The sequence below is a fragment of the Archocentrus centrarchus genome, chromosome 1 (assembly GCF_007364275.1).
Source record: "Archocentrus centrarchus isolate MPI-CPG fArcCen1 chromosome 1, fArcCen1, whole genome shotgun sequence".
Lineage (NCBI taxonomy): Eukaryota > Metazoa > Chordata > Actinopteri > Cichliformes > Cichlidae > Archocentrus > Archocentrus centrarchus.
Window position 1 is genome coordinate 29,338,647 of NC_044346.1, and position 72,089 is coordinate 29,410,735.

At 39.0% G+C, this 72,089-nt stretch overlaps 2 protein-coding genes and 1 long non-coding RNA gene across 5 annotated transcripts; 2 read left to right on the forward strand and 1 right to left on the reverse strand.

The window, feature by feature from the left end:
- Positions 1–2,406: 2,406 nt before the first annotated feature.
- cusr (Copper-only SOD repeat protein) lies at positions 2,407–19,490 on the forward strand. Of its 2 annotated transcripts, XM_030739409.1 has the most exons (10): positions 2,407–2,606; positions 4,252–6,316; positions 6,798–6,897; positions 7,921–7,995; positions 8,216–8,311; positions 9,279–9,411; positions 9,570–9,684; positions 9,897–10,021; positions 18,726–18,806; positions 19,112–19,490. In XM_030739409.1, the coding sequence occupies exons 1-10, from the start codon at positions 2,567–2,569 to the stop codon at positions 19,201–19,203; spliced, it is 2,922 nt and encodes a 973-aa protein (XP_030595269.1). In that variant the 5' UTR covers positions 2,407–2,566; the 3' UTR covers positions 19,204–19,490. The 2 variants fall into 2 exon arrangements, with proteins under 2 accessions (XP_030595269.1, XP_030595278.1); XM_030739418.1 differs by lacking the exons at positions 9,897–10,021; positions 18,726–18,806; positions 19,112–19,490 and having other exon boundaries at positions 9,580–9,684.
- Positions 19,491–20,658: 1,168 nt separating this feature from the next.
- xpnpep1 (X-prolyl aminopeptidase (aminopeptidase P) 1, soluble) lies at positions 20,659–30,688 on the forward strand. 2 transcript variants are annotated; one of them, XM_030739169.1, is made up of 20 exons: positions 20,659–20,794; positions 22,144–22,268; positions 22,547–22,610; positions 23,031–23,135; positions 23,524–23,616; positions 24,352–24,495; positions 24,828–24,923; positions 25,218–25,299; positions 25,700–25,910; positions 26,833–26,922; positions 27,048–27,098; positions 27,349–27,407; positions 28,476–28,553; positions 28,652–28,723; positions 28,897–28,957; positions 29,097–29,166; positions 29,374–29,547; positions 29,954–30,030; positions 30,202–30,300; positions 30,545–30,688. In XM_030739169.1, the coding sequence occupies exons 2-20, from the start codon at positions 22,152–22,154 to the stop codon at positions 30,662–30,664; spliced, it is 1,863 nt and encodes a 620-aa protein (XP_030595029.1). In that variant the 5' UTR covers positions 20,659–20,794; positions 22,144–22,151; the 3' UTR covers positions 30,665–30,688. The 2 variants fall into 2 exon arrangements, with proteins under 2 accessions (XP_030595029.1, XP_030595038.1); XM_030739178.1 differs by lacking the exon at positions 20,659–20,794 and adding an exon at positions 20,876–21,024.
- A 10,813-nt stretch (positions 30,689–41,501) lies between these two features.
- On the reverse strand, positions 41,502–43,964 carry LOC115789191 (uncharacterized). The gene is made up of 3 exons (XR_004020679.1): positions 43,906–43,964; positions 42,625–42,716; positions 41,502–41,659 (listed from the first exon to the last, which is right to left on the reverse strand). It is a non-coding gene; the product is annotated as an uncharacterized LOC115789191 (long non-coding RNA).
- Positions 43,965–72,089: the final 28,125 nt, after the last annotated feature.

Sequence of the window (72,089 nt, forward strand, 5' to 3'; positions counted from 1 at the left end):
GGTTAAAAACACGAAGCTTTGCCAACATCTAGAACAAAAGGCTTTTATCAATGTATTTTTCAAAAGAGAAAGAAAAACAAAGCTATTCTTTGCACATAAGACGGGAATCCTGTTGACTAAGCCGGCTCAATGTTAGCTTTGTAACCACATATAAAGGAGGTGTGACTTGCTTGGAGCCTTCTTCACATAGCAATGATCTCTGAGAGTATTTGTAAAGGCAGTTTGTCATTTGTGCAACACCCTGTACACCCTTGTCAGACGGCATGTTTTGTAGTGGCATTTGAGTGCTTCTTTGGAAATTTACATTTGGAAATGTAAGTTTCCATGTAATTACGCTGCAAAGTAACATTTCCTTGTCTGTACAAAAAATAAATAAATAAATAAATTCCCACCTTCTAAGATATATCAGATAACAGTTATAATTGGGTAATGTTCATGTAAAGCAGTTGTTGCTACTGGCAAAGACTTTTTTTTTTTTTTTTTAGTATTTTTGTCAACCAGTGAAATACTTGAAATAAATGAACACATTTGTTCCTAAAGCTTTATCTATCTATTTATAACATGTCTAACAATCTGAAATGTTTTGATGGGGAAATGATTGCCAAAACAGCCCATAACACTGTGGCTCTGCATCCAAACTCCTTTAAATACATTTTAATGACAACCTTTAATCCTGGCTGACATGACTTTTTGCAGTTAAGACAACTTATTCATGCAGAAGGACAGATAAATGGAATTAATTGAAAGATATAGAACTTTTTTTTTTAAAAGTGATGTGGAGGAGATCGCCTCATGCTATATATACTGCAACTAACAATACTATGAGTTGAATGTATCTGCTTCCTTTGCCTATATTTAGCTGCCTATTCTCTGCATGCATGTGGATCCATGTGCAAATGACAATCTTGTGTGTGTTAAGTATGAACAGAGACAAGGACACCGTCATGTCATTGTTCAGGCCTCTGCCATCAGTGATCTAAACAACCTGTGTGGTGTCTTTAACTTTTTTCCTCATGCCAGACTACGTCAAAGGGACTTGAATACATATATAAAGAGCTATATAGCCTGCCACAAATAGTTCACAATGATGAGCCATTAGGCTGCTATTCTTAAATGAAGCTTTCTGAGTTTTTTCCCCCAAAACTTTATTAAAATATCAGTTGATTAATTATTAATTATTCACATCACTATTAAAGGTGACTTCAGTAGGTAACATGATAGGGTGGAGCAAGACCTGCAAAACCAGTGGTTTCACCTGAAACTCCTTGTGGTAATGGCCCACAACTTTTTATCACACCTTGGCTCATGTGATGACGCACACATGTGGGTCAGTTACCATCTCCAAATGGGACAATCACCACTAGGATTTTAATACCTGAGACTCGTGACCTTTTGGTTTTAGAACTGAAGAAGCCTCATGGATAGTGATGGGAAGTTCGGCTCTTTTCAGAGAGCCGGCTTTTTTGGCTCGGCTCCCAAAGAAGAGCCGGCTCTTTTGGCTCCCAAACGGCTCCTCAGATTGTAGTTTAAAAAAAATGTGTAAAATTAATTGCTTTTCTTCACCATTCCTGCATGTAGCCTCTGTAAAGGGCAACTTCCTCTTACTCTTTCCAGTCTCTGAGCAAACTTTGCAGGAGACGTTCCCTCTGTGTTTGATCTGTGTGGACTCACTGTGTTGTGTGTCTCTGCCCCCCCAACCTGTTGCTCCATGTAGACACACATCTTAACCAATCATGTGTGGCTTCCACAAAAAAACAAAACAAAACAAAACAAAAAAACGAACAAAAAGAAAAAAGAAACGGCTCACTATCAGGAGCCGGATTGTGTGCGACCGACCCATCACTATTCGTGGATGAGAAGTGAAATGTCTTCAAAAACTTAAAGAAGTCCAGTTGCCTTTTTCAAGCTCTTAAGACTACCAAGACCTAGAGGGGTGACCTACACAGACACTATTAAAAAAGGAAAAAAGTTAGGGGGGGGTATTTGCTCCTTTTATTCAGTTTTACTGTGTGCTGCATGTATTTCTTGACGTGCTTTTATGCCTTTGGCTAGATCAATTGTAATATAACAGACTATTTTAAAACATTATGGTGCATATTGGTTATTTGTAATGTGAATAACAGAGTATAGTGGATCCAGTGAATAAGATGCTTTAAATTCAACCAGCAGTGGAAGTTCCCTGAAATATGAATTTAAAATACATCACTATGACCATTAAGTACTTTTATATGCCTATGTCTGTCCTCAAGAGAAGCATTGTCACTACTCCGGGCCACCTCCAGCCATCCCTCCCCTGCCTACATATATGAGGTACTGTTTCCTCGTAGACCAATCACAGGCTGAGTGCAGACTGCAGCTTATAAACAGAAGTACAAGGGAGACTGCACATTTTTGAGAACCAGTCACACATGACTCACTCTTAGAGTGGCAGGCACTTGGACACACAGCAGCAGTCTCCCATTAATTTGCTCTCATTGAACTTGTGCTGTGACTTACCTTTTTTTCCCCCCAAACCTGCACTTTCTACTTTTTCTGTTTCTTGTGTGTTTTGCACAAATCTGACAACATGTGCCTTCTCAGGACTATTCTGCTGTTTTTTTTACTTGGTGAGTAATTTTTAATCTTTGACTTTTGCAGTTAGGCCAAATGGACATCAAGAATAATTTATTTATTGTCATTTTGTTTAATGCATTTCCCCCTGTAGTCCACTTAGTTCCTTAATTGATATAGTTTAATTCTTCCTCTGTCAAGTCTGCGTTCCCATCTCCATGTTCAGTTGTGTCCTGTTTGACTGTAGTCTGTTAACAACTGTTTGAAATGATTAAGCTCTTGTGAGATCATTCATTCAGCAGTTATCTGAGCCTCTCAGGTTCAAAGCCCTAGTATGCTGCATGTCTTACTGGGAATGTCAAAGTAGCTTGAAATTATGAGATGTTACATTAGTAAGAACTCTCTAAGTGCCTGTCCACTATATTTAATATGCTGCATTTTAATTTATTATCCATATTTCCCGCACTGAAGTTACTGACTGCAACCTGTATCACTCGCTTTATTTCCAAAAGCTGTTACAAGATGCTTGTCACAGCAGGATGGTATAAAGATTACCCACAAAAAGCTCACAAAAAGGCCTTTGTTTTAGAGTCTGTTTTGATAAGGTATATCAACACTTAACATCTTGAAATTTCACACTCAAGATGTTAAGTGTTGATAAGGTATATCAACACTTAACATCTTGAAATTTCACACTCAAGAATGGAAGATTTTCTAACCTCTTGACTACAGAAGCTTTGTTTTCTCCAAAGTTCCACCTTCAGGATTTCTCTATTACACTCATACTATAAATTTAAGATCAAAGAGGGGGATTCTGTTACGTTGTGAATTGATATAGTGTCATTTTTTATTAGAATTTAAGTGAAATAGAGCTACTACCAGTCATTTGATACCAGGACACCACATTGTGAAAGCAGGATTTCTATTTTAACTCTCACGGTCTGAATAAGGCTGAAGAAATGAAAGCTGCTCGTAACACAATCAAGAACAGAAACTCAAAGGGAAGTAGTATTTCTACTTTATGCAAGCAAAGTGTTATAAACACTTGGTCAAGTAGAGTAAGTTAAAGGTTAAAAAAAAAAAAAAGTGTTTCTACACATGGAATAAGAGTCACTCTCCCAACAAAATTATCCACCCAATTTATTTTTTAAGTCAACAAATTTTCATATTATGTAACTCTGTTTTCTGACTTGCTTGGTGACTACTGTGGCACAGGCACTTAAATAAACCAGTCACGCTTGAGTAAATAATTGTGTTTTTTCATGCCATTGTCAGAAAATCCCTACATAAGCAGAATGCTTATGTCTGTCTAATGCACATACAGAAAAAAATGGGGTGTTTTTCTAGTGTGATGAAATGTGAGGGCGTGGAGGTCATTATGCATGTTTGTAATCAACAACAAGTGTGCTGTGGAAACTTGGTCTCTCAGTATTTTAAATATTAGACTTCTCGGGAAAACAGGAGATAAGTACAGTGTCAAACTTTTGAGATAAGCAATATTTGCACGAGGAAGAAGGGGTTGATGCATTTTAAAGGATTTTTATGACCAGAAAAACACCATTGGATACTGTAGCTTTTGATGATACAGTTGAATCCAAACTCAAGGTTTTTTATCAGCTTTTTGTTTTTTACAGGGTTGTGCATTGACAGGTGTAGTAAAGCTGATTACTGCCATTGGCTCCTTCTTGTCATCTTTTCTAGGTTCCATTTCCTGTGTTCAGTTTTTGGCACCTCTGAACATGGGAGGAGTCACTGGGCAGGTGCAGTTTGACGCAACTTCTCAGATGGCAACTGTCAACGTGTCTGGTGTTGGATCCTGTGGTTCATTAAACTTTTCCCTCAGCGAGTTCCCTGTCATGTATGGCCACTTTGCTCAGCCCTGTTCTGAAGAAAATATCGGCTCCAGTATCTTCACCTTTACAGCTGATCCTGCCTCAAATTCTAGCATCAATGTGTCCCACCTCTTTGAGCAAAGACCAAACCTCGATGACTTCTCGCTGTTGTTGCAAACATGTGACGGAATTAAAGTATGCACAGTTGTAAGTCAAGGTCATACCCTCTCAACTAGTCAGGCCAGGTTCTACGGGCCCATCGCAGGTAACATTTATATCCGTCTTAACACAGGACATGCCAGCCCTAGAGTTCTTGCAGATCTTGTGACAATTGGTCAGGTTAATGCATCACAAACCAATGTCACTCTCTATGGAGCTACAAGTGCTGCTGCAAACTGTGATAATCTACTTGGAAGCTTGAATTCTGCAGCTGTGACCAGTCTGGGTGTCATACAGGTTGGGACCCCTTTGCACCTCCATAAATCCCGTCTGGACCCTACTAGCTTCAACACCACAAATAACTTTCTTCTCCTTAAAATGGGGTCAAGTTTCAGGTGTGCTCAGATATATAATGTGCCAGAAAAGCAGGTTAGAGCTGATGTGAACATGAACGGGATCAAAGGATACTTTAGTTTTCATCAGGCTTCCCCTTTTGATGTCACAGAGTTGAGCGTGAACCTGACTAACTTACAGAATAAAGTTGCCTTTTACCACGTCCACAACTTTCCTGTCAGGTCAAGATCAAGCCGGTGTTCAAATAATAATGTGGGTGACCACTGGAATCCGTTCAATATAAACAGAAGTGATCCAACATACCCCAAAGTGCCAGGGTCAACACATGACATGTATGAGGTGGGTGACCTCAGTGGCAAGCACGTGACCCTAGCAGGTAGAAATATGGTGGACATGACATTCAAAGACTTCAGTCTTCCACTGTTTGGAACGAACAGCATTGTAGGCCGCTCAGTCGTCATTCACCAACCAAATGGTTTAAGGTACGCTTGTGCCAGCATCAGCTATCCCGGTGAGGTTATTGTTGGCAGAGCCATATTTCAAAGCCCTGTGGTTGGTGAGATCTGGTTCACACAGCTGGTGAACAACCCTCTCTCTGATGTGTCCATATTTATGAATTTGGCATATGGAAATCCTACAACACCAACCAGACACCACAACTGGCATGTTCACAGCTACCCCATTAGCTCAGAGAGGGATGATGATGATGGCCGCTGCAGCACAACAGGAGATCACTGGAACCCCTTTAACATCAGCAAAGACAGCAGTTATTCCCTCCACTGTAACCCATCTGGTCCCTTCTCCTGCGAGGTGGGAGACCTCTCTAGCAAACATGGTACCATTGATCTTGGCACCACGGTAGAGGTGGTGGCTGCAAAATACTTCTTCACTGATGTCACCTCCTGGTTGCCCAAGCCAGGCATTATTGGCCATTCTGTGGTCATCCATCAAGCAGAAAAAGGAGGGCCAAGAATAGCCTGTGCCAATGTTACGATGGTGCACGTTCCCAAAGCTAGCTTAGGTAGCTGGTTTGGTCCTGGAGTTTCTGATGGCCAGCTGTATTTCTCCCAGGCTGTCCCACAAGGTCCCACAACTATAAATGTTTCTTTAATGAACCTGAACTCCATAGCTGGTGGTTACCATGTTCACATTTTGCCCCTCATACCTGGCAGTGTAGAGCCTTGCTCAAATGCAAACATCCAGGGTCACTTCAACCCACTAGCCTGGAATGTATCAGAGTCCCCTGCACCTGGAGCTGGCACTGTGGACCAGTATGAGATGGGAGATATCAGCGGGAAGTTCGGGATGCTTAATGGTCAAAACAACTTTGAGGCTGTATACACGGACCCCGACATGTTAATGAGTGGACCTTACAGCATAGTGGGAAGGTCACTGGTGGTTCACAATGTCAGTGGATCAAGGTGAGAAAGTGTACTTTGCTATTTCTGTTCTTACTAGTGACACAGAACATAACACAGCACAGAATTAACATGAAAAAAAGAAGCCAATAAATTTTTTATACAGATATTCATGTACATATACACATTTCTTTTTCTAAAGAACAAATGATTAACACTATAAACACTCTGCTCTTTAATAATGTTTAGTATTTATTGTGACAGTTCTAATAAGTGACAGGTCTGAGTAGTCACTGATCCTTGTGCAGAATTACCAGATATGTAAGTTGAGAAGCAGATTTCTGGCACAGAAACAAAAAAATGTCTCTTAGTTCTTGAGGGGAACAGGATAAAATATCACAGACGCAGACAAAGATACGCATTCAAAGATAATTACTCAGCAAAATGTTGTGATGGAGAAGTTCCTCAGAGATGTCAGACTATGATATCTTTTTCCCATCTTGATTGTGTTTTTCTGGGGTTCCCTGCATATGTGTTTTGACAGAATTAGGTGTGCTGACATCTTGGCTGACAGAACCACAGATGGTCAGTGGATTACTGCCAAGGCTGTCTTTACTGGTACAGTGACGGGGACAGTCAGACTGGTAAGAATCACAACAGTTTGTCTTTAGTGCTTATGTCAAATTTTAACATGGTTAAAATTTTAAACAAAACAGTTCTGTTCTTTTTGTCTAAGGATTACAATTCATTTCTATTACAAACAGTAACCACTACAAGTCTCTCATTTATATGAAGTATTTAACAAGTAAATATATACAAAGTGGAAAACAAACAAAACAATATAATTAGTTTTTGCAGTAACAGTAAACAGTTCATTTTTGGATATTCAGCAATTAATTTCTATCTAATCAGACTGGTCAGGGACTATGTACTACACTCATTTAACACCAGATTTATATGTTGCTCACTAGTAATTTCACAAGTTAAGCTTGGTGTTCTTATTCACACTGTGTAAAATACTGTAGTAAGACCAGTTTGACAGAAATAGATGGAACTGATCATGATCAAATTCTTTTCTTTGGTAACCCGAGAGCACAAGAATCGTTTCTTGATCATTTCTAACTTATTAGGAGCCAAGCTGCCAGAAAAACATGACAGTGTATTTCTGCTGCACTGGACAGACACTGAATTCATTATTCCTATGATGGCTTGCAACAGGAAGCAGTGAGAAGGGGGGGACGAGATCATTAGCTTAGCATCCATCTGCTGGCTAACGGTACATGCAGTTTCACCGAACTAGGAAGCTCACTAAGGGAACAGCTGTCTCTGGCAGCTGCCCTTCAGAGGCACCATACTGAGCTCTGCGTTACACTGATGGAGAAGAGCTTGTAGTATCTCAAAACAGCTTCTGTGGTTAAGGAGAAGAAGGCAGTTTGGGTAATCAATGTCCTTCAACAAAATATAGTGTTTTTTCTCGGATAAACTGAGAATCAAAAGCTAAGTGTGGAAAATGCCTTTACAATTACAACAGTATGTATGTAATTTACAAAAGTCTCCACTCTGTCCATTTAAACTGCTTTTGTGTTTCAGCAGAGCAAGTATTTAGCTGTAAATGAACTGATTATGGAAGTACACATTCAGATCAGTCTTTGCTTTTTTCATCCCAGCACCAGCAGGTGTTTCTTGATGGGAGCAGCAGCGATGTTACTCTGGAAGTGAACCTTCACTCAGCAAGGGGAAGCGTATGTACAGCTTTATATAATTTACATATATGAACGACAAGTGAAATTCAGCAGTATGCAGCAGTATTTGGAGGAGATTGAAAATCTGTGTCGAAAATATGCATTCATTCATCACAAGCGTGTTTTGCTCTGCATTTTTGTGTGAATTCGACAAACCGAAACTCACACGAAGGTGTTAAAATAAATCATTCTCACACTTGTGTTTTATGCCAAACTGCAGACAACTGCGGCATCCTTGTTCATCACAAACAATCATATTGACACTGGATGCAACAGCGTGGGAGACACATTCAATCCCTTCAACATGACATCAACGGTGAGATCATGATATTATCCAGGTCGAAAAGGATATCAAAAACAAACTAAAAAAGAAACAAAACACTAAGAGCAAAGAAAATGAAAGTAAATAAAGTGGAAGAAAAGAGGTGTTCGTCTGGTGGTTTGTTCTTTATAGAATTGAAGGAAGTTCTGAAGGGTTGCTGTTTCCCAATGATGTTAGTTTCACTGGGGTCTGGAGACACATATTGCAAAAAGGTGCCATTATGAGTCCAATTCTTCCTCTATTTTTGTCAAAATTTCAGTTTTTTTTTTATTATCTTTCAAAGTTTCTTAACATCCTGAGTTTGGAAATTTGTTTTTTCATTGAATTTAACCTCACAGCGCTGCACTGTAGCTGAGAAATTTAAAGTGTAAATATAATTAGCACGCTTCCTCTTATTTACATCATCATTATTTTTGGATTTTCATGTTTTTTGATGTTGTGTTTGTAATATTTCTGTTTGTTGTGGGGTATTTAAATTCATACAATAATAGCAAGGTGCTAAAAACTTAATATATACACATAAGGCCACTGACTTTATATGACAACTCATTTCAGAAATGATCATGCCAAAGTTAAACCAGCTTAAATTATTATAATTACAACATGACAGACATGTTTAAAAAAAAAAAAAAGGTGGAGAAATATACTAATTACTGTTCTTTGACCATAACAACATCTAATAATCTCAACAATTTCTTCTCCAAAAGGTCACATGTGAGCATGTAAGATGTGGATTGTAATGTTACCCCTCTCAGATTTAAACACTTCCTGGAGTCCATTTTGTTTATTTATACTCTATAGTACAACACTAAACTCTAAAGCGTTGTAGAAAAGGAAGTTTTCTACAATGGGGTTCCTAACCAGGAACAAAACTATATATATATATAAAACCACCCATGATTATCGTGCCACAATTGTGATAAATGTGCAGAACACTTCTTTCTTTCTCTTCCCCTTTCAGAGCTCCAGCTGTTCTCTAGAAAACTCACTGAGTTGTGTGGTAGGGGAAATATCTGTGAGGCATGGCATGATTCACCTGACACAGAGAGAATTCTACACTGACAGCATTATCCACCTCTCTGGGGACAGCACAGGTGAAATGAGTCACAATATGTGATCAGTGGTAATAGCAGATTTAAAGTAAATGAGTTCATTACTTTAAGTATAATTGTTAAGTTTATTTTGTGTGTGTGCCTACGTGTGTGCGTGTGTGTGTGTGTGTGTGTGTGTGCGCGCGCACACCCGTTTTTAGTGGTCTACAGATCTTTAGTGCTGAAAAATGAAGGAAGCATCATTGCATGTGCCGACATCCTCCCTGAATCCCCGTCAGCTGAGCAGACCTTTCGCAGCGTGAATGCATTCAGCCGGTGAGTGTAATTACAACACACTGTATGATGAATACCCTCTCAGCTCATCCTAAATCTCTAAAGACACTTTAAATGCTTGCCTGCTTGGACATATGGGAAGACATTCTATAAAACTGTTCTGGTAAATACAACCCTGTATAACTTTTTGATCAAGTGTACAATTCAAGCGTCAGTATGGCTTTAAAGGCAATGTTATATTTCTTTATGTCCAGATATGACTTCCGTAGGAGGGTAGCTGAAGTGCTGCAAATGGACCTAGCAAGAGTTACCATATTGCCCATATCTCCCCAGACTGTAGCCAATGGAACATGTCAGCAAGTCAACTTCATGGTATCTGGTAAGGCAGAATGAATTTAATCCAACCTCTGTGTACCACAACCAAATTGTCAGCAAAAAATAAATAAATCAAAAATTTGAAGACATGAGGACATTAATATGAATATCTTTTTCTATGAATCTTGATGAAAATATAAAGAAATATACACCCTCAGCACCTCCTAGTAGAGGCTAGTGTGGTGTCAGTACACTTTTGATCCCTTATGATCTTGCAGCAATTTATCTTAGGCAGGCTACGCTTACTTTGTGGTGTAACCTTGAATGCATGTGTAAACTTAAAGCCAGAAGTAAACTTAAAGGTGGTTTATTAAGGAGTGACATGAAACAATAAACTCAGCTACACTGAAGCTGGACAGGTGCCAGAACTAAATCCAAAAACTAAGTGGCAGGAAGTAACCAAACAAGGTACATGCAAACTTGACACCAAAGAGGATTGGCACACAGAGGAAACTAAACAGGGACCAGGACACAAGGAAACAGACAAAGAGAAACACAGACACGGGACAGAGACACAGACTAGTCACAACACTGGGAATAAAACTCAATACAAAAACACAGGAGGTCAGAGACATGACAAAAGGACAAAACAGACACAAGAACACAGACGCAGGGGAGACAGGAACAAAGAGAACAAAACCAAAATTTAACAATAACGAATAACAAAACAGGAACTAAGATGAAAAACAAACTGGAACATAACTCAGTGAAAACAAAACCTAAACACCAAACCGTGGACACGCAGCCCGGGACCATGACAGTGTTAATGCATTTCACTTCTTTATAGGACTTCTGGTAATAAAACCTCCTGTGAGTTTGAGTGTAATCTTTCATGAGTCTTTGCGTTGTTAGCTTGGACTAAGTGTTACATATGTAGAGAGAGCAGGTTTCAAGTGGCACTTAACTGGAGTTATAGCCAAACAAGAAAGTAGTTGAATGAGTAACTTATACTGTAAGTATTTTAAAAGTAATGGGTACCTATGGGTACACAATACCAGTAAGTAGATGAAACACATGACATCCTGCTGTACTCCTTAAACAAATGTGGTGTTTATGTTTATGCTTATTAAGATCCCATTAGCATCAGCAGCATGCTGCATCGGCTATTCTTCCGGGGGTCAGTTTACATTAAAAAAAAAAAAAACAACAAAAAAACAAATTACATTTACATAAAAAACGTTACACCTTCATTCAGAGTGTACTCCACTTTGTCTTGTACTATGATACTCTTATACAAACATACATAAAACACATACATGTACAATAACATCTCGACTTTCATAAATATACAAACATGCAGATACATCTATTAAAATGATAAATTATTTTTATAGTTTATTTTCAGTTGCTTCTTAAAACTGTAAGCAGTACGTTGTTTAATGTTTTGTGGTAGTGATTCATGCATTGCTCTAAACATCACTGTACAATGGCTTGAACTAGTTTTACCTTTTGGCAGAGTGAAAGACAATCCAACCGCGTGCTTTGTTTGGTAATCATGGGTAACTTTGCTAAATGCTAGTTTCTTGTAAAACATTAATTTTTTTTTTTACTGTAATAATATTGCTTAAAATATTAGTCAGTGCATACAAACGTCTGTCCTTCACCCGTAACCAGGAAAGCTGATTATGCTTTTTTTTTTAGCAACATTTGTCCTGATACCACATTTACCACATCCTGCCTTATTTTGCACCAGTTGTAATTTTTTTTAATATTGCTTAATGATGTATTGGACCAAACAACAGAGCAGTAATCTAAATGAGACAATACAAGCGTTTGAATGATGTGTGTAACGCATTTCCTGATTGTTATGTGTTGGCAGGCAGTCGTGTCTTTGGCAAGCTAAGTCCAAACTCAGGAAAGTTGTCAAGAATGTCTTCTGCTTTATGAGATCATGTGGAATAAAGCCAAGTTGACACTTTTTTTTCTCACTTTATGATTGTGGTGTTCCAGACACAGAAGCATTGAACCCATAGAGTAAAGAGGGTTTTGAGTTAATGTTGTAGTGACGGTGCTCCTGTGTGGTGGAGGTTGGTTGTATTGTTAAGTTGTAGTTGGAAGAAAATAACCAGTCGCCACAGGAGGGCGCTTTGGGGTAGAGAACCGCCTGTGTGAAAAAAACAATAAATGATGGTTGCTGCGTGAAACTTCCAGTTGTCTGCTTGAAAAGTGTTTATGGGATCCAATATCATACACAACAGACTTTTGGCGACGAGGATGGGATTTTCAAGTTGGAAGACACAGAGTCCGCGGACGGAGCGACTCCATCGAGGCAACCCAGGACTGTAAAACGAAAAGCCGAGCTTTGGTGAGTGAAAGGACCGCCGAACCGGAGCTAAGAAAATGGCGTTTGGAAAGCCAGAAGACTTTCACTTCGAGGAAAGTGAGGAAAGTTTTGACAACTACCGTGCACGTCTCGAGCAGTATTTTGCAGCAAACAGCTTGGACACTAAAGAGGTGAAAACTAAGTCGGTGTTTCTCACAGTGGTAGGGAAACGAGCACATAGCTTGTTGATGGATTTATGTGCACCAAATAAACCGTCGGAAAAAACCTACGAGGAGTTGGTGAATTTGCTTCAGCGGCACTACGTACCGAAGACCAATTTCATTGCAGAAAGGTGCAAGTTTCACGGGAGAAACCAAAAAGACAACGAGACGATCAGTGAGTATGTGGCCAGCTTAAGAAAGTTAGCGGCTACATGTAAGTTTGGGACCTTCTTAGATGAAGCACTGCGTGATAGATTTGTCTGTGGGGTCAAGAGCAGTGAGCTGAGAGATCGGCTGCTCAGCACCGCGCACACCAAAGACTTGACACTCCCGCTTGCTGTAGAAATGGCGCTCTCTTTTGAGGTAACCAAGGACAGTGCACAGCAATTTGCACAGAAAGCTTTCAAGGCTCACATAGTGGACAAGAAAGCTAAGGCAAGGTACCGTGAAGCTACGGAGAAATGTGCAGCTGTCGGGAAGCCCTGTTATCGTTGCGGTGGAAAGAGTCACAGCCCGAACGACTGCAGGTTTAAGGCAAGCGAGTGTCATGAGTGTAAAAAGAAAGGACACATAGCCAAAGCCTGTCGCTCACGCAAGGAAGGAGGCTATTCCACGACGACCAAGGGAGCCATGCATCTGGATATGGAGAAAAGGCGTCCCAGCGTTTTCACGCACCAGTCCTGCCTTGGTGTCAGTGATCTTAAGCCGCCCCAGAGTGCAGATCGAGGCAGCGCTCACAAGTTTCAGGGAGATCGAGATGGCATGCAACTCCTGTCACACCACAACAGAGAAGACAGAGTGGCCAGCGATGTTTTGGTGCAGGATAAAATGGAGGCTGCACCGAACTCTGACAATGATCCAGTTGTGACATTAGACAGTCCCGATTTTGGTCTGTTTGAAATTAACACAGGTAATGGTGATGTTGTAAAACCTTATTACGTGTATGTCAGTATAAATGGTTCAAGAGTGAAAATGGAACTAGACACTGGTGCAGCAGTGTCAGTGATATCCGAAAAGCTGTACAAGCGCAGATTTAAGTCAGTTAAACTTAGTGCAGCAAATTGTGTACTTAAAACGTACAGCCAAGAATCATTGCAACTGATGGGTAAATTTATGGCAAAAGTAAAATGTCAAGAGACCACTAAAAAACTAGAACTGCTAGTTGTAAAAGGAAGCGGCCCCACTTTGATGGGTAGAGACTGGATTAGCCAGTTGCAGCTGGACTGGTCACAAGTGAATAGAGTGGCTCCAGAAACAGTGGAAGACGTATGCACCAAGTATGCATCAGTGTTCAAACCTGAGCTTGGCAAGTTGAATGGTATTAAAGCCAAGTTGTATGTAGCACCCGAAGCAGTACCAAAGTTCCATAAGCCCAGAAATGTGCCTTATGCACTGAGAGAAGCTGTGGAAAGGGAACTGACTAAATTGGAGGCGGAAGGGGTTATTTCACCTACTAATTACAGTGAGTGGGCCGCTCCAATAGTGTGTATACCTAAAAAGGATGACAGTGCAAGATTATGTGGAGACTACAAGGTCACCATAAATCCCTGGTTAAAAGTGGATCAGTATCCACTCCCAAGAACTCAAGATCTGTTTGCAAAATTAGCAGGAGGTCAGAAATTCACCAAACTAGACTTATCCCAGGCCTACCAGCAAGTCGAGTTGGAGGAAAGCTCTAGGCATTACCTGACAATAAACACTCACAAGGGGTTGTATCGATACAACAGGTTGCCCTATGGTGTTGCAAGTGCCCCTGCAATTTTCCAGAAAATAATGGATCAGGTGCTTCAGGGCATGGATGGAGTTATCTGCTATCTTGATGATATTTTGATAACTGGTAAAGATGCAGAAAGCCACCTGGCTAACTTAAAGGAAGTTCTTAAGAGGCTAGAAGGCTACAATCTCAGAGTAAAGCAAGAAAAATGTGAGTTCATGCAAGACAGTGTATCCTACTTAGGACATGTCATTGATGCCACAGGTATTCATCCCATGAAGGAAAAGACAACTGCCATTCAGAAGGCCCCAGTCCCAAGAAATGTAACTGAACTTAGGTCGTTCTTGGCTCTGTTAAACTATTATGGGAAGTTTATTCCAAACTTATCCACCCTGATCCAGCCGATGTCAGCATTGCTGCACAAAGATGCAGACTGGATTTGGTCAGAAAACTGTCAAGATGCATTTGAGAATGCAAAGAGGGCACTGCAATCTGACAAAGTTTTGGTGCATTTTGACTCAGAGTTGCCAATTATCTTAGCATGTGATGCATCTCCTTATGGAGTTGGTGCTGTAATCAGTCACCAAATGAAAGATGGAAGTGAAAGACCGATTGCATTTGCATCAAGAATGTTAACCAAGACTGAACAGAACTACTCTCAGATTGAAAAAGAAGCACTTGGGTTGGTGTTTGGTGTTATGAAGTTCCATGACTACCTTTTTGGAAGGAAATTCACTTTGGTGACAGACCACAAACCATTACTGAAAATTTTAGGACCAAAAACAGGTGTACCTACACTAGCTGCTGCTAGGTTGCAAAGGTGGGCTCTAATCCTGGCTGCATACAAGTACGAGATTCAGTACAAGAGATCTGAACAGCATAGTAATGCAGATGCCTTATCAAGGCTACCAATGAAACTGAATGTAGATGTGGTGTCAAACCCCATTTACAAAGTATCTTACCTTGAAGAGTTACCTCTCACTGAAAGGGAGATAGCGAAAGAAACAGACAGAGATTCTGTATTGAAAGTGGTGAAACAGTTGGTGTTGACTGGCTGGCCTAAACATGTACAGGATGATTTGCTGAAGCCTTATTTTCAGAGAAGATTTGAGCTTACAGTTGAGGATGATTGTCTGCTGTGGGGGCTACGTGTCGTAGTTCCTGAAAGATTCAGAAACCAGTTGCTCGCTGAACTGCATGAACACCACTGGGGAATAGTTAAGATGAAATCCCTTGCCAGAAGTTTGTTTTGGTGGCCAGCAGTAGATGAGTGCATTGAAAGGGAAGTCAGTGAGTGTGCCATTTGCCAAAAGCAACGTAGTGTGCCTTGTACTGCACCAGTACATTCATGGAAATGGGCTTCCAGTCCGTGGGAAAGGATACATCTTGATTTTGCAGAGGACCGCAAGCAGATGTTCCTGGTACTGATAGATGCCTATGCTAGATGGCCAGAGGTTATTCCTATGCATACTACTACATCTGCTAAAACCATTGAAACATTGAGAACGTTGTTTGCAGCTTACGGGTTACCAAAAGAAGTTGTAACAGATAACGGGCCTCAGTTTGTGTTGCAAGAGTTTGAGTCATTTCTAAAAAAAAATGGAGTGCAGCACATTAAATCGCCTGCATACCACCCTGCCAGTAATGGATTAGCTGAGCGATTAGTCCAAAATCTTAAGAAGTCACTGGCAAAGAATCGAGCTGTTGGTGGCATGACACTGGAGCACTGTGTTGCAAATTTTCTCTTAGGGTACAGAAACATGCCCCACACAACAACAGGAAAAACTCCAGCGGAGTTGTTTCTGAAAAGACAAGTTCGAACGCGACTGTCACTAATAAGACCTCAGTTTTCCCAGAGAATGCAAAACAAAACAGACCCACTTTTGCCCCGTGTCAGGGTCTTCGCTGTAGGTCAACCTGTCTTGGTAAAGAATTACAGGGGAGGGGAGAAGTGGTTGAATGGAGTTGTACAAGAAATTCTGGGTCCTGTAACTTACAGTGTTGAACTGAATGGGAAATGTGTAAAAAAGCATGTAAATCAGATGTTGGGGGTAAATGGAAACGCAGCTCAGCTGACCAAAACAGACTCTTGTGGTGGAACTTTTTGGGATTGTGATGATCTCGATACAAACAAAGATGTGGATCAACAAAGGGAAGAAAGCACTGTGGGAACACAGCCAACTGAGTTGCCATCACCTACAGTCGAAGGGAACACTCGCCCAGTGAGAAACCGGCGGCCTCCTGAAAGACTGAACTTGGAATTGAGATTGTAAATGTGAGAAAAGAAAGGAAGAGGAAAAATAAGTTTTTTTTTCTGTTTGTGTTAAAAAAACAAAAGAAAAGAAAAAAAAAAATCAATAACTGAAAATGTTCAATGGATGGAGAAGTATTGATTTTACAGGGGAAGAGCTGTGGTGTTCCAGACACAGAAGCATTGAACCCATAGAGTAAAGAGGGTTTTGAGTTAATGTTGTAGTGACGGTGCTCCTGTGTGGTGGAGGTTGGTTGTATTGTTAAGTTGTAGTTGGAAGAAAATAACCAGTCGCCACAGGAGGGCGCTTTGGGGTAGAGAACCGCCTGTGTGAAAAAAACAATAAATCATGGTTGCTGTGTGAAACTTCCAGTTGTCTGCTTGAAAAGTGTTTATGGGATCCAATATCATACACAACAATGATGATTATTTTGTTATGAACATTTATTATGATGGACAATTGGTTAGCAAGTAATTGTCCACATGTTAAACTATCAAACAGGCCACATCAGCTAATTACCATGTCTATTATTCTGAAAAGGTAATTAAGATATTTTGGGTCAAATAGCATTGTGTGTAATGACAATGTTAGTCGTGGATTTTGATGGTGAATGTTCACCAATTTCAATGTAATATTCCTAAACTCCAGATATGCATAAAGCATGGTCAGCACTGTCAACAATGCCAATGTTACAGACCTCTGGTGGGGTCTGTTTCACACAGAAAGAAATAGAGACGGGAGACATCAGTTGCGTTCGGTCTGCAGGCTCTTCCTCGTCTGAAGCCCGGAAGCCCCACAGCACCGAATACCACCCGCGCTATTTCCCCCTAGTGGCGAAACTACACAATTACATCTCAAATTCAACATAATGCTACCATTAGCATTGGCCTTTCCACAAATAACTTCTAAGCAAATTACAATTGTGACGCTTACACTTGTAGGTGTCACACCAAGTTGAGTCATTACACTACTAACATGCTACTATGATTCATTTTCACTTATGTATCATGAGGGAATGAGGTGTCACACCAGCAATTGTCCCGTCCTTGGCTTGAATATCAGGTTTTCTTCTCTATTTCAGTTAAACTTCATACTGCAAATCCACATTCTCAGCATATTATAAACAGCTTAGCTGATACATCAAACCTGAGCTTGTGTTTGGTTAGGAGACATAATACATTTTCTTCACCATTCAGTTAAAAAACACTAGCACAAATTACAGCCTCTGAGAATCACTGGAATTAACCTAGAAACTACTGTACCCCACAGGTAGCGATTATTAAAAACAATACTTATAATTTATTTCTCCTTTTCTCAGAACTTCTATCATGATCCTTGGTTCTGGTCCCAAGCCTTTGAGTCCTTTTAGACTTTTTTATTCTTGTTAATTATTTAATATTATATTATCTACTATAATTTAATATGTGTTATATTTTAGTTTATCATTTAATATATAGTTTTGGGTTGGTTTCACTGTTGTTTCAGCGCTCTATGTTGTAGAATATTGTTGAATCTTTGGTTCCTGTTTTAACTTTATAGTTATGCTAGTGATGAATTTTGTAATCATTTTGTTTGTTTGTTTGTTTCCTTTGTGTTTCCCTGCCTGTCCTTTCCGTTTATGTCCCCCAGTGTTCGCTTGTCTCTATTTTCATGATTAATGTGAGTCTTGTGTGAATTTTACGGTGCTAAGTCTATAAATGGTTCCGCCGCTTCACGCTGGGCAAGCTATTTGTCAGCACATCAATACAATGAACAATAATGGGTATTGAAAATCTTCAGAAAACCTGAAAAAATGGCCTAGTAACCTGATACTGGAGTTGATTGGGTGTTTCATTTTCTGTCCCTTCCTTTGTCCCAGGGGGTAACAGAGGAGAATCTGCAGACAGGTTTCACACACTATAGCACAGGACAGGCATTTATACTCTCAGCGGTCTCCCCAAAGGTGAAGAGTTTACTATTCCAATAATTTCCCAGAAGGACACCGTTAGATTATTTGCGTTTGAATAAAAACATGAAGCTCTTCATCCGCCGCATGTAAATTGGTTGCATAGCATTATTTATACTGATTGATGCCAAAATAGGCATGTTGTGATCCAAATGACTTAAAGGAAAACATAACTTTTAGAACAACAGAGATTCACATTTCATAACCCAATGGATCCCACAGTAACTATCAAGTGTAACAAAACAGAGATAACAACTTGTACTGTCATAGTACATGAGGAAGTAAGCATTACTACTTTGTCTGTATCTTAAAGGGAATGTGAGCACTGAACTGCTGAAGTCTGTCAAAACCAGTGAGAAAATGGGCATCTACAAAGAGTATGAGAGATGTACAAGTAAGTGCATTATATACAGTTGTCAAAGCTTTAACTGCGCTTTAAATGCCTTACAGTAATGTTACACTGTTAATGTATTTAGACAACATTTAGAAAGAGATGAAGAAATTATTTTGTGAAGCCATGTCAGCTATCAAAATTGCAAATTACAAAGACAGTATTTGCATACCCAATTCCATGTTTTCAGTGATCACTCTTATTACATAGTCAATGTTTCTGAGCAAACTTTCTAATCACTCTCCAGTCTTGCTGTCATTTGTTTGAAATCAACCTTACCTGTGAACGCCTTTCTAATTTCCCATTAGGAAGTGTCAGCCCGGCACTGATGCCAGGGACTTTTCTTCTTGGCTTGATGTTCGCCTTCGCCTCTCTGCTACCTTCAGCAGTTTATTTATAGCTCGGAGACTCTGCCACACCGTGCCCCATCACCGGGAATGCATGACCTTAAAAAGATTGTATGTGTCTATCAAATGGCACAGTGGCCAGCAACCAAATAATGATAATAATCTGCCACGTTTGACTTCAATCAAATAAGATCTTCCCTTTTTTTCAGTTAAGGCAACAAGTAATTATTTAGTGTAGCTTTCATAGATAATTTCATCAAACTAGCGTGGGTTGGTTTCAATGCTATGTATTTTCTGACCTCCAGACTTTGTTCTTCATGTATGCACTATCCAAATAACCATGTGAAATTTTGTGTATATCTTGAAAGTTGTGAATAAAATACAATAATGTTCATATGCCTTCAGTATTCAGAATAAATGTGTGTATATAGCAGATACAATTTTCAACAAGACAGTAATTCCGTTGTGCTTTGCAAGAGAAGAAGCTCTTTAAAACATTTCATATCATTCCAGCCTGTTCAAAAAGGAAAACAAAACAACCCCCCAAAATGACTGCAATGAGTCTTTATTAACTAGATTAAAGATTAACAGGACTGCAGTGCAATATTTTGCATCAGCAGGGAGCCCAAGTGAACTGCATATCATTTTATATATTAGTAATCTGCCCCACATTGTCCCACACAAACATGGTCTTTGCCCCACATTTATGTCCTACGGGGTCTTGTTACTCTACTCATCAGTGGCTATTCAGTGGTACATATCAGATAACTGGCAAGATGTAAGCAAGTAAAACTTTATTATATATCACATTTCATTCCAGGTGAAAAGATAAAATGCTGTACAAAGCGTGACATTTATATCTAATGTAAAATTAAATCAGTAGACGTAAGCAAGTAAATTAACAGCATAATTAAGAAACAACAAGACAGTAAGAGTGATCCTGACTTTTTCCAGTGCCCGCATCTCCAAACCATCCATCAATACTCTACCGTTTTGTAAACCGTCCCTTTCGTGCTGCTATACTGCTGTCACAAATCACTCCTGGCCCACGTTTCTACTCACTGCACTCTCGTACAATAGTAAAAATCCATAATTTTAATCCATAAAGGAAATAGAAATTCAATAAAACACTCATTAAAACTAAAAATCAACTTGTAAAAATGATTCAAACCACAAGTTAAAACCAAAGGAGATGAAATGAAATTAGTTAATTATGTATTAGATGTAGGCTAATTTAAATGTTGATACAGCATTTAGTTGGATTTTTTTGTTAGTGATGTTTTCATTTCAGCCTTAAACTTGTTTTGATCCAGTTTTTTTTTCTTTCCATTTTTCTCATTCTCAGAGTATTGTAATGAGTCTGCTGATAGACTCAGTCAAGCAGACTCAGTCTTAAACATCAATGAAACGATATTTCGTTTATGTGTTGCATTTGCTGTGTAGACGGCACATGAATTATTCACAGAGGAAGAGGCGAGTCTGGATCCCTCTGCGTCTACTGGAAGAAACTGCAGTCACGTGGTCTCAAACGTCAACAACGAAATGGCAGCCTCCTGTTTTGTAAATTAACACAAGGTCCAAGCTGGTAAAAAGAGCGCTTCGATTTTAAACCGAAGTGTCACATTTTCAAGGCGAAACCACCGGGTGTGTATTCAGCATTTCACTGGCTGCATGGCGGAGTACTTTCTCATTTTATATTTGGTAGCGGCGGACTGAAATGCTAACGTTTTGTTTTAAGGCGGTTCAGATCGAGTACTGGTGGCTGTGGACTGTTTTCAAAATGAGGAAAACGGCCAGTCAGCCCACGCCTGCGTCCGTGTATTGTCTCTTGTCAAAGCTGCAAGAAGAGCGCTTCCTTTGAACTATAAAGCTGGGTAATTAGCTAGCAATTTTACTAATCCCACTGGTGTGCTACCACACCCACTGCTGAGTTCAACGGCGACACCCTGAATGAATTAGTTTTTGTGTTATGGTTGGGCTGTTCAGAAAAGTGATGCCTCAGTAGAAAGAAACATCGGCCACAGACAATGTGTGTGTGTGTGTGTGTGTTTTTTTTTAACTTTTTTTTTTTTTTTTTTTTTTTACACAATATCAGATACAATAATTAGATTATATGGTGGCAAATTCACTGGCTAGGGGTTTATATACTGAATGCAGCGGATTCATTTTATGTCAACTTGTAAACAACAATCGCATGCGGAGCTTCTAGCCAATAGGAGACCTCATCGATGTAGAATACTGTAACATGATTGGTCGGTTTGTGGACGTACCCACTGCTATAGAATTGTCTCCTGGCTTCGCTTTTACGGGATTATTAGAGTGAGAAAGGTCACGCCAGTGATGACCAAACCCAGCCAATTTATTCTTTTAATATTTAACCCTGATTTCTGTGACAGTTGCATAATCAGTATATTGCAGCAAATTAAAGGTCCAGGTGTGGCCTGTGACTTTGAGCTCCACGTAAATAGTCTGGTAGGCTATAGTCAGTCTCTGTTCAGCTTCAGTCATCTGAGTTCAACATGCCTTCCGAAAAGTCAGGTAATCTGTAAAGAACCAGATCTGTGTTTTGAAATTCTAGTGTCATGGCATACCTGACTTCAGTTTTTAATAATGTGATATCAGTGTTTCTGGACTTTAGATAGAGTCCTCTGGACTTCAGAGAGAGTCCTGCTACACTTTCAACTATGATGAGAAACTCAGGCAAATCAGATTTAAGTTCTGTAGTTGTATATGTATCTTATAACACATTTCGAGATGATTTTTTTTTTAAAATTATGTATGTTTTCATTAAAAAACCTTGGTGTTCGGTTGCTGTTTGTCTGTCACAGCACATAAGAAAATAAATTCAAGCATACCAGTGTAAGGGTTATGTGCAGGTAGAACTTTAAAATATGATAACCCTTAATTTGCTTTTTAAAATTTAAATGTTTCCTCTTGACCGCTTTGAATCATGTCTCCTCTTTTGAAATATATATCATACCTTTTCTATTCAGACAACACCATGTCTCCAAAGATCACAGGAGAGCTGCTCAGGCAGCTTCGGCAGGCAATGAAGAATTGTAAATACTTCTCTGAGCCTATACAGGCTTATATAATCCCATCTGGAGATGCACATCAGGTAAGTCAACATGAACCCTTAACATAAACTAAGACACATGGAAAATCTCACTGATCTTCTTATTTGTGTCACCTCTCTAAATTCTCATTGTCTTCTCTGACCTTTGAAACTGATTGTAGCCCTTTGCCCATTACACTTCCCTAATCTGGCCTTTTCTGCTTAATCACAAGACATGCAACGATGGTGGCAATTAAAATGCTTGATGGGTGGATGGCCACTTCACACTGATTGTTAATGAAGCTTATCTCACCCTCTCTTTCTGTCCCTCTGACTTTCAGAGTGAATACATCGCACCGTGTGACTGCAGACGGGAATTCATCTGTGGATTCAACGGCTCTGCAGGTTTGCATTACTTGTGTGTGACTTCTGATGCACATGCAAGTATAATCAAATATTTTCATTGTCAAAAACTCAGGGACATTTGATACCTAAACTTGTTATGCTGGTCTGTTAAAGGTAAACCAGGAAAAACATTCCAGTGCACCTCGTCTCATTTGCATATTATTCACTACAGTGAACAAAAGTATTTTTCTTTCACATTAAAGGCTATGCAGCTTTAATAGGGGAAGGTAATTTTTATGTAATACAATATGTAAACTAATATAACCATGGAATGAGGCTGCTTGTTCACTGCTGTAACTTCAGATGTATAAACTTTATATGTTCCTTCTCAGAATATGAATATGTTTAGTGTGCAAACAAAACCAAGCAGCCAACGGGAAGTGTTGAGCCAATTTTTTTTTTGTATACTTTGACGTTCAGGTACAGCCATTGTCACAGAGCAACATGCTGCAATGTGGACTGATGGCCGATATTTTCTGCAGGCCACCCAGCAGATGGACAACAACTGGACCCTCATGAAGATGGGTAATGTCCACTTTGGTGGTTCAGTGATGAAAATAATGTTACCTAAACCATAAACATTGACAGGTGATTGTTTTTGTTTTTCATTTTAGAAATTATAGTTAACAACATATGTTTTTAAAGTTTCAGATTCTTTAATGAAGTCGCTGTACAGACACAACACAGACGCGTAGAGCTGTCAGTGAATAAAAAGCCTTGAATCACAGCTAGACAATAAGTCACAGTGTTCTGATCTAATTTAAGACTGGAAAAAATGTTCCAAACTTGAGTTTAGATACTATTTGTATACATATATTTTAGTACTCCATGTTCCACAGTGGTATGAGTCATGTTTAGCATACCTTTGTATGTCTTGAAGGTGTCATAAACTGATTTTAATAATAATATATAGGACTGAAGGAGACACCCTCACAGGAAGACTGGCTGATCAGTGTCCTTCCAGAGAATTCAAAAGTGGGAGTAGATCCTTGGATCATTGCTGCTGGTAGGCTACAGTACCATTTTCATGTTAGTTTGGTGAATTAGCATTGCAAGCTTTACTGGGAATACCACTCATCATACCGCAGTCACTAAGGTTAATGAAAATATTACAATTTCTACAAACTGTCAGACAAAGATGGATAAATAAGAACTATAGAACTAGTGTCATTTGTACATTTCTGTCTTGTCTGTTTAGAGCTGAGCTCACGTTTCACAAAAAGATCTCAAATAAATACACTTATGCTGTGTTGTAGTGTAGTGGTCTCCTGCAGCACCTCTACTTCATACCCACAAATCCCACATCACTTTTTTTTTTTTTTTTGCTAATAAAATAAAGTTCAGTTAGGACCAGTATAGTTAAAAGAATACAGTTTCCATTAATTTATTTTGGCAATATGGCTCTGTTCTGGAACCTCCCTGCTCTATCAAGCCCCCAGAAAAGAGGAGGCATCAGTGACAACAGATAAGACACTGTCAAACACAGAATGAAGGGACAAGTTAGGGTGGAGGAGGGTTGCCAAGCAGCTTGCAGATGCACAACTGTAAGCAGGCTAAAACCTGTATGAGATTAGTTGGATGTGTAGGATGGTAGCAGCTGAACCATCAGCAGATGTTGGTTGGCATTCAGATCAGCTGATGTGCTGGGATTACGGTAGAGTTTGACACTGTTGCCTCCTTAAACTAATGCTGTACTTTCTATTTAGTATTTGTGCATCTTAAGAAATGCATGTTGTTTCAGACCAATGGAAGAACATGTCCAAGGCTCTGTCCAGTGCTGGCCACTCATTGGTAGCGGTGCAGGATAACCTTATTGATGCCGTCTGGACCGACCGACCAGAAAGACCCAGCACACAACTCCGCAACCTTGGGTTAGAGTACACTGGTCAGTGCCGTACTGCATTAAGACCATTTTGCATACACAGTCTTTTTATAGTACCTAACAGGTTTGTGAAAAATATTAAAAAGTTTTGTGTAATATTTTTAGCGATCCCACCTGCACTTTGACAACTTTTTTTTATTCCTACACTCAATTATTTATTTTACTGTACAGAAAATACTGCAACCAATACTAGTGCCCATAATCTGGCTAATGTTTAATCCTAATAACTGTACCTTTCTAATATTTGTAGACAGTTTCCAGTTTTAGTAACTAGATGTGCATACATTTGATGAAAGAAACTCGTGTCATCCTGTGCTAATTCTGCCTGTGTGCAGGTGTTTCCTGGCAAGACAAGATCACAGCGCTGCGAGCCAAGATGTCAGAGAGGAAGATCACCTGGTTTGTTGCAACAGCACTGGATGAAATTGCATGTACGGTTAATTTTTCAGAAATGCAGATAGTATCCTGCTTCTCAGTACAGTTCATTTAGCCCGTCACTGTGTATAGGACCAGGCATGTGATTTACACTGGCTTAGTAAAGTTACAAGTACAGGCTCAAACATAACCACCCAGTTATTACGTGAGACAGTGTGATGTGTGCAACAATGTTATGTAATGTGAACAGTGTGATTCATTCTATGAATAAACACAACTTCATTGTGGGTTTTTTTTTCCCCTTTTGTTTCAGAATGTTTTTCCATCATTTTACTGTTTTGTTTTCTCAGGGCTTTTCAACCTTCGTGGTGCAGACATCGAGTACAACCCAGTTTTCTTTGCATATACCATTGTGGGAGTGAATACAATAAGGTGATGGCCAACAGTATGATGCAGCAATATACTGGCATCAAGCCCTTAATGGATGTAGTAATTGTGAAGTATGACTTTACAGTAAAAATTTAAATAGTGCTTAGTACAATTTTGGTGATGTCAAAATATGTCAAGTCTGCGTAACATAATCTATCCGTGTGTACTTTTGACAAATTTTTAAATCTAAACTAAGTTTATATGCATTTTCATCCTATTTGGTGCAAGGAACTATATTGCATTTACAATGTAATTTAGGGCATATAAAAAATAATTGTATGCCAGGTAGTACCTGGTTGGAAGCACATCCAGTAGATTAAAACCACCAAAACCAGAGGGACAGGGTTTGCTCCTGTGTTAACTCATTTAACGTTTTCACTCAAAAACACTTTCCTCTCTGCAGGTTTTTTGTCGACCTCAAGCGTCTTTCTGACCCTGCAGTGAGAGAGCATCTGCAGCTGGACTCCCCCAGCAAGCCCGAGCTGAGCATCCAGACGTTTCCATATGAGTCAATCTACACTGAGCTCCAGGCCATCTGCGCTGCACTTGGCCCCAAGGACAAAGTGTGGATTTGTGACAAGGCCAGTTGTGCTCTCACACAGGTCATCCCTAAGGTGAGAGAACATGACTACCTAGAAATAGTTTGTGCTTAGAGGCTTAAAGCTGTTTGCTTCTACAAAAGAACATGAAAAGAAAAAAAAAAAAAAAACAAGCTGGATTTTATCCAGACCGTATCCCTTTACACAGGCATGAAGAAGTAGTATCTGCTTTGAAATACCAGTGGATGATAGCATGGCTCAGTGATTTGTAACTCAATAGTTATACGTGCACTACATTGTCAAAAGTATTCACTCACCCCTTCAAATAATTGCAATGAGCTGTTCCAATCACTTTCGTGGTGACAGATGTATGAAACCAAGCACCTAGGCATGCAGACTGCTTCTACAAACGTTTGTGAAAGAATGGGTCGCTCTCAGGATCTCCGTGAATTCCAGCGTGGTACCGTGACGTGACCTGTGCAACAGTCCAGTCATGAAATTTTCTCGCTACTAAATATTCCACAGTATGTGGTTAGTGGTATTATAATAAAGTGGAAATGATTGGGAACGACACCAACTCAGCCACATAGACCACTGTGTGGCTGAGTTGGAGCAGGGTCAGTGGATGCTGAGGCGTATAGTGTGCAGTCAGTCGTTACAGACCTCCAGCCTTCATGTGGCCTTCAGATTAGCTCAAGAACAGTGTGTAGAGAGCTTCGTAGAATGGCTGAGCAGCTGCATCCAAGCCTTACATCACCAAGTGCAATGCAAAGTGTTGGATGGAGCAGTGTAAAGCACGCCTCCACTGGACTAGAGCAGTGGAGATGTGTTGGACATGCAGGTTCAACTGACTATGAAAATGATTAACTGCAATTAATTTTTCTAATCATATGTCAAAATAGATTAAATATTTCTAATGTAGTGTAAATATATTTAAAACATGGTAAAAGTTTGGCATCTTTTTTACAGTGTAATGTTTTCTCCTGACTTGTTTCAGGCTCACAGAACTCCAATTCCCTACACTCCACTCTGCCTCGCCAAAGCTGTGAAAAATGCCACTGAGATTCAAGGCATGAAAATGGCCCATGTAAGAACAGTTGAACCTTGAAATATGTAGTGTATGACATATTATTGTGGCTGTAATATTTTTATAAACCAGTTGATGTCCCTCATAAAATTAGCATTGTGCTTCTTCTGCCCTTTTACCAACAGATCAAGGATGCCGTTGCCCTTTGTGAACTCTTCACTTGGTTGGAAAAGGAGGTATTTTCATTGTTTTTCTGAGGCCAAACACAGAATAGATTCTCCACTCTGTGATCAAAGAATATCATATGGGCTTGAAAGAGAAGTTTTTTTTTTTTAATCTTATTCTCATCTATACGCCTCACTACTCTGGGATTTGAGTAAATATTGCAGTCGGATGAGGTTTATCACATAAATCACTTGAGTTGTAAGATTATCTTTGCTGTTTCCTTGTTGAATTTCCGAGAGTTGCTGTTTTGTTGTTTCCCAGATTCCTAAAGGCAACGTGACTGAGATATCTGCTGCTGATAAAGCAGAAGAATTGCGTAGGTGTGTTTTTAAAAACGACATTTGTTTTTCCTTGTTTCTTTTTCTGCTTTGGGTTCCAAGCTCAAAATTAATTTAAATTAATGTCTTCCTTCACGGAAAGAACATCTTTAAAAGATGCCGGGCCAGTTCTTATCTACACCCTCCCACTCAAGTGTGCAGCTGAAAGGTTTCTGTAATTAAATGGTAGAAACAGATCAGCAAACTTTGGAATGCCGTCCAGTTTCTCCAGTGGAAACAGAAACTTCATTCTTTTCTTCATTCTTGCTCCTTAATATTGGAGTTTATGATAAAATAAATTATAATTATAATACATAATGCTACAATTATCATAAAACTGGCTTACATTATAAAGCCAGTTTTTAAAACAACAAAATTCATGTGAAAACATGTAGAAAATTTGAGGTGTAGAACAAGAAGTGTTTCATTTGGATTATTACTGAGACAGCTGTGGGGGGGGGGTCACATTCATAAATTCATTTATGTAGGACACAAAACAGGTGCACCTTCACTGAATGTTGTTAGTAAGACTGCAGAGTTGGTGTTGTAGGATTTTATAATCCACTCAGGCTTGAGGCTTTTTGGTTTGAAGCCATCCATGTGAACTTGGGAACAGAGTGAAAGTGTGTAGAAGATAGACTGGAGTTAACAGACTCCTACTGGAGATGGGAGGTAAACAAAGTAGTGAAATTATGATATTAATCTGCTTAAACTTTTGGAGAATTTTTATCTCTCTGGGAAAAAAGTGACAAAGTGTCCTACATCATTAAAAAAACCTACTTTCTGCATTGTAGAAGACATCAAATGAATACACAACACATTTGCATTTATTTAGTAAGCAAAAACAGTGTCAACAAGGCAAACAATGTTTCATATTTTAACCGTTAACACAAAGTTATTAGCAGGAAGCGCTGGGACGCAGTTATGTAGGTTGAGAGGTTTTCATAAACCAGTTACTGTGGCAGTTAAAATGTAGCTATTTGCTGTATAACTGTGGACCTGATGGTCTCAAACACCAGTTACCACTTAACTATAAGATCCCAGTGCTTACTGTATGTTGGACTTTTTCAGTCAACAGAAAGATTTTGCTGGTCTCAGTTTCCCCACAATCTCCAGCGTTGGTCCACATGGAGCAATCATACATTACAGGTCAGTTAGCAAATGAAATGCTCATTTGTGCGATTTTGTTAATTCGTAGTAGTTAATGTTGCCTTAATGTGTGACTTTTTTTTTGCTTTTTCTTGTAGACCGCTGCCTGAAACCAACAGAACGCTCACCGTAAATGAAGTTTATCTCATCGACTCTGGAGCTCAATATGTGTAAATAAGATGATTTTTAAATCAGATCAGTTGCATTTAGGCTAACCAGTTATGCCACGTATGGGTGTGATTTATTCAGACAATCATCACCTCTGCATCTGTTAATACAAACAACATAGGAACAGTTGATGTTTTAGGTGCTTTATATACATCTAACATTCTGCCTTTTGCAGCGATGGAACCACAGATGTCACACGCACCATGCACTTTGGGACACCATCTGCTTTTGAGAAGGTACATTTGTGTATTTGCTCACTGGTTTAATTGACAAACTATTTGAATTATGCTTCGACTGACTCTGTACTGTTTAATTTACAGTAACTAAATTTATACCATTTGTCATAAAAATGTAATTAATGTCCTTCTCCTCCAGGAATGCTTTACCTACGTACTGAAGGGACACATAGCTGTCAGCGCTGCCGTTTTCCCCAATGGAACAAAAGGTGCCGCCCTCAGTTCTGTCATAAAGATAATTCTGTATTTAATACACCAGTGTTATCTTTAATTCTTGCAAGTGAGGGATAAGCATTTCAAAAACCTTCAAACCTCAACAAAATAACTTATAAATGTTTTAATTTTTTTTTTTTTTTAGTTGAAATGTGGAAAAAAAATCAGTGATTTTATTTTATTTATTTATTTTTTTAAACCAGGCCACCTCTTAGATTCATTTGCTCGTGCAGCCCTGTGGGAGTCTGGGCTGGACTACCTCCATGGTACGGGTCACGGGGTGGGCTGCTTCCTAAACGTCCACGAGGGGCCTTGCGGCATCAGCTACAAAACCTTTGCCGATGAACCTCTGGAGGCTGGCATGATTGTCAGTGATGGTATGTGATGAGAAATATTGAATCTACTGTATGTGATGGATCATAAAGTGAACAATCTGGTGTTTTTACAGTGTTAAGAGAGCAATTTTTCTATTAATAAATGTCCAATTACTCACAGATCCCCTAGCTAACAATTTCAGGAAAGAGCTGATAAAAATGCAGCAATGGTACATAATTAGTTGGCTTCTATTGCATTTCCCTTTTTAATATAATGTAGCCATAAAATACTACATTAGCAATCATTGCAAGAAGCTCCTCTGAAAATGAATAAGTGAAAAGCTAAAAGGAGGAGCATGTACTCTTTCCAGAGATTAAAAAAATCTTAATCTTCAAAAATATAAAAATACAGGTCTATTAAGGTCCAGCTGGCTGTTCGGTTATTTTGGGGTTTTTTTTTCTCTTGTAGAACCTGGATACTATGAAGATGGATCTTTTGGCATTCGTCTTGAAAATGTGGTCCTTGTTGTACCAGCTAAGCCCAAAGTAGGTATTAAAACAAGTCAGAAAAAATACAGTAGGTCAAACATTGCTTGAAGAATATTTTTACACATGCTCTACATGTCTAAAAGCCAGTATAAGCATTAAGATGTCCTTTATTGGCAGTGTTTTACAGCAGAAATGATTGTGTTTTTGTTTTTCTGTCTGTGTGCACAGTACAACTACAGAAATAGGGGTAGTCTGACCTTTGAGCCTCTCACTCTGGTTCCTATCCAAGTGAAAATGATGAATAAAGAGCTTCTTACTCAGAAGGAGGTAAGGTTTTATTACTCAGGAAAAAAATTGCCTCCATGAAATCGATCACTCATCTGAAATATTTATTATTAATGTGATCAACACTTCAAATACAACACATCCAGTGTAATCAGACTTTTTAGAAAATGAACAATCTCAGCTAACAGAGGCTTGATATTACAATTGTTATTGAAATTGTGTATTATATTATGCACTGCTTATACAGTCTATGTAGTTTGACTCTTGACTCATCTTTGTCCTGCAGCGAGACTGGGTGAATGAGTATCACAGGAAGTGCCGGGAGGTGGTTGGAGCAGAGTTGGAGAGGCAAGGCAGGAAGGAGGCATTAGAGTGGCTGATCAGAGAGACCCAGCCAATCATCTGAGGACCAACTCTTGTGCAAACCAATCATTTTGCCCAGGAGTACTGTTGATTGCTCTGCAGTGATAATCGTTTGTATTTTCCCATCTTTCTCCGTGTCTCACACTCAGCTTCTTTTGTAAAGCACATTGCATCAGCAGTTTTATTAAAGACCAGTGAAAAATCAAGAAACACTTTTATGTGCTTACTATGTTTGTGTGTGTGGGGTGGGGGGGCAGCTTCTAAAGAACTATTCCCATATCTTGAGTGTTCATGAAGTAAATGCCCTGCACTGGCATTATCAGGATTCATTTTTCAGATTTTTCTGGAGCCAAGGAAATCTGCAAGTTCCGAGGAGCGCATCCTCCCAGAAAACTGAATCTAGGTGGTAAAACTGATGGCGTGCCCTTCAAAGCTTGTACATAGTGACAAGTTTTCATACACACTGCTGTTGGTGTCAAACTTCAAACCCTTCAGACTGAGTCAAGAGCCTCTAGCTAACCTTGTTAGAACTGTTTCCCTACCTCTAAAGCTGCATGTAAAATATTGGAGGGTCCAGGATGACACCACTCTTGGGATCATTGGCATACTCTTGAAACGACAGAGGCGGTGACAGCACGTGTAGTGCCTCTGGTACCTGACTGGCTTTATTACCTCCCCCCTCCTCTTCCTCCTTCACTCCTATGGGCAGTGGGTTACTGTAGATGTAATAGATCCTGGAGTTGTCCTTTGGTGCTTCTGCTTTTCTGAAGAAGGTGAGAGGGTTGATGAAGCTCGTCGATCTCTTCACTGCTTTGACTGCCACGGGGTCTTCCATCTCGTCTCTGCTCACTGCACTCTCATATAACTGTGCTCTTTTTGACTGCCTGTTGAGCAAAGCAGTAGGAACTACACTGACATGTAATGTTTACTTTGCATTACACTCGAACTTGGTCACTCTTAAGATTCATTTTTGTTATTAAAATATCAGCTTAATCTCAATAGTCATGATTTAATTCAACTATCGCCTTCATTAAACTAGGGGTTGCACATATTTATAAACATCCATCAGTGCTAATGTGATCATGCACAACTATTCACAGTGAAGGAAAGTGTCAAAGCATTTGGAATATCTGAGCCTCACCTGGAACGGTTGTAGCAGATGGTAACGCAGTACAGTCCAGTGATGGCAAGTATGCAAAAGGCCACGGTAATCATCACAAGGTTAAACACATTGACCTCTGGGTAGCAGAAAGCAAAGGGAAAAAAAAAACTGTTAAACTGCATGATAACAGTATTAAAAAATAAACAGAAGCATTTTACATACCAAACAGGTTTGTCTTCATGTTCTCATCGTGCTGTTCCAAAGCTGCAGTTCCATTCAGGTGGAGGCCGGCTGCCGTCGGCGCTCTGTCTTGTGAGGATCCACTCATGTTGCTGCCACTGGCATCTAAAACATGGACTACAAGCTGTGCTTCAAAACTTCTCATTGGTTTAAAGAAAAAAACTCAGGCCATGTGATTCAAGCAGCTTGACTGAGTCTTTGTGGAGACACCCCCTTCTTTTGTCAGCCCTTGATTTGGACCCCCCCCTCTCCCCCTTCAGCCTCTCTGCTACTCCCCTTGTTTACTGCTCATTATTCTGTTCAGGTTTCAGGGGGACACTGAGGGGAGGGAGATGTTTAGCCTTTTATACTGTTTGTAATAATCTTTGGGTGGTGACCCAAAACCAGTGAGCTTATATGCTTCAAGCTTCCACGACTGAAAAGGAAGTAGAGAAATTAAGCAAATTAAGCCATTTTCAAATGTGCAGTCCAGTGAAAGTATGGTAGTGTGTAGCAGAAGATACATAGTTTCTGTGTGCAAAGATTAACATACATAAGGTGTTTGTATCATGCACTCTTAATTGTACTATATCAAATTGCAACTTGGCCATTTTATTTTCAATTTAGTTGTGAATTTTTAAGTATTTAGACCATAAAAAGTCAAAGAAATAGTGGCAAAGGTACAAGTTCTGAGAGTCCTTCCTTCTCTCCAAAAGTCAAAGATAATACGATAAAAACAGGTTTTCAAACAGGGAAATGTTGACTTTTTCTCTCTCTCAATAATTAACTAATGATTTCGAAACTCCATCTTCAGTGAGTTTTTCTTTTTTAAACTAGGTCCATGTTATAGACTTTACATAAAAGATGAAAGCAGGCATCATAGGCTTGGGGCAGAGACTGAGGAGCGCTGCATGTTCATTATCCTGATTTGTGACTCTATTACACAGAAAGGGTTAATAGAAAAGGAGACAGACAATAGGTGGCAGGTTATAGGTAAATGAATATTTTATTTGAAAGGGGTGGTGAAAAGTTCAGGTTGTAGCTTTGCTGGGTTTGCTGGGATGGTGATAGTGTAGGATTCCAGATGTAGTGGAGCAAAGAAGTCCACAAGAGGAGTGGACAGGAGCTGAAGCCAGAGAAAGTAGCAAGTCTTGAATCCAATCTGGTGAGGTGGTAGGGACAGAGCTGGGTATTTGTGGTGGCTTGATGTGATAAGATGCAGCTGTGAAGACTAGTCAGGCCAACGGCACCTGGCTCCAGTCCTGCAATCAAGCAAAGACACACAGCACAGAGTGAGCGAGAGCAGTACTACGAGTGGAGACAGATCAGACTGACCTAAAGTGGAACATAGAACGGAAATCAGAGGCCATTTCAGACAGAATGCAAAATTTGGGCCACTGATTTCCATGCCTTGTCTGTTATAGTTTTACTGCGGGCTTTGTGTGTTTTGAGGACAGGAGTACAGTACAACATAACACCCAAATTAGAGAACTAAAACCAGTTTCCACAAACTGTCAGGATCCACAGCAGAGTGGTTCCAAAGTGCTGTCAGAGCCAAAGCCAGCAAAAAGGCAACAAAGGCAGCATTCTCCTTTCTTCTTCTGCTTCACTTCACCATACAGCACCATGGTAGATATTATGCAATTAGTTGAGGATCCAATTAAAAGGGTTTTTCTTTCTTCTTGACAAGAAGATCTGCTTTTTGAGAATTTTGCTTTGAATGACCTTTCTCGAAACCTCTTTGTTCTTATAAATACAGTGGCATGCAGTATAATGTGTGTTTTTAGCTAAATTAAGCACGGGAAATAATTATTCATACAATATAGTGTTTTATTGTTTATGTTGTGTTTGAAACATAGTGGACAGCGTGTGCTGTGGAACCAATGACTTCATGGAAACAGTGTTGTCCAATAAAAAGAAATTTGATTGTTGGGTTTTGGGGCTCAGAGCAGCATCATATTCCAGCTGTAATGTTTACTTTATATGACTTTCAGAATATAGAAAATATAACAAAATTTCAAACAAATGTTAACATTATTGTATGTAGCCACACAGATATAACAAATGAGAAAAAGAAAAAAAAAAAAAAAAAAGATTTGTGACCATAGCTTTTTAAGGGTGGCCTTTCTAATAGCTGCCATTCTCTTAGGGTCTGCTTCTTGCTGACGTCCATTTAGCTTTATTTATGATGTTTCTGTAACAGAAAGACTGAGTTCCCTTTGTCTGAATTCTTTAAAACAAGAGAAAACTCTTAGCTACTTCCATGATTGGGCAAACATGAACTCATGCTGTAGTCATCTTCTCCAGCAGGTGTCAGACCTCGCCTGCACGTTTGAACCTCAGTCTGCAACTGATATAACTTTCGCCTGACCCCGGCAGTTTAGGGTTGAGTGACAGCTGCAGTCTTTATAGTCCAAGTCAGTGCACAGCAATGAAAAACAAAGCCAGACTTCATTTAACTGATTAGGAAGTATGCCATGACACAGAGGCTCAAATATGTGTTTACTAACCTATTAAACTTCTTTAAAGTCTGTTTAACGTTCACATCCATTTTGGGTTTTTTCCAGCGTTAAACTGTTTTGATTTAAGGGGCATGTGTATGGCATTTAGTTGGTAGGGTTTATTTGAGCAAGGCAGTTTTCAGCTAATTCTGTCTGTGGTGACTGTCATGGGAATAAGGCCGGGAATATTCCAACTAAGCCTTTCCCACTTTCACCCAGAACAACTGTATTAACATTGTAGGAAATTATTGCTTTGATGATGGTGATGGGAATAATTACAAAAAAATAATACCCCTTATATGTAGGTTGGTATTTCATGAGAATGTATGACACTACATATTCTAACTTATGTTATTCATATTTCCAGGCTCTTTTATTTTCAAATCCAGCAGATGCTGTTTGTTGTTTTAGGGCCTTATTGAGAGATGTTCATATGCATTACATTCATTTTGTCTGAGTAAAACAAGTTTAGAAGCTAAATATTATCAAATGTTGATGTAAGATTATGTGTTATTTCATATATGCAAGTGTGTTTATATCATATGTTATACAAAGCAGGACTAATTATGCGACTTTAAATATTTTCATCAAATGTTTTAATCTATGCAATTTATAGCTAACCTTTGGGTCGATGGGTGGAGAAAAGCTCTTTCCTTTTATTGCTTCTTTTCTTACTGTCTTGTGTTACGAACAGGAGAAATAAAAACAAAAATGCACCTTTTGTTAAAGTTTGTTTAAAAAAAAAAAGGCAAACAGTCCTGATTAAATAATCTGTCTATCAGGGTTGAGTAAAATCCAGGCATTTTGATGGTAGCATGATCCCGATGACTTTGCGTGTTTGGTTTGACTTGGAGCGCTGAAAACTCTCCCAAGTTATTAAAGATTAATGCTCAGTCAACAAAGAGAGATGTGAATCATCTGGTTTTGTTTTCTGTGTTATTAAACTGGTTTCCGATTAAAATAGTCTCATGGGGGGAGACTACTTACAGGCTCTTAAAGAGTACTTGGAGAGTACATCCTCTGTCAAGGCCAGTGACTCATCCTTGTAGGTTCTGCATAATCTGGCCGACAGGCAGGAGGACGAACAAAGCAGCACAGGTACCTCTGCCTCAGCTCTCGCCTCGGTGGAACAACATTGTTCTCTGTTAGACTTTACTCCTGAGTTACTTTGTACTTTGTACTCAAACAAATGCTTACAGTGTTTCTGGTAGAACGGCTCAAAAATATTTTTACATACATAACTGTTTTTAATCAGGAAATTCCCTTACAAAATACACGAAACAAACATACGGTTAGCTCGAGTAACCAAATAAATGCAAAACCCTTTCACCTCGCTCTCTGGGCTGTATTTACTTTTAAGGGAATAGTGTTGTATTTTGTATATAGTCATTTTATTTTCTAAAATGTACTTTAAGTTTGTGGTGGAGTACAAACACGTGCAAAGTGCAGGCTTTTGTTATTTGCCCCGTTCAATTCAATTCCATTCAATTTTATTTATATAGCGCCAAATCACAACAACCAATATTAATATACTTGACATAATTTAATATATATATATAATTATGTTTTTATTTCTATGGATTAATTCTCTTTCTCTTGGCAGTATTTTCTTTAAAGATATAACGCATTTTTGGTCAACTCGAAAGAAAGGCAGATGTGAAATGTAAAAGTGAGGTCAGAGGTCAAATGTGACCTGATATTTGGATGCAAACTATAATGTGATATTTAGAATCCCCATATACCAGTATCACCTCCTAAATGTTGCCAATACAAACAAAGGCAGTAGAATTTTAACGACAGTTTTAAAGATAAAATATTTCACGACCCTATTATTTGACCCTGATGAAGAGGTCAGAGGTTCAAACTTTTCGAGCTATCGTATTTATAGACAGAATAATACGCATGCACACAAACGTTGCCAAAAATATAACTTCCTTGGAGGGGGTAATAAAAATAAATACTTGCCTCTCAGAAGTCATTTTCGCTGAATCCAGCATTTCATTTTAGAAGGGCACTTGTGTTAATACAGTGCCTTGGACACTCATGACCTTTGCCACATCAGGCAGATTAATATTAAATGATGGCATTTAGGGTGGACAGAAATGAAACACTGAGCAGAGAACATATCTGAGAAGATGAGTGGATAAAATATTTAACGTCACTGCTAATGCTTACTATCATGTTCACAGTCCATCCACAACCACCACCTCATTTGTCAGTGTAGTACGCTGTTAATTTACCACATCAGAAATTTGACTCCCCCATACATGCTCCAAGTTCCCTTATCACCAGCTGACTTTTAGGCCTTTCTAACTCCAGCAGCTTACAGAGACAGAGCAGGTGAGATTTTGACCTTCTTGTTGAATGACTTGTAACTATTAGACCAGTTGGCTTGTACCCAACATCCTCACAATAAGTTGCTGTTTCCTGCACTCATTTCCTCTCCTTCTTCCTGTGCACAGGTTATCTTCTGTTTGCTCCAAAATAAGATTTCCTTTCTAAAATTATCGATTGCCAGAAATTCTATCAAATTTTGGCCAAGCTGATGTTTTGTTAAGGCCCAGGCTGACTGTAAAAAGGCTTTTATGGTGTGGATCCACTGAGGTTAATATTTTAAACAGAGGGGCTTTTCAGTAGGATCCTGTGTTTCATATTTTTCTTTGACTCATAAAATGCATTGAAGTCAATCAGTCATCTCTCCTATAATCTTCCTCAAACTCCCTCTGCTCTCTCCGGCGAATTCCTGACCATCCCTCACCGCCCAGCCTCGCTCCTTCTCACCCTTCCTCACCCTCTGGTCCACAAGGCTCCTCTTCCTCCTCCCTCCCTGTATTTATACAGAGGTTGGTGGGGAATTAGCGTTCTAGCATGATCCATTTTTTGGATGTGGTTCAGCGGGAAGGTCCTGACTTGATTTATTACACTTGTCAGTTTAACTTCTGGAGGTGAACTTTAATGCACAGAGGCTGAATAATGTATGCTGGTTGTGTTTTTGTATTTCTGATATTCATCAGCGCTCATGCCACTGAGTGTCGTGACTTCCGTGACTTCATGGTGAAAGACTCACTGTTGATGGAGGTATAATAGTTACAGTCTAGAAGAAATGAGAAAGATATACATGCTAAATTATGACTATTATACACTAAACTGCAAAAAAAAAAAAAAAAAACTGAATTCTAATAGGAATCTAAGTAGAGTTGCAACAAAAATCAGCAACAATTTTAATAATAAATTGATATAGGTTTTTTTTTTTTTAGCTGTAAAGATTCTTTGCGTTTCTATGTTTTTAATCTTATGATGGAATATTTTTAGATTTGGTTCTGTTGGTTGGGCAAAACAAGCAGCTTAAAAATCACTCGAGGATTTAGGAAATCTTAAAATTTTTAGGTCATTTGGTATCACATATGATAAATACAGTGGTTAATGGTTAATAACCTTAATTACTGGCATGATGTCAGCAATAAAACTTGTTGATATTCTGTTGAAGACATGCCTGTGTATTATGATTTCAGAGTTGCTTTTGTTAGTGTCAATTTGATTTACAATTTACAAGTCCAGTCAGTCAGCATCAGAGCTGTTTCCCATGAAGTCCTAGATCATACATCAAAGTCTCTGATGATTAAGAATAAATTGTAATCAATCATCTGCTGCCAAATACTGACACTCATTTTTGATAATTCCCCCCCAAAATAAAACACTAATGCTGTCAGATGTTTTTACTGTTCTGTGGAAAATTTTTGAAAGTTCAAAAGGGCCCAAATTGCTTATTGTGATAGCTGCTGGGCTAATCATGACAGCACGAAGCAAAAACCTGTTTTGACTGTGTGGAAAACAAAGACAACCCAGCCTAATCAAACCCAACCTAAAACCACATGTTAGATTTACATGCACACTAATGTAAGAGATTGGGAAAAGCCACACACTGAATCACGTATGTGTGATTTAAAGATGCCTGCTGTCATCGCTGTTCTGTCCAATTAAAGCTGAATACAGGATCCTGTGGCCCTCAGTGGACATCTGTGAAACTGACTAAGCAGTATCAGAGAGAGGCTCATGAATGGCGCATGAGTCATAAAACACGCAAACACACTACTTCCTTGACCTCGTCTGCCCCTTGACCCCCGACGGTACTACACAGGAAATGTGCTTTGAGTTCAACCAAGTTCAGCTTGTTTACAAATAGCCAGCAATAACAGTAATGGACGGGGCAATAACACAGAGGCTTATTGTAATGAATACCAAGAAGGAACACATAACTAGGCCAGAGAAGCTATGTGCACTGTATCAAAACCATTAATATAGTCTGTTCAAGCTTCATAGTCTCCAAGCCTAAAGACCTAAAGATTTACAACAGAGATTTAGTCTCCATTATTTATTTCCTGTATTTAAAAAAAGGGCCATAAAACAGCATGTAATCTCTTTATATCTAACACGGTCATGTAAGGGTTCCAAAAATCTCCACTTCAATTCAGGGATCTGTTGCTCCCAAGTCTGTATGGCTCCTGGCACAGTCAAAGGTTTGATGGTCACACAGTAACTCAAGCTAGAGCATGAGAATGAGCAAAAACCTGACATCAGATATGAAATGGTATGCATCTAGGTATTCCTTATTAAGTAAAAAGTATGTTTTTGATCAAATTTTAATTGAACTAAATCAGTGAAGAAAGAATGATTTTTCAATAGATGTAGACAAGCTTTTTATGTTTATTTGTAACAGATTTTTATATTTGACTTCTAAGACTTTTAGCTCATTCAGTAAACATTTTTTTGTATGAATCTAAAAGGTGTTCCTGTGCACACAGGTGTCTTCGCTTATTTCATCTAATTTGATATAAGGCAGGTGGAGCGATGCTGCTTTTGTGGTACAGATTCATACAATTTCAAAAGAGAGATCAATGACTGTGGTAAATGTTTTACCAATCTAACACATTTATGGATGCTTCATAATTTTGCTTCACAGAAACACAAGGAGAAGAGACGGGAAACGAGTGAGAACTGAGGGGAAATATAGAAATCGTTTCTTGATACATTGGCTGGCTTAAGTAAATAAAGACTCCAGTGGTGAAGAATGCGAGGGAAAATATGCTTCCCTTTCTGTCCAAAGCATTCTAATCCAGAAGACAAATGAAAACACCTGTGCACACCATGTGTTTTAGCTTTACACAGAATTGGAGTACAGCAGTTCTCATTAATCTCCTGTTCAGAAAACAAGCTTCAATCAACTCACTGTATGCTGATTTCTTACAAAATGTTGAAGGGGAACATCTTGCAGAAATTGCTTATTCAGTATTTTTGTTTTGTTTTGTTTTTGGCTGCAGTAACACGATGTATACCAATGAATACCAGGTAGACGTTGCTTTCCTGACAAAATGCAACAAATACATCCAAAAGCATAAATTTACTGAACTGGCATAAATTATTAAAATTATGAGAACAGGATAAAAACATTTTTAAAAGAAGTGAAAAAAAATAACATTAGTCATCTTGTTTATTTGCACTTAAAAAAAAAAAAATCACTTCAGTGTGAGAGTCTTACTGTGTGCTGCTGTTATTTAAGGTCACGCTAGTGTCTCCTTTCCCTGCTCACTGTGCGCCAACCTCCTAAAACACAGAAAGATCATGAGTGGAGCAGCACTAACAATCAGCTCAATGCTACTGACTGCTAGTCTAGCTTTTTAAGTATGCACTGGAACAAACCAAATATCACACTGGTGCAACCAAGTAACCAAGCACAGCACCTATTGTTCTATAGGAAGCCTTCGTATGTGCTGAACTCTTCTCTTCCTCTTACTATGAACATAAAAAAAAAATCCCATGGGAGTTCTGCTGAACAACCACTTGCATTTCACTTCTGTCATTCAAATCATGAACTATCACCGAGCCAATCTCCTAATTCAGCATTACTGAGATGGACATTTCATCTCCCACGGCTCATTATTTCGTCTCATCCCACCTCAATGCACTGCTGGCTGGCCACCAGGAGCCTGTTATATCTCTGAGGATATCCAGGCCTAATCTTTTGCTTGCTAGGAGTAAATACAGTTTGGCAAATGGGCCTTGGAGGCTGTATGCGGAAACTGCAAGAAACTTTGTTGGGTTTTGAAATCTCTGAACAGATTCAATATCTGCTACTTAAAACTGGGATCTGTAAAAAGCTGGAAAATCCAGCAACAGAAGGGAATTTAGTGTGTAATATGACAAGAAATTTGTCTCAATTTAGTTTAAGATTGTGTGGTAGTGGGAAGCAAGGAGAGAAGAGGGAGAAGGGGAGGGGAAAACCAATTCAATTCCATTTTATTTGTATAGCACCAAATCACAACAAACAGTCGCCTCAAGGCACTTTGCGTTGTAGGTAAAGACCCTGCAATGATACAGAGAAAACCCAACAGTCAAAACGACCGCCTATGAGCAAGCATTTGGCAACAGTGGGAAGGAAAAACTCCCTTTCAGGAAGAAACCTCCAGCAGAACCAGGATCAGGGAGGGGCAGTCATCTGCTGTGACCAGTTGGGGCTGAGGGGAGAGAGACAGGACAACACATGCTGTGGAAGAGAGACAGAGATTAATAATAACTAATGATTAAATACAGAGTTAAGTAAAAACAGAGTAAATAAGGTGAATGAAAAGAAACAGTGCATTATGGGAACCCCCCAGCAGCCTTGGCCTATAGCAGCATAACTAAGGGATGGTTCAGGGTCACCTGATCCAGCCCTAACTATAAACTTTATCATAAAGGAAAGTTTTAAGCCTAATCTTAACCAGTTATGATACACACAAGGATGATGGTCTGATGATTAAAAGGTCAAAACTTTACAATTACAGAAAGAAAACCCAGTAACACCACCCTGGGAATTTCATCCAGGGAATATCCGATTCAAAACCACACTAATTGCAAGACAGGTATTCAGGTCCAATATACCTCAGACAGTGACGTGGTTCAAGTCGTAAGAGAGTCAGTTTATTGACAATTATTTTTTTTAAAAACACGATGTAAAAGAGAGCTGTCAAACCAATTGCACATTTACTACTAATCAACTCAGAGCTGCAGCTCACCAGGGGGAGAATGGGATGCCAGATGGAGAGAAGTCCAAAGAATCACCAATTCACACCCACACATACTAAGGTGAGCTTAAACCAGGGATGCATAGATGTCCACAGCACACAGAAGTAAATCCCACCACCAAAGGCACCCAGTCACCTCCACTGGCCTTCAGCATCTGAAATATATATATATAAATATAGAGAATGCACTTAAAACAAAAATGGCCTCCTTCCAGTGTTTTAGCAAAAGAAAAAAGAATTTCAAATGTTAAAAAAATACCCAAAACAAACCATTAACAGCAATGCATCTACCACACAGTCATACAAACTGACAAATGAAAATGTACCTGAGTTCAGTTTTTTACACTGACTCCCTCATTATTCCTAATGACTGATCATTTTTGACCAGGAACACCAAATGCAATGACCAGTCATTAGGAATCATGAGGGAGTCAGTGTAAAAAACTGAACTCAGGTACATCTGAAAATGACAGTGAGGGTGGATTACAGGATTAAGTGTCAGAAGCTGGAGATATTACAGAATATAATCCAAATCAAGGAATGGCTGATGAGGAGGAATCCAGTGATGACGAGAATGGCCATGTAAAATAATGGGAATTTATCCTGGTGTCAAGGTGGGCTGAGCAGCAGGCAGCGAGTGGACCCAAAATGCAGGACTCAGCAGGCCAATATAAACTCAAAGTTGCTTTATTGTTAAACACTACTGATGGCATATCATGAGCAAGAATTCCAAAACTAGGATTCCTCCAGGAAAACACAGAGCACAGGAACACACAACCATGAGTGGATGACACGACAAAGAGCAGAGGGAAACTAAAGCAATATATACACACCAGGGAATGAGACAACGGGAAACAGCTGGGAGGGAGACACAGGATGCAAAACTAAACACAAAGTACAAGGACCAAAATAAGACACAGGGAGGCAAACACCATGAAGAAAGCCCACAAATAGAAAGAAAATACTCAAACAAATGAACAATACAAAATAGTAAAATCTACAGTAAACTCAAAACACTGAGCAAAAGGCCCAGGACCATGACACCTGGTATTCATCCCCACCTGAGAATCAAGGTAGGCTTTCAAAATGACAATGTCATCAGGATGACCCCAAGACCTACACAATATGCTGTATCCTGGATTGATGATCAAATCCTGCTTTGACCTGTTCCTGACTGAGTCCATCACCACCATAGTGGTAAACGTGGCAAACCTGGAGGGGAAAATTTGTAAGCTCAGATCAATGAGAAATACAGATCATCAAATAAATAGTAATTCAAAACTTGTAATGGTCACAAGAACTTAAGTTGATAAAAAATAAACAAATAAACAAATAGAGATAATATATGTATTATTACAGTTTTTTTATTAAGTCATTTTTGCAGGCTAACACAAACTTGTTTAACATGAGTGTTAAAAGGGGGCTCGAGACCCAGCTGATTACACCAAATATAGTAAAGCTTTCAGGGTCACAACTAAAATCCCGTCTGGTAACAGGAGAGCGAGGGGAAGATGCTCAGGTAGCAGCTACTGTTTATACTGTGACCGCATGATGCAGTTGACCACCAAAATAATTTGCAATGCAATACCAAACACAATATTCATGCTGCTACAACTGAAAGAATTTAAGTATTCGTCACTAAAGGGGGGAGGAAAGACCTGCTAATGTCTATAAGGCACTGCTTCTGGGAGGTACGGCAAGAACTGTGCTAATCACGGGACAGTGCAGATCAGGGTTATAATAGTTTTGGATTTTACATTATAGTTTAGTTTTAGTTAGTTTTTACTTTTTTTTCTCTAATTCAGTTAGTTTTAATTAGTTTTCAGAGTGGTTTTGCTCGTTTTTATTAGTTTTTATTTTTGGTTTCATGCTTAGTTTTAGTTAGTTTCAGTTAGTTTCAGTATTAGTTTTAGTATTTTCATACCTGATCAGGTGTAAGATTCAAGGCGCAAAAGTGACTATTGTGTAATGAAAACTTGACAAAAGATACAGTTTAAAGAAATATAGTCAACAACCAACTGTTCACAAGACATGCTAAATGTGTGTAATATTAAGGACACACATGAACATCAACAGGGAGAAACAAAGAAAAACATGAACTCCCAAACTCAATAAATTCTACAATAAACTCCACAATAAAGTTCAGCATCAGTGCAGCAGATTAATAACGCCTACATGTGGTGTTAAACAAAAACAAACTCTTTGAAGGAGTCAAAGCTCAAATCCAGCTGCATCCTGATGTTCTCACCACCTGAAGCTGCTTCTGTTTTGGAGCTAGCTTGGTTAGATGCTCGCTAATTAAACCTGCAGGGTCTTTGCGGCCTCTGTACACAACCTACAGAAGTTGCCGACCTCATGTCCGCATTTATGCTTGTGTAGCTGGATTGTGTGTGTTAATTACCTTGTGGTCGTGTGCAGGTGTTTGTACTCAAAGAACCTCCATACGGGACTCTGCCGCTTTCTCTGCAGACCGCAGCCATTACTTTGCGGACCAGCGCGGTGAGCGCACGCACATGCGCACTCACACAGTTGTCCTGTGGCGCTCCCAGCTTGAAGTCGGAGAGCGGAAACAATGATTTCATATCAATCCACAAGGCTTAAAAAAAAACCCCCAAAAAAACAAGTAAATGAAAGTCAGTTTATCGATAATTTCAGTTAGTTTTAGTTAGTTTTGTAAACTCACAATTCAGTTTTAATTAGTTATCGTTTTTTCCTTTTAATTATAGTTTTTATTTATTTCAGTTAACGACAATGTTTTTTCAATTTCAGTTTTCGTTATTTCGTTCGTTTTCGTTAACTATAATAACCCTGGTGCAGATGCATAATAAAAGTTGATATTTGTTTTAATAAGGTCATATAAGTGTTCAGCAAATCACAAATGAATTATAGCGATTTACTGATTTATGTAACATAAGAGTAAGTGACTCAAATCCATCATTTCTGTTTACTGTAACAACTGTGGGAAGTTTTACAGCTGTCTGGTTAGTCCTATAAACCAGAGAAGCAGAGCAGGGTTTATTTTTAGAATAGTTTAGTCATGTGGTCTGCCACCACATTGAGCCACTCAGTTAATTTAGTCACATATAAAGTTTGAAAAAAAAAAAGGCAGTGTGTGTGTGTGTGTGTGTGTGTGTGTGTGTGTGTGGGGGGGGGGGGGGGGGGGGGGGGGGGGGGGGGGCATGATTTTGGATCACCTTCTGTCTCGCTCTCCCTCTGCCTGTATTACACAGTGCCTGTATTACTCTGCCTGTATTACACAGTACCTGTATTACTCTGCCTGTATTACACAGTACCTGTATTACTCTGCCTGTATTACACAGTGCCTGTATTACTCTGCCTGTATTACACAGTGCCTGTATTACTCTGCCTGTATTACACAGTACCTGTATTACTCTGCCTGTATTACACAGTGGGAGAAGGAATTGCAGCATTTCTTGACATGAGTCTGCAATATAAATATTCAGTCAGGTTTAACAGATTGGGGTAAAATATGAGGGGGAGTTTACCAGCTGCTAAATAATTATTTTAACTGGGTGGCAAGTGTATAAAAAAAAAAAAAAGTAAAGTGAAAAATGAAGAATATAGGTTTTAGTCTAAATAAAATATTAGTTTATAAAGTTAGGTCATATTTACAGTAAAATAATTCTAACCAAAAAAAAAATTTAATGAGTTTATCTGGATCAACAAAGTGCTTGTGTGGGCTTCCCCAGTGTCCAGTGTGGTTTCAGTTATTGTGCGTATGTCTAGCAGTGAACCAGGCATCCACACACTCACTTGTGTGTCGACTCTGCAGGGTCCCACTGAGTCAATTCTGTTATCTGAACAAAGCCCATCAAACATCTATCTATCTTTGTATGTGTGACAAAGCAGACAGGGAGTATAATTAAACAGTTTCTTCAAACTAAACTGCTTCTGCCAAAGCTGCTGTTGGTCCAAAGCAGCCTGAACTGGAGGGTCTACAGAGGGGAAACGAGGCCAAAGAGACATTCTCTGGAGAGGAAAGTGGGAAGAAAACAACAGCAGACAAATTTTTAACAACTTGATATACTCATATTAGAGTCAGTTGCATTTTTATATGTAAGCACTGCACAAAAGGAGATATGTAGCAAAGGATAGTGCTTTTTTCCTGTTTGTGATACCTCTCTTTACATTTTCATAATTTTTGTCTCAGACTTGATCATCTTCTTCCAGTATCGCTGTATTAACATTTGGGCATGGCACGTCTAATATCTGTAATTCATCACATCAGACTGTGTTATCCGTTCTGAATGACTGTGGAGTGAGATAACTTTTGGAAAAGTACTACTGGAAAATGTGTAGTGATGTTGTCACTCGATAAAGCAGCAATCTAAATATTGTAGATTTAGGTTAACAAAACATTTATTATGAATCTGAAGAAAGATAAATGAGTGGTGCGCTCAGAGAGAGAGGATATGCTGTCAGCTGAATTTCACAGCTGACCTTTCAGCAACCTGTTTAATCCCTAACAAGGAAGCAGCGGCCTTGTGAAGTTAAATAAAACATGGGCCAAACTGAGAAAATAAGGATACATTTTCAGATTTGAAGGTGGGAGTATGCATATTAGTTGTATGTTAAGGGTTCCCTTGTTGTTGCTTTTCACAAGCTTGATTATACTGATCTGCATTCCTGCAAGTTTTGTATAAATAGCTCTTAAAAATCTGTAAATGAGAGCTTATTTGCTTTTACTACAACTGCATACATATAAATCCTAATTTGAATCATTTCAAATTTTATGGTTACAAAATAACCAAACATACTTATAAATATACAAAATAGTCATAATTAGAAGATAAAAGTAGCATCTTTCAAATATGCAACTTTAATTTTACATGGCTTTGCAAGGCTGATTTTTAGCTTGAAGCATAGCATATTCTGTGTTCAGAATAATCTTATTAGTGCATTAAGAGAACACCTCACCCTGTGCCCTCAATATGTATGAGCATCATACTGCAATGATCATAGCGTATGCATGTATGTTTGTTTGGTCCCCGTCTCCAGCGCTACATGCAGGGGTTTGCTAGTAATGCCAATCTATGTTTGGTGACTCAGTGGCAAGGGCTGCTGTTGTCTGTCATTAAAGTAAAATTTACAGTTCAACCACTGAGAAATCTACTTGCTACACTCCAGGTTTCAGTATTTTTAAATGTATTTTGCTAGATGTCTAACTGTCTCTGCGTCAAATACTTAATTTTCTGACTGTTACCCTGGAACTCTTTTAAATTCCTTCCACAGCAGCTGAATTCACACCAGTAGATGCAATTACTTTAATGGGTGCAAGACACAAGAAATAAATCCTGACTCCACTGGAAAGCCACAGACTTCTCCTTAGAAATACAGAGTACATCAGTATCATTATTATGTGTTCAGCAAGAATGACAGCTCTGCGAGGTTTCACACTCAGCAGAGGTCAATACCACTTGACCCAACTAATCCCCATTCAGGTTCGAACTTGTTGTCTAGATGGGGATATTGCAGCCCAAGGTAGTGAAGAAAAATAAAAGTGGACGTGAATAGGAAACCACTGAATGGCTGTAAGAAAGAAAAAAAAAATGAGTAGCAGCATGTTTAAATTGTAACGTCACATCATCTTATGTTTGGCCCATTGTTGTGGTAAAGAAACCAAAAAAGCATAGGTTTTAAAGTTCTCAACTGACGCAAATATCAGTGTGAGGGCGATAAAAGAAGGTGACAGCATAGGAGATTAGGGCAGTGGTTCTCAAACTTTTTCCATCATGTCCCACTTAACCGGATGAAATCTGTTCATGCACCATGGGAAATGAGGTGGTGGTGGTGGGGGTTGCTTGATAGCAAAGCAATGTCCATCTAAGCAGCATCACAAAACACAAAAGACGGTGACGGTGGTGGAAAATTTCCCTAGTCGCTAAGCTATCGTACCTCCTAACGTGTGCTAATTTCCTTGTTCCGCCACGAGAATTAATCCGATGTTCAACATTTGTTCCGCATGACTTTTCTCCCAGGTCATTCGCGCCCCATCTGTCGTGACCCTGTGCCCCACCAGTGGGCCGCACCCCACAGTTTTAAAAATACTTAATTAGGGTAATAGTAACATCAATATTGTAATCATTTATTTATTTATATATATATATATATATATAAAAAACAATTGTAAGCTGCCTTAAGAAAATATGATACAGAACAAAGGATACCTCTTTTAGTTTTTCTATTGGCTTATCAACCAGTGGGCCTGTATACTGTATAAAGCAGTACATGTATTTGTGACCAGGACCTCCAGCTCATCAAGCCTGAAGGCTCAAACTGTCTATAAAAGCTATCCCAGTCAGATTTATTGATATAGAGGAATCAAAGTGTTTGTAAAGTGGAGGGAGGAATGTACTGTGTCCAGAAGACATTTACAGCTCAGATTATCGCTTCACACACATTAATCTCCTCTTACACAAAACTGCTCCTTATATGATAATCAAGCCACTTCAGCTCGAAATATCTTTCGCCATTTGCTCTGCGAGTACTTTAAAATAAAGAAGTCATTTTCTCTCCTGATTATTGCCTTCTTGTTGCTAAGGGACAGGGCATGAATAATAAAGGTTAAAGTATTTTGAAACTCATTTTTCCTGTCTTCTTTGCAGTGAAGTCATTATTCATCCCTGTGCATTCTCATCTGAGAACAATTTCTGTGCATCCAGAATAATCACGGCAGAGAACATCCTGGCACTGAATGATGGCAACTCACAGCCAGTGTTGGGTTACACAGCAACATGTTACTGTAATCACATTACATTTCTCTGTACACCAAGCCTGCCTTTTTCTTCCACACTTGTGCTGCAATCAGCTGCTTTCAGTTCCTGTGCAGTCAGGGGGGAAAATGGTGGAGCGGTCTGCGACTTTAGAGGAGTGAAGACATGAAGGTTACTTTTATTTTTATTGCACAAAAGGCCAACAGCATGATGGTAAAGTGTAAACTGCATCCAGGACAGAAACAACTGCATTCTACTGCTGACACAACACCAGATCTTTGCAAGCATCTGCACAGACAGACTGTTAACTAGTAATTATGTGACAGTGCATTTCAGGACATGTTACAGAGTAATGCAGAAGTAATGTACTGAGTAGTCTAACAAAATACTCAATTAAGTAATAATAAGCTATTGGTCAACAAAAACAATCATTTTGTTTCTATTTACACTGAAAGAACATTTTAGTCATGAGCTATTTTCTAACCTCTCTCACTGACCATAAAAATCATGAACAAATGTTCAATATTAAAGCTTTAAAGTCTCATCTCTGAATCAATCTATGCCTGGAGATCTATTTTTTTTTTTGTTCCTTATCAACTACACATGAGTATGTTTTTAGTCTTATACAAAAGGTTTCCATAGAACAGCTTGACATCAAGTTTCTTTGGCTAAAGCATAAATTCAACATCCATTCATCAAGATTTATCCAGGATGTATCTAGGGGAAATTACTGTTGCCTCACTGACTACCTCAGAACTATGCAGATGATGTATTGATATGTCAGCCAAGCACTGAAGAAAATGCAGAATCTTTTATGACCTCTAACCTGAAATGCTATATTTTAATGGAAACAAGTGAAAAGTATATTTGGCCAGTTTCAAACTGTTTATATGGACCAGTCACTCATTCTGTTTAATGGTTATCTGTACATCTATGAAAGCAGTGCGTTCTATCTTTAAGTGCTGAAAATTAAGTTATGTCCTCTCCTATTCAGACAAGAAAATAGATTTTGGCAGCAGTACTAAAAAGTATAAGTCATCTATCATAATTAAAAAAGAGAGAAGGATGTTTTTAGTATCACAGGGGAGCTTCACATCATCTTATTGTTGAAGGTACTGTATGTAATGCAGGTGGCTCTAAGCCCAAACTAAATGGAAGCACTGCCTTTTAACAGACACTTCATCTGCGATTGTATGAAATACTCCTGATCAGGAGCCTAAAGCCGTACTAGTTGTTGTTGCAGAAAGAAAATTTAGGAGACTCAGATATGTTATTGTAGCAAACTGGATATCAAGAGAACAAAAATGACCACATGCGCTAATATGTACATGCCTACAAGTTTCTGTGAATATGGATGGATGACGAGCTTCTCTTTAATATACACTTTGCTAATCTTATTAGGAAGCTCAAAGTGAAGATTGGCTTTTACTTAAATAAATCTTGCTTTTCTGCTAATGCTAAGAAAAAACTTGTGGAAGCTACATTTTTGCCTGTAATTGATTATGGTGATACATTGTATATGCATGCTACCTCTTCAGTTCTAAAGAGTCTGGATTCAGTGTATCTTTACGTTTTATTGCAAATGCAAAGTCTCTGTCTCACCACTGCATTCTTTCTGATTTGGTGGTTTGGCCATCACTAACAATTTGAACAAAACAGCACTGGTATGTTTTCCTTTATAAAACCATTTTATGTAAACTTCCAGTTTACCTCTGTACCCTTCTGTGTACTTGTACCAATAGTTACCAGCTACGCCCTTCAAAAAGGTTGCCTTTTGATGCACCTACAGCTAGGACAGATGTGGGGAAAAATAGCATTTTCTCACCATGCACCTTGGACATGGACTAATTTACAGTAAGACCTATGTTTAAATGTGCTCCTATCTGTTGGTGAATTTAAATGCATAATAAGGAATGCAGTGAAGAAGACTTGTGGATGTTTCTCTTCAGAAGCCACTTAATGTTTTAATGTTTTAGATCATGGCTATTTTATATTATATTTCATGTTGTATTTGTTGTATTTTGAGATGTTTTTGAGTTTATATGGTTCCTATTTTGGCAAGGTCTCCCTTGTAAAAGAAATTGTGATCTCAATGGGACTTCCTGGTAAAATAAAGGCAATAATGAGACTGTGATGATGAAACAATATAAAAATATATAAACTGAATGCAAAGAAAGATGGGGAACCTTTTGGGGCATTGAATCATTGTGGCCTTGCTAAATAGAGATAACTGTTCTCAGACAAAACCATACTAGTGACTACACAAATGAAGACAATGCTAATTATATAATGTTATACTATTAATATATTCCTATTATTATATGAGTACGCAGCACAAGCTACATAACTGAATGAATATGCTAATTCCACAAAGCAGGTTCAAACTCAGAATATATTTTTCTGTAATATTGCATTACTGCATCACTTAAATTTGTTCAAAAAGTCACAGCTCATAAAATGAGAACACTACTGACACTTCTATGTTGTTTTGCAACAGCGAACATCTGACAGGTCGTCATTATTTTTGGAAAAAGAACAAAAGATATTATTAGAGAAGATCCAGACTTTATTCTGGGAAACTTTCCATAATTATCGTCTAGAGAGAATATCAGACAAACATCAAATCAAAATGATTCGACATGACATGATGTGGAACTATAGTGGAAATTGAAAATGAGCCAAGAATTTATGCTATTTCCGCAATTAAGACTTACTGCTAATTTACAAAGTAAATCTTGTCGTAAACTACCCTAATAAGGAAATTCATGATGTCTGATGCTAAATCCTCCTGATTTGTATTTTGGCAAACATTAAGTGTCTGTTGGTTTTCTCACTAAACCTTGGCAAACTTTTTCTCTGGGAACCACATTCTTGATCTTGGAGTGCCCACATGACAAATAAAGATGACACAGGACACATGAACACAGAGTTTGCTGGGAAAAAGATGTCACTAGACACTCCGGGGGGAATCGTACATGTGTGGGATGGAGGAGCTGTACCCAAAAATAGATACAGATCTCTTGTATGGGCATGGTCAGAGGAATGCAGCCCCCCTCGTCAGCTTGTTTTCACAGGATGGACACGGGAAAACAGGGAGAATCAAATGCATATTCAATCTCATCATTCATATAAAGTTTGGTAAATCTTGGAATTTTTTTCAGGCCTTCTTCTCAGCTTTTGAGCAACACAAAAATAAACAATTCCCAAACAAGCTGTAAATTCTGAACAAAAAGTCTCAATATACAAAATGTAATCATAAACCAAAAAGCCAAACATTTGACAAAGAAGCCTACTACCCTGATGACTAATTAACAGAAGATACTGCAAGTTTTCTATGTTGTAACCTGGTCATTATCTATTTCAGACTATGATCAAACATTCCCTGTACATTTTAGCAGTCCTTCCTGACTGTATTTATTCTGATTAAATACCATGTAAAAGAACATGTGAGGTAAACGAAACGCATAATAATGAAAATAATTTTTTAAATTTAAATTTATTGGTAAAATTGCACAATCATGACGTGATCAGTGGAAGTTTGAACTTGAACCTGGTCAATTGGTGGAGACTCAGACATGTGGCAGCTGAGTGTTGGCTGCTCCAAAGCATTGCTGAGCATGTTGCTGGAAATCAAGGAAAACAAAATAAGTTGCCTTCACTTTATTAAGAGTTTGCTGTTTTGTAGGCCACCTTTGAACACTAGATGTAAAGTAAGGGGTTTTGTCCCAGGATTTGAAGCTGACAAAACAATAAAATGTGTAAATACACACAAAAACAAATCATTATGAAAGCATGTATCCAGTTTTCATCATGTCTTTACTTGTTATTTCTCCTTCATAAATAAATGTAATACATGGGTAAACAGAATTTGTTGCAAACAAGTATGCTGCTTTAAGAGTTTGGTCTAACACTTCATAAACAATGAATGTCTGAGACCCCATTTACACACACAATATAACCTCAGCAATGCATTCATTGGATTCAGCTGTGAACTTAAAATAAACACGAGGAGCACATGACATAACATATATGAAATGCCTCAGCACAAAAGTGATTGTTGTGAACTATGCTTCTATTGTACCAGAACACACAATGTGCAGCTCCATCAAAAGAAACAGAAGGTTTTTAAAATAGTTGCTCTGTGATGCCTGCCATTTCTTACAGGGGCCAGCAGGTTCTTCCTTAAGGCGCAGACAGCTTGGGTGCGGGCAGCCAACTCAAACAGTGAAATCACATACTTTGTGGCTCATGGTGCAGTAAGTGTACTCGTCCAAGCGTGGAGAGAGCGGAGGGAAGGAGGTATTAGGTTCTCTTCCCCAGAGATCAGACACACTGGAGGCGCTTTGGTTGTAAGGCCTCCGCCAGCTGTACTGGGATCTGTGATGGAGCACCCCAAGTCCAGCGGCTCCAGCTGCTGACTGAAAAACTGAGGGGGACTCTTTCAAATCAGTGTTTGCTGAGAAGATTAACTGTGTTCATTAGGTCATTTAATTAATTTAATTACAAATTTAAACAGCCACAACATCCATCTTTTGACCAGCACAAAACACAGATAAGTGTAACAATATGCTGCACCAGGTATTATAACATGATACTTCATTTATCTACCATTGTATATTTTGACTAATTGGATATGGCACATTGATTAATACATATAACTAAAAATGGCCAAAGTGTGTTTAACAGTGGATAATTTTGCTGTTTTGGATGTGTTATTTGGTACTGTTTTGAGTGACAGTACATTCCCAAGCCTGGATTAAGCCTCAAATATTTTGGGATTATATGTAACGTAAATTTCATCATCAGATGTTGAGCGCGACTGTTCGTGCCTGCCTGTTTTCTTGTGCCCACATGGACTTGTTGTGTCATGCAGACTTCATGTTGTGGGGTCTCCAGCTGGAGAATCTAGACTTCAGTTCAATTCAAGTTTATTTATATAGAACCAAATCACAACAAGCAGTCGCCTCAAGGTACTTTATACTATAATGTAAAGACCCTACAGTAATACAGAGAAAACCCCAACAATCAAACGACCCCTTATGAGAAAGCACTTGGTGACAGTGGGAAGGAAAAACTCCCTTTTAACAGGAAGAAACCTCCAGTAGAACCAGGCTCAGGGAGGGGCAGTCATCTGCCTGACCGGTTGGGGGTGGGGGGGGGGGGAGGCAGGACAAAAGACATGCTGTGGGACTAATGATTAAACGTAGAAAGAGGCTTCAGACTGTAATGTTTGTCCGTCCGTTCTACAAATGGTGGAGGTCATAGTTCCACTTGCAACATATCTAATATGCAAACACACACATTTAACTTGATGGTTGATTTGTCCAAATAGAAAATTATATTATCCTTACTTCAGGCCCAGGTGCACATTATCACACTCTAAAATCTGGCTAGTGATGACAAATTAGTCTGTCAACTGCAACGAAAAGTTGTCTCCTAATGATTTATGGAATTTGTTCTCAGTAGAAAAACAGAACACACACACGCACAAGATGTAAACATCACTTCCATACACATTCATTCACACAGTTATTATTAATTGTGTTATTCATCAAGGTCATTTAAAAGGGCAACGTTTTTAGCAAAAGAATACCTCAGAGCTCTAACAAGGAACTTCTGATAAGCCTTTTAAATCCCACATTACATCACAGCCACCGTTGTCATGCTGCTTTATAAGTGCTTCATCAGATCACAATTAGTGATGATGAATTACAGCAGCCCAAGCACATATTTGTCTTCATGGAGAATTTACCACTGATACACAAATCAGCACTTGCAGACTGCCAGTAAATGCTTTTCTACTGCAGAGAACGACACATCAGTGGGAAAAAAAGAAAACGTAAACTAATTGTCACATAGTCTGCCAATGTTGGTGTATTATACATTTATAACTGGTGCTTTAGTAGATTTCATCTATTTTATATACTTTATAAAATACGGTATATGAACTGCAAATAAACCGTATGCTTTACATTTACAATCTTAATATAATAGTCATAAAAGTGTAAAATCTATGCCACTCTGATTTGTACTGAATGATACAGCTACAGAAAATACTTAAGTACCTAAAGAGAACTTTAAAAAATAAGAGTAATATACTGCAACTCATAACTGTAACCTAAGACTGTGACTGTTGGAGATAACAGTACAATTCCATTACTTAGAATCGTCCATCCATTTTCTTCCACTTATGTAATTCAGGGTCTTTGGAGGACTGGAACTATTCCAGCTGTCATAGGGTGAGAGGTGGTGTACACCCTGGACATGTCACCTGTCTCTTGGGGTGCTGGAGCTTAGAGAGACAGATAATCACATTCACACATTCATACCTATAGCCAATTTGGAATCACCAGTTAACCCAACATGCATGTCTTTGGACTGTGAGAGGATGTCGGAGTACTTGGAGAGGACCAGTGCAGGCACAGGGAGAATACACAGGATCCACACAGAAAGGCCTAAGCCAGCCAGTGGATTAGAAGTCAGGACCTTCTTGCTGTGAAGTCTGCTAACAGTGCTGCTCCAATTTGCAAATTATTGAAACCCTATGTTAAATTGATAACAGCATGAACTTCAATAAAAATGGGATACGTGCAACGAGACAGTAAAATTGTGGAATGTTAAAAAAAAAAAATGGTAATGGCAGCATTTAACAATTAATTAGTTTAGTAAAATGATCATCTGAAAGACACAAAAAGGCTGTGTCTTCCAGATGAAAAGGAGTTAACCACACTGTGCAAATACTCAAGATTCTTAGAACAGCATTTTATAAGAAGAAGAAGAAGAAGAAGAAGAAGAAGAAGAAGAAACAGCCTTTATTGTCCCACAGAGGGGAAATTTGGGTGTAACAGCAGCCGCAGTTATTATAAATATAAGTAAAAATATAATAATTCACACTATTAAGAAAAGAATATAAATATATATAAAATCAACAAACAAGATTAACCTTAATACTACTAATAATAACACTATATACAATGTACATGATGTGCCTGTGTGTTGAACCTTAACAGGCCGGACTATTTACAGTATATTATATATTATCCTACATTGTGTAGGCTATTGTGGTTTTTGTTGGGAGCAGTGATGGTTATAAAGTCTTACAGCTGCTGGGAGGAAGGATCTGCGGTAACGCTCCTTTGTGCATTTAGGATGCAGCAGTCTGTCACTGAAGGAGCTCTCCAGCTCAGCAACAGTTTCATGCATGGGATGGGAGACCTTGTCCATCAGTGATGTTATTTTGGTCAGAGTCCTTCTGTCTCCCACCACCTGCACTGAGTCGAGAGGACATCCTAGGACAGAGCTGGCTTTCCTGATGAGCTTGTCTATCCTCTTCCTCTCAGCTGTAGACAAGCTGCTGCTCCAACATACTGCTGCATAGAAGATGGCTGATGCCACCACAGAGTCATAGAAGGTCTTCAGGAGTGTCCCCTGCACTCCAAAAGACCTCAGCCTTCTCAGCAGGTAGAGTCTGCTCTGACCCTTCCTGTAGAGCGCATCAGTGTTATGAGTCCAGTCCAGTTTATTGTTTAGGTGAACACCCAGGTACTTATAAGAGTCCACTATCTCAATGTCCACTCCCTGGATGTTCACCGGTGTCCATGTGGTGGGTCTGCGCCTGCGGAAATCCACCACCAGCTCCTTGGTTTTAGCGGCGTTGATCAGGAGGTGGTTCCGCTGGCACCAGTCCACAAAGTCCTGAGTCCACTGTCTGTACTCTGAGTCATCCTCACCTGTGATGAGGCCAACTATGGCAGAGTCGTCAGAGAACTTCTGCAGATGGCAGCGTGGGGAGTTGATGGAGAAGTCTGCAGTGTAGAGGGTGAAGAGGAACGGTGCCAGCACATACAAATTCTGGGATTTCACCATCTAGGGTACATTACATGAAATCTCAGACAGGATTCTGTAGTGGAGATCACTGCATGGGCTCAACCACTTCAGAAACTATTGCAAGCAAACACATTTTACCACTGCATCCACAAATGGAACTTAAAGCTCTGACATGCCAAGAAAAACACATACAATGCTGCTGCCTTCTCTAGATCTGACGTAATTTAGAGCAACATAACCTGCCATACAGGCAAAGTCTTTTGCTGGTAACTCGCTACTTATTAATGCATAATATTGGCAAAACACATTCTAGACATACTACAACAGCATGCCTCAGCAGCAGCTGGCCTGTCTGTAAGTCAGAAGTGTTACCCACTAAAAGATTTGGTGCATTAGGTAACCCTAAATAAATAAAACAACCCCAACTGCTAAACAGCTGAAAACCTATATCAAGCAAGGACCAGAAAACAAAACTACAACATTTGGTCTCCACAGTTCTCTAATCTCTTCCAAGTCTTTTTTAAAGAAGAGGTGAGGAAGCACTGTGGTGGCATGCCCTTGTCAGATTTTGAAGAATTGTACCCATTAATAGTGTATTATAACAACGCAGCTTGTAGTAAACACAGCTTTTCTTATTTTTCCAAGATGTTAAACTTGTTAAAATGTTTTATGACAGAAACTGTTTAAGTGGGAGGAATGCTGATTGTACAGTATCTGTGTTTTTAAGAAATGGTTTATGCACATTTAACAGATTTATCTCTGGTCGATATGATCATAAATTTGCAGCCTCAGTTGCATTCGTGTGACAGGGGGATAGTCTGGCCGTAACTAATCTCCTTTCACACTTACCTGAAACAACAAGTGCGGAGCTGCTGCAGGACCAAATAATGACTAACTGCACTTAAAGAGTTTGTTTTGAAAAGCTGAGGTCATAGATGGGGTTACAAAAGGTAAGTTTCATCACGAGTTCCTAGGCACACAGGGTAAAAGTCATAATTGAAAATAAAGACTGGACATGAATCTGTCATTAGATTGTCAGAGACGAAGAGGAAAGAACCTATGAAATGTGTCTCAAATATATACAAATACAGATACAAATGGCTGTAGGTAGAAGGGGAGGGATGATGAAACATGATAAACTCTGGATAAGTAGGCAGACACATGGATCTTCACCTCTCCTGAAAACAGCGGGGCCCTACACAAGCAGGTCTGGGCAAACATAAAACAGAACTGACCCTGGGCCTTTGAGGGCTTCACTCCCACCACATCTTTCAGACACAAGCGCACCTGTCAAAGTGCGCTGGCACAAGAAAAACAAGAATGCTTGTAACAGGCAATTTGAGAGTCCTGTCACACAGCATGCCTCAGAAGTGCAAAACACTACCCCAATCATTTGTACTGAATGTTGCGATCAGTTTGTCAGTGTAGAGACCCATGCAGCGTAAGCTTTATTACCCCCCACCAGCAGCACCACCTCCCACCTCTCCATCTTGGCTGGAGTTGTGAACCTGAGGAGGGTTTATTATTTCTGCTCAGTTAGAGCGTAACCTGATCCTCCAGTGGGTCCCATTTTTAGTTCCATGCCTAAATGCAGAAATGTGTTCAATTTAGGGAGCGGTAAAGTGGCTCATTAATTATTTCCTCATCAGAGTAATTGAAGATGACACTAGAAGGACAGTTGGCTTGAGCAATTCTATTAGCAATTCTCACTTGGGACCACAGATGGGCTGCCGCAGAGTCGTGCTGTCTCCTTACTTACAATTACATCAGTGACTCACGACATCGACAGTAACCTGCAATGTGTCGTGGAGGAGAAGAATATCTTGAAGTCTTCCAGAACTACAAGACCCCAGTTTGCCTTTAACATCTTGTATTTTTACTGAAGAAAGACGACCATTAATTGCAATGGTATTTGGCCATACGGTATTGATTTCACTTTTCTCTGCAGTATTTGGCATTTCAACACAAAACCAAGATGACAGACAAATAAAAACCAGCTGGGCTTTTGGCATGGTTGGTACTGTAAAGCTTACACAACCCTTTTGGCATTGCTAATAAAATTGATCGGACAGGATTGTTATGGGAGGTATAATTGTGATCGGTGCAGTATCCTAGAAAAGAATTAACTGAGCTGAGGCCTTGATAAAAGCAAATTAAAGCTGATGAAATTGCAAGGTATTTTTAAGCCTCTGAATAAATGTGAAATGTTCAGCCCAACCGTACTGGTGACAGTTAATGAGCTTTTAAGGAACAGCTGTTTGTGGGACTATGAGTTCACTCTTGAAACCTGGAATGAGTTAGAGAGCACTGAAGGTAAGTTCTTTCTCGAGGGGAATGAATGAGGTGATGTTTCCAAATGATCCTATTATACTCCTACCACCAAACCTAAACTTATTTGTTTCAACTGATTTTTAAAATAAATGCTTACTTTATGTTAAATTTAAGCTGTAGTATAAGAGGAATTGCTACTGTAATGAAAACTGCATGCAGTGATTGAATTGTAGGTACAAGGCAGGAGGCAGAGCGCTGAAGATAATCACAGCCATGCGATATTCAGCACAACAACTTTGGGTATGATATGCATCATGGTTTTATATGCACCTCTTTGTTTAGTAATAAGATTATTCATACTGTTATAATAAGATTATAACAGTCAACAGACTGTTACATAAAAAGGAAAAAATAGTCTGTTGACAGTCGGTTTGGCAGCATGTGTGATTTTCAGATTCTGTTCTCCGTGGATAAACTCCTTTAACATTTCAGCTGTCATGTTACGGTTGTGTGGAAGGCAAAACAGGACCCAAATGCTGGACTCGGAGGACAGGGAATTACCTCAAACCTCAGCTTTATTTGCTGGGATACACTAGGAGGAAAAATAATTTAAACTGAGCAAGACTGGAGCCAGAAATATCTAGTCTAAGATGAAACTAAGAACAAAAATAGCACACAGCAGGAGGGGAGCCATAGACAAGGACGTGACAAAAAAACATTGAGGAAAACTGAGGGCTTAAATGCACACCCGAGGTAATTAGGGAGAGAGGACACAGCTGGGGGAAAACAGGACACAGGTGAAAAGAATGCACACGAGACAGGAGACTAGCAAAATAAAACAGGAAATGACTAAACACGACGCAAGTGCAGATTTGACACGGAGCAAAGGAGGGCCGGAAAACAAACTCAAGGAATTAACCGTAGTTACAATTAGCAATGGAAACAGAGCCAAGATAGAGAAGAGAAATAAGCTAGAATCCAAAACTCAAACTAAACTAAACTAAACTAAGAACAAACAGAGAAATACAAATATGAAGAATCTAAACCATAAGCAAACTATGAAACAACTGAAGAAATTTAACAATAACTGAACTTCAAAAACCAAAAAAGGCGAGTGGATTTCCTTTAAGTTTCTTGAAGATGTTTCACCTGAATTGAAGAAGCCATTGAGATGAGAGATGAAATGCCTTCAAGAAACTTAAAGAGGCCCTTTTTTCAAGCTCCAGAAACTACCATGACTGGATGACTGAGAACCTACACAGACACATCTCATTACATTTATATAAAGCTTCTTATCTGTGGCCACTTTGCTAGGATCTCCCACTGCCCCGAGTCCTGCATCAGACAGTAGACAGGAGCTCTTGGGCTGTGGCTGGTGTAAGACATATTAGCCCTGTCTCTTTGCACATTCTAGGTAACATCTGTAAGACATACTCCCAGGGGATCAGGGGTATCTCAGAAGCTGTCTGTTGCAGCTGTTTCTTTTGCACCAGGCAGAATTTTATCATTACTTGCAGGTGTATTTTCAAAGGATGTAACTGGGCAAAGGGGATTTCCTCCCTCCTTAAACATGTCATCCATTCAATTTTCTCTCTTTCTCTCCAGTCTTTTGTCTATTCTATCATTTTGCTCCATTCTCATCATTTCTGTTGGTGAATGAGTCAGGTTTGAGATCTCAATTCCTCTCTTTTGTGGCTGCAGCCAAAGTGCAAATGAAAACTGTACTGAACATTGCTCAGTAAACCTTTCAGATTTACCGGATATTTTTAGAGTGCTGGTCATCAGGTGAAAGAGAGGTTTGAGGGTTCTCACTAGCTAACTTAGTTTGATGCAGCATGAAGGTCACGTGCTACATCTGACTCAAGTGGATGAGATATACTCTGTTTAGAAATTAGCTGAGCTACTCCTCATTCTTTTCACATTCACAGATTCGGTGCAAATGCTATCATTCAGGCATTACTAGGTCCAATTAAGCCAAACACAGACTTTACACAGAAAAAAGATAAGTTCCGTTAGCTCACTCAACATCACTTGTTCCATAGTGTAAACCTAAGCCGGGCACTGCCCAGGCAATCAAAACAAATCTGACACTGAACTGACCTTAATCTAAGGCAGTAGTGGTTTGACAGATAATGGCTGGACTTGCAGCCTGCAGGACAGGTATATGGGGGTAGATTAAATTCCACTTATCTATTATCAGGCTGTAGATCATAAGCGTGTCAAAACCATCATATCAGTGCTACAGACAGACAATAGTTGCATTGATAGAATGAAAGCCTCAGCAGGCATTTGGGTTTTGTGTGCACTCTGTCTCACCACAGTTTTCCTTTCACTTTTTTACTGATTCACACTGATTGAATCCACTTACATTTAAGTCACATCTATAAAGTTTCAGTGGCACACATTTTGTCTTTTGTAATTTACATCACAGGATTACACATTATCAAAATAATGCTGGGACGAAAGTGAGAAAATTAGTGGAGACAGTGAAATAAGCCACTGGGCTTCTCTCGTTGCCACGATTAAATTTCCTGCAGTGTTAATTATACTAGATAAACTAGACCCAATGTTTGCCCTACGTCCCTCATTCTACTAAAAACAAGCCCCGCAAGAGCGCATACTTAAACACACATTCACAAACATGCACGCACGCAAATCCAATCAAGCTAACGTGCAAACACATACACGTTCACTTACATCAACACCCTTACGCACAGACCCTTGTGTATTCCGTGCAAACACACCCAGAACAAGCCGCGTGACTCTAGCAAGAAAAATAAAACATCCAGCTAGTCACAGTTGTCCAAAGGTATTAATTTGATTGAGTTGATAAACATTTTTAAGCTCTAAATGAGGACCCTGAGGACCCTGTACTAGAGGACAGTTGCTTGTAAGGACCAGTTGGTTTCCGTCTTTTTCCTTTTCAGGGTGTGATGTATATTTGCTACAGCATGATGCAGATCCGATTGAGTAAAGACTAAAACTGGGGGTGGCTTGGGTTTTTTTGTTGCTCCTTTCACATACCAGTCCTCCTGTGTGCAAAACATAATCCAGAGACCACCTCTTCAACATGGGATACAGTGTCGTGATGTTTCTACCCGTTTGATAAATGACTGTCTGGAACAGGTTACCCCTCTGCAGTCTGTCTTCTTGATTACCACCCATCAGCAGCTGGCTATCTGGTTTGCAGAATACCCCTGTGCATGTCTAGTTTTGGCTGACTTGTTAAAAAAAAATTATGATCCAAATACTTATACTATACTTTTCATATCAGACTTGGCTTCTTAACAGTCTTAAGAAGAGACTTGGCAGAAATCTTTGTCGTCCAACAATTTCTTAATACACATTTGTGCAAGAACCACTTATAGTAAACAAGAACAAATGTTGCTGCTACTAAAAATAAGAAAAACATTCTGCTTCATGCTGCTGTTAAAACTTTTGAAATAATGTTGAAAAAAACATATCTGGGTTATTTTGTGATCTTTATGTATTTTGTAAAATGGCAGCTTGGGGAATGAGAAAACATTAAAAACAAGAAGGGAAAATATTCTTAATGACTTTACACTTTATCGTTACACCATCAGTCCAAATAGCAACTCCCAAAAGCAAACTTCCAAAAACCTTTTATTCGAAAAAGCATACACACTCTAGATGATAAATCATTTTTGTAAACATATTTGGAGAGCATGACCATGGAGGATGAGAAGATTGCAGACATCTCAATAAACATTATAATGTCAGAAGGTTGAGGATCACATATAGTGTCACATTTACCACTGCACCTGCAGAAAAAACACCAACAACAACAACAACCAGACTGGGGCAAATCTTTGATCAAAATGAATGAAATCTGCAGTATGAGTGACTGACTGAAAGAACCATTAACTCCTGACCGCGGGACCACAACACAGCACAGACACGATGAGATCTAATCATGAATCAGACAAAACACATTTCAGCCTGGAGAGGTGGAGCCCTCCATGTATCCAGAGTAAATAGACAAATCTGAGCCTTAGAGTGTGTTTTAACTCTCTGGGTTATTTGTCTTACTGTCATTGTTATCTTCTTTTGCTGTATGATTTATGTCTATCTGTGACACCGATCGCCCTTACTCTGAATCAAGGAGGAGAAGTGCACTGCACTTGAGAATTGCATTTTTTCCTGGAGGAGTGATAACACAACTCTACATGAATGGTTAACAGATTAAAAAAAAAAAAAAACTGTACCTGACTATTTCATACTTCACTACTTCATATGTCAGTTCAGGCTGATTTTTGTTTCATTTTAGTGTTTTATTTTGATGGAAAACTGGATTCCAAAAATTCTTTAAATGAATGCTGCATTAAAGCAATGTACGCTATCATTTTAAGTATTTTATAATCTCTTTAATACAGTGTGGTGCAGTCACAGATGACAAAAGATTTAGAATCGAAACAAGTTTCAGGGCGTTTCAAAGTTGTCAGATGTTCAAACATTTGTTATACTCCGAGCTCTGAATACTTAATGGCAACATTATGCTCCGTTAGTAGCCATTAAATCTAATTTCTACAATTCAATTTTTTTTTCATCTTGGACACTTTGAAAAGACCCCAGAAACACAATCTGACATCCATCAAAGGCTATAAATCATGATAAGTGGAATTGTTGCCTCCTAAAGAGAAAAAAAGCTTGTCCTGACTGAGACAATCGCTTCCATATGAGATGCTGTATGTAATTCAGACACACGTTGAGTGCATGTATGAATAGGTGCACGCTGTTCTACCCCTTTGCTTCAGCCATAAAATAACCTTATATACACACATTCATGTAGCCACACACATTGTCTCCAGCAATGCTGTGTGCTCTGCACCGAGATCCATCGGTGTGTTTGATTTTGTCAGAGGATGGATAGTTCATTTTTGGACAATCATGCTTCATCAGACTGCCCACAACTTTGTTTAAATGAGCCATAGCTGCTATTCATTCATTGACCATTCATCAGCTCATAGTCAATACAAGATCTGTCATCTGTTGATCCTCTGACATCGCGCTCATTTTATTTCTCAATGTGTTGCTTATTTCATTAGAAAATTATTTAAACATGTAATAATATCTGTCCAGGAAAGTGTTTAGGATTGAGTTACTTCTATATGAAATGTTTTCTAAATCATCAGAATACTGGGTTTTGGCAGGCTTCCCTGCTAGGTTTGAATATATGTTCTGCTTCAAGTTTGGCCCTGCAGCTTGTAGCTTAGGGGGAGGAAAAACTTGGCCCAGAACTGTATTAGATTATGTTCTGGCAGCCTTCTTGATCAACTTAGAAATCAATGTATTCTTATCTATATCCTCAGAGAATAACAGGAAATTTGCCTCTTCAAAGTGATGATAGATTTGTCCTGAAATGCAGGTACTCGCATTCACATACGTAGATGCTGGAATGTGTCCTCTGTTTCTGGCTATATTGAAACTTAATACTGAGCTTCAGGCTGGCACTGAACTCATGTGGGCTAATCTTTTTTAGGGAAACCTCCTTGGAGGTTCCATAAACATTTAATACTTCTTGAGCATGATGGTTATTGTTTTCTGTATAAGAAAGTCAGGTATAGGCAGTACGACTTCAAGCTAAACCTCTGCTTTGGTCTATAGAGCAAAATTAAATTAGCGTATGATAAATGCATAGGATAAAAGTACAATAAAGATGAACATTTTTTTTTACAACTCGCAGACAACTTAATATAAGCTAGTGTGTCAAATATGTGCCTCACAGTGCTCTCAATGGTATTTCTTTATTACAGCAACAACTTACTAGAACATCCTACGCATTCCCATGAGCACCTCTTCTCTCTATAGTACTTCAATCATTACATCATCATCCAGAGCAGCTTCATTCCATTTGCTTCTCCCAAACACACTTTAGGTTGAAATTAATTTGAGTTCCCGTGAGGGGGAGCAGGACATTATCATTGGCTCAGATATGTGTAGCTATGACTGGCAGCTCACAGGAGAGCTTTCCATTAAGCGGGTCAAACTTCACCTCTGACCCCATAGGAACAACAAATATCCCTGTTGGCTCAACTATGCGTGGGGCTAAAAGCTTGGTCAGTAAATAGTCACGATGGACACACTGTGGTGGTCAGAGATCAGAAGTAAAGAGGAAATGTGGTATTAACCATAAATTATGTTTCTTCTCTGTATAATTTTTTTTTTTTACATTGTTGTGCAATAATCCAAACTTATGGCATATATATATATATATATATATATATATATATATATATATATATATATATATATATATATATATATATATATATATATATATAAAAGGCTTTGGTCTCTGTAATTATCTTCATTATCTCCTGTATTGTGATCACCCTTGTGACCAGAGTAAGTGAGAGATCTTATGCAATGCAAAGCCTCACAGCATAAAGGTCCCGGGTTCAAGTCCACCAGATGTGCTGGATCGTTTCTGTGTGGAGTTCACATGTTCTGCGTTGCCTGCCTGCATTGGTCCTCTCCAGGTACTCTGGCTTCCTCCCACAGTCCAAAAACATGTGAATGGTTCTCTGTCTCTCTAGGCTCCAGCACCCCGCCACCCTGAATAAGTGGTTGAGAAAAACTGATGGATGTATGGATCATATACTCTCAGACAAAAAGAGCATTTTATTAGGCAAAGTATTCATTGTGTCACCATCAAAAGTGCTCTTATTTTAAAATGTACATTTACAGCTTTAGATTTTTTCTTACTTTAAGGCGGCAAATAATAACTGGACTAGCTTTTCTCTTACTAACCACTCAAAGTGCTTTACCACATTCATCCATTAAGATACAAATATGTATTGCATGTACAGTATAACCATTACAAGAAATACAGTATCTTCACACTTCAAGTGCTTTATTCCTCACAGTCACTCAAAGAAATGGATGTATCAGGAGCACTTTGGAGTTCAGTGTCTTCCTCTATCTGCTGAACCACAGCTGCCCTCGATGTCTTAAGACATTTCAAGTATCCATACAGATAATAAAAATGTTAAAACATCCAGCAGTTGTACAATGCATATGAAAACAGTGCTTTAAAATATGTTATTTAAAGAACAAGAGCTCAAGCCGGTGAATCTTCTTTTGTAACACCATTTTTCACGGAGTGCTCGCACTGGTACCACTTTAAATAACGGATGTGTGAGTCACTGCTAATAGTTGTTATTAACTGTTAATAGTCACCACGAGCAAGCTGAGATTTGTGTTTCCACAGCTGGCCAACTGCTGCCCGCTTCTGTCTGCTGACTTTCTCATGTGGATTTAACAGGACAATAAACAGCCCTTGGCTCTGTTACCACTGAGGACCACTCCTGTGATCTCACATCAACACCACATGAAAAGTGATAAAACATCCTACTTTTGCACTGAGTGTGAATTATTATTTTGCAGCAGGATAACTTAGATGTTTGAGACATTGTCCTTTTGCCAGAGAGCATGGCATCAAGTTTCATGTTTGTAGGCAGCTGCTTAATTGTTACTGTACAAGACTCACTCACTCCACTTGTATTGTATAACTCCTGGGTGGGTCAAGATATGAAGTTCCCTTATGGGTTAATAACCTGATCACATTTAGGAACAACAAATTTTTAAGTGTTTCAAACTTAATCCACCAATAATGTAAGTGGGTAAAACTCAACTTGTCTGTGTAGGTTCTCAGTCATCCAGGTCATAGTAGTCTCTGGAGCTGGAAAAAAGGGCGACTGGACTTCTTTTTGTTTCTTGAAGACGTTTCACCTCTCATCCCAAAGGCGTGAACGGCCTAAAGAAAAAGTGCAGCAAGTGGCTGCTTCTATGTACACTGATTCCTTTACACTGTGCCTGCTTATTTTTAGTGATGTTTGATTATTGATCAGATTATCTGTTTCTGTTGTTTATTTTGGTACTGTGAAATTAGTTTTGTAGTTATTTAGACTGAGTTTAATCTTTTGAGGGATTTTTGGTGTATGGTTATACCTGTGCACCTGGGAATAAGCTGTTAATCAGAGATAGTAAAGACAGGTTTGCATGATGACATCCTTAGCGTTGAGGGCACAGGGGCACTAGAAAGAGGGATTTCTACTGAACATACTGATTTACAGTGTATATGTTAAAAGTGCATTCAGAAACTTTTGCTATATATTATTTACTTTGCATCATTAGTGTTTTGCTTGCCTGGGAAGGTAGTATGCTCAGTGCAAGGGAGGCTGAAATGCAAAAGATAGAAATTGAAGAATTTAGCTTTAGTGCTGTGAAATTTAATATTTTTATTTTATTATTTTATGAGTTTGGTAATGAATGCCACATTTTTTTTACCAGCTTCTATGGGAATCCTTTTAGTTCATTTTGGGGTTTATAATGAACAGTTTATGACATCCAAAATAAAATTACAAATTTCTTAACATGTATTTTATGTATAAATCACAGGTTTTAAATTGAACATGACTGCATTCTTTTTTAAAAAATGTTAAACAGTGCCAGGAAACAAAAGCAAATCAGAAGCTTATGTACACATACGGATGTATATGGAAGCATGCATTTACTAACATATCCCTGGCATGCACATTGCCCCCCCGTTCATATGAAGAACTTCTGACCCACCCCCCAGATCATTTTTAATAATGTCTTTGTTTAGCTTTTCGTAAAAGAGCTTTGACTAGTAAACTGACATTTTGGTAAGATGCAGTAAAGACTTTGGAAACAGTCAAGCAGAAAAATATTCCAGATTGTCTTTCCATTTTTCAGTAATGATCTTCCGGAGTGATGTGATTTTTATCGATGATCCAGGAATGCAGTGGCTGTAAGTGGCAGCATTGTTTAATTCTGGTGTATCAAGTTTCCCCACAGCACTGTCTGTGTGCAGAGACCACATTTCAGTAGCAGAGAGGTTTAGCGCAGGGAAATAAATCATTCTCATAATGAATGAATGAATGAGTAATGCTTTATATATATATATATATATATATATATATATATATATATATATATATATATATATATATATATATATATTCATTACTCATTATTATCAGGCTGTCCTAAAAGCTCCCTGAAAAGCCTTCAGCTGATCCAAAATGCTGCAGCTAGAGTACTGACAGGGACTAGAAAGAGAGAGCAGATTTCTCCCATATTGGCTTCTCTTCATTGGCTCCCTGTTAAATCTAGAATAGAATTTAAAATTCTTCTCCTCACCTACAAGGTCTTGAATAATCAGGCACCATCTTATCTCAAAGACCTCATAGTACCATATCACCCCAATAGAGCACTTCGCTCTCAGACTGCTGGCTTACTTGTGGTTCCTAGGATACTTAAGAGTAGAATGGGAGGCAGAGCCTTCAGCTTTCAGGCGCCTCTTCTGTGGAACCAGCTTCCAGCTTGGATTCGGGAGACAGACACTCTCTCTATTTTTAAGATTAGGCTTAAAACTTTCCTTTATGATAAAGCTTATAGTTTAGGGCTGGATCAGGTGACCCTGAACCATCCCTTAGTTATGCTGCTATAGGCCTAGTCTGCTGGGGGGTTCACATAATGCACTGTTTCTTCTCATTCACCTTATTTACTTTGTTTATACTCCACTCTGCATTTAATCATTAATTGATATTAATCTCTGGCTCTCTTCCACAGCATGTCTTTCTCTCCCCTCAGCCCAACCGGTCGCGGCAGATGACTGCCCCTCCCTGAGCCTGGTTCTGCTGGAGGTTTCTTCCTGTTAAAAGGGAGTTTTTCCTTTCCACTGTCGCCAAGTGCTGCTCATAGGGGGTCGTTTTGACTGTTGGGTTTTCTCTGTATTATTGTAGGGTCTTTACCCACAATACAAAGCGCCTTGAGGTGACAGTTTGTTGTGATTTGGCGCTATATAAATAAAATTGAATTGAATTGAATTGAATATATATATATATATATATATATATATATATATATATATATATATATATATATATATATATAGAGAGAGAGAGAGAGAGAGAGAGAGAGAGAGAGAGAGAGAGAGAGATAGATATATATATAGATATAATGACTTTAAGCTGTTACAGTATCTTACTTAAATTCACCTAAGAGGTGTTCCATTATATTTTTATTTCAAACAACAAATGTTATTTAAGAAAACCTTTTTTAGTGTGTTTCACACTCATCTCAACTACAAATAGGGTAGGAATCATCAGTCAGTCTTTTTTGGAGTTCATGCGAAGTGTCGCCTCTCCAAACTTAACTCTGACCTCTGCATGTTTGGCATTGGCCTGAGTGAGAGACTGATAAATTTGGATTAATTTGCCAAAGGACCCTAAGTTGAAAGTTTAAAAAACATTCATCACAGCCAACCTCTCACACATGGTATCTCACATGGATCATCTAGATAACACATCCATTAAGGCCACTTTGATATTACAATATTTCCTCCTTTCATTTATACTAAGGGGGGGGAGCTCAATGCAAATGCAACTGAAGAAAAACAGAGCTAAGACAACATCTGAGTGCTGAGATGTGGTGGTTAGTAAATGTAAACACCTTGGAAGATTGTAGCTTTTATGCTCAAATACTCAGAGATGGATCTCAAGTTGATATGAGAGAAAGATTTTGAGCTCCAGTTTACCGTGGAAATTAAGAAAATAATTTCGTTGTCTAAATGTCTAAAAGTCGTGTTTATTTTTCAAAAACTACACACTGGGAAAGCTAGACAGTGTCAGTTGGCAGGATGTTTCGACCGCTCTTGACTACAGCTGACAAGATGACAATGTTGTGCAGCCATGTGTGCAAGTAAATACACGGAGCGTCTTCCCCTCTGTCTTCCTGACTCCATCCATCCAGCCACCCCCCACCCCCCATCACCACCTCACCTTCTCCTCTCCAGCTCGCTGGTTCGACACTGAGAAGCGTTGATCCCACTTGTTCTGGTTCACTAAAGCCTGGAATCTCCTGTTTAGATCAACAGGAAAGGAATCTTCTTGGTCCTCCGAGACACCTAAAAGCCCGTCTGTTTTAAAGAGGGTTGGGGGTCTCGTAAACTTGTCAGGCCCGACGGTGTCCTTTTACCTAGCTAGCTTCAATCTTAGCTTAGAGAATTCCAGGACTCTCCTAAATGGCACTTTATAGGTGACCTGCCAGCCCAGGGATCATCAGAGGTTTACGGGTGACCAATAAAAATGCTGCTGTGATTCAGAAGATCCCTAACTCATCTCCCCTCCTTCAAATCAACCCCCAGTTCTCATTTCCTGTCTCCAAAGATTAGAGGAGACTCCAATAAACTCTCCACCCTTTTCTCACCACTTTTGCATTTGCCTCATGCATTTATCTCCCATGTTTATCTGATCCTAACTTTGATTTTACACTATAGGATAAGCTTATTACCAAAAGAAAACTGATAAAAACTGATAAAATCCACTGTATTATTACTCCATGCTATTTTTGTCTTGATGCAGAGATTTTAGTCACCCCCTTGTCAGTGTCATAAATATGAAGCCTGAGCCAGGAGACTTTAACTTAGCTTAGTTAGACTAGTAGGGGCCCTATGTTTTCCATTTCAGTATTCTGCTAGCACACAAGAACCCACCTCTAACTCTAACCCACATGTTTTTAACATTATGCAGAACTGGGGGGCACATTTTTCAGGTTCCAATAATGGAGAACATGGGAGGAAACAAGAATGAAGCAGGTAACCTGTTTAGCAGCATCTGCTGACAACACAGTATGTCCTGTTTGTTTAATACATACGGAGACTGAAGTTTCATGATCACTTATGTTAAATTTATGACATTTCTGCTGTTTGTAGCTAAATAAAACTATAAATTCTTAAAATAATAAAATAGGGGCGGCACGGTGGCGTGGTGGTTAGCACTGCTGATTCATTGCTAGAAGGACAGCGAGAAGGTCTGGGTTTGAATCCACCTTGCCCCTTGTTTTTCTGTGTGGAGCTTGCATGTTCTCCCCATGTCTGTGTGTGTTTTCTCCAGGTACTCGGTTTCCTGCCACAGTCCAAAGACATGCAATTACTGGGGTTAGGTTAATTGGTGATTCCAAATTGCCCACAGGTGTGAATGATTGTCTATCTCTCGGCGACCTGTACAGGGTGTACCCTGCCTCTCACCCTGTAACAGCTGGGATAGGCTCCAGTCCCCCTGTGGCCCTGAACAGGGTAAACGAAAGAGAATGGATGATTAAAAAATGGGTAATTTTGATGGACACCCAATCGACGCAAGACCACTAAATGCACCAGAAAACTGGTGGTAGCTGCATGGACAGCATAAAAATATGAGAAATTGTATTCTTATTTGGCTCTGCATACAAGTACATAAACATTTTGCAAAATATGTAAAAAAAAAATAAAATAAAGAATCCAGTAACAGTTTATATCTCAATTACTCTATACTGGTTTAATAATGTGTATCTGCATTTTTTTTTGTCTTAGAATCCTCAATAATGTATGATATAACATCTGTGTCTGTGTCATGAAATGATAGCTTTGGCTGTGGAGACTCACTCATAAACTCCATTCAGAGTGAGAAGAAAAAACAGCATCCAGGAATTTGACTGCATTTCACATTTTCTCCATGTTTTTGCTCTCTGGCATGGGGTCCTTTTATTTTTTTCCTTTCCCTGCTTGTTTGCTTTTCTAAACAAATACACGTTCACAACAGCAACAGCATTTTGTCACATGGCATCATAGTATTTTATGCATTTTCACCATAGAGTTTATGTCTTTAGGTGGTCAGACTTTATTGCATCTGACCTTTCCAAGCTCGTAATGTTCATCAATACAAACATGCTTTGCTGTTTTCCTACCTGCACACCCACAAATAGGAGGTGACAGTTTTAGATGAGACAGCTGAACTTGGTCAGGCCTGTCCATAAAATCAGCGGCTGGGGTCAGTCCCAAAGGGCTCACTCTAATTGTGGTTTTCCTGACAGATGGTGGAGTTGTGGCTATAACAACATCCCCTCAATATTAAGGCAGCTCTTGTAGTATGTCTTGTTTTTTTAATTTTTCATTATTCTTTGAGTTTTGCAGCTTTTTTGGTTCTGTTTTTTAGTGTACTGCCATTTTATTCAAAAAAACTTGATTTTATGCAATTGAATGTGCAGTCCCAGTAACAATGAAATGTGTCTAAGTTAAAATATTAAAAATATATGAGACAATTATGGTCATTTTATTGAACTGTGGGTCAATCAAGCACTCACTGTTACATGTTAAAATGGCGTTTTCACTTAAACCTGCATTAAAGAAATTTTTTCCACTTTTTTTTTTTTTTTGCTCTCAACAAAAGGTCAAAGTAACACTGGCAAAATATCTGCACATAAAGGGGAGTGTTATCTAGCTACACATTTGCAGATAGACAGCGACGTAAATAATGCAGAGTTGAGTGGCTGCAGAATGAAGTGTTAATTCTAAATTAATTCTAAATTAAATAATTTCCTGGTGAGATGTTATATTCTATCTTTAAACCTTTAAACCTAAAGAAACCTATTTGCAGCAGCTGCTACACGGGTGAATCATATTAAACTCATTAGGCTGATTTGCAGCAGGTGCAGAGGAGGCGTGGCAGTTCTTGCATTGAGTTTTTGAACTTAAGAAGAAAAACAAAATCCTCTGAATGACGAAGCTTGGAAAGGGGAGCTTGAAACCTAATCACAGATATTAATGTATACACACACTATTCAAACACCAGTTGAAAAGCCAACTAAATTGACTTTTCTAGATGATGTAAATTATTACATCTGTTAGAACACAGTTTGGGGTCTCTGTAAGGGTTCGAATGTTTTAATA

Excerpts from the sequence above, each read along its gene's own strand:
- cusr (XM_030739409.1), top strand. The coding sequence starts at position 2,567 with ATGTGCCTTCTCAGGACTATTCTGCTGTTTTTTTTACTTG. Across the intron at positions 9,412-9,569 it reads CCTCTCTGGGGACAGCACAG|TGGTCTACAGATCTTTAGTG; the intron begins GTGAAATGAGTC and ends ACCCGTTTTTAG. Across the intron at positions 18,807-19,111 it reads AGAGTATGAGAGATGTACAA|GAAGTGTCAGCCCGGCACTG; the intron begins GTAAGTGCATTA and ends ATTTCCCATTAG.
- xpnpep1 (XM_030739169.1), top strand. The coding sequence starts at position 22,152 with ATGTCTCCAAAGATCACAGGAGAGCTGCTCAGGCAGCTTCGGCAGGCA. Across the intron at positions 28,554-28,651 it reads GGAGCAATCATACATTACAG|ACCGCTGCCTGAAACCAACA; the intron begins GTCAGTTAGCAA and ends TTTTTCTTGTAG. Across the intron at positions 30,301-30,544 it reads AGCTTCTTACTCAGAAGGAG|CGAGACTGGGTGAATGAGTA; the intron begins GTAAGGTTTTAT and ends TTTGTCCTGCAG.